Below are 71,170 nucleotides of genomic sequence, written 5' to 3' on the forward strand. Positions count from 1 at the left end.
GAGGGAGAAAAACAAAGGGTCTCTGTTTGTCTGATGCTTTTGCCGGGGACAGAACAGGAATGGACTCTTAGAAGTTAGTAAGTAATCTAGCTAGGTATGTGCTAGATTATGATTTCTTTAAATGGCTGAGAAAATAGCTGTGCTGAATAGAATGGATATTCCTGTCTGTGTGTCTTTTTGTAACTTAAGGTTTTGCCTAGAGGGATTCTCTCTGTTTTGAATCTAATTCCCCTGTAAGGTATTTGCCATCCCGATTTTACAGAGGTGATTCTTTTCTACTTCTATTAAAAGTCTTCTTGTAAGGAAACTCAATGCTTTTTCTTTGTTCTAAGATCCAAGGGTTTGGGTCTGTGGTCACCTATGCAAATTGGTGAGGATTTGTACCAAACCTTCCCCAGGAAGTGGGGTGCAAGAGTTGGGAGGATTTTGGGGGGAAAGACGTTTCCAAACTACGTTTTCTCAGGAACCCAGATAAAGTTTGGTGGTGGCAGTGGAAATCCAAGGGAAAGGGTAAAATAGCTTGTACCTTGGGGAAGTTTTAACCTAAGCTGGTAAAAGTAAGCTTAGGAGGTTTTCATGCAGGTCCCCACATCTGTACCCTAGAGTTCAGAGTGGGGAAGGAACCTTGACAATGCCGTAGGGATGCTAACGAAGAACTTTAGCACCAGAAAAGTGCTGACCCCAAAGGCAGGGGCATCGCGTGTGCAGACCACCGCGTTCCTCCCTCCCCCCATCGAAGGCAAAGCCCACGTGGGTGGGGGCCCTGCCACCTTCTTCTCTGGGAGAAGAAGCTGTAAGGATGGATTGAGGTAACCCTGCCTCGCTGGGCTGGCTGGACGCTTACAGGGACCGGAACCGGATGCAAAGCGGGGATCCCTGGAGACCGTCTGGGGGCAGCTGAAAAGACTTTGGAAAATGGCAGTTTCTTCCTTCACTGCCACCGTTTGGAATTACAGACTGCGACTCACCCGGGCATGAATTTTACCTGCTTTAACCCCTTGTGACCCTCATTCCCTTTCCTTAGCTCACGAATCTTTAGCGAGATTCCTACAGACCTGGCTGCCAGCGTTGCCTTTGGTGTAGGAACTGGGGTCCCGTGGCCCTGGGGTAAGAGACTGGTCTCCTGGGGCAGGGGACAACCTGGGTGGGCTAGTTTGGGGTGGAAGTGAACTTTCCTCACAAAATCCGGCTTCTCTGAGAGTAACTGAGGGGACTGGCTGTGACTCCGGGGGCAGCGATCCAGGAGTTCACGCTGGGTGAAATCTGCTCACAGAGCACCACCGGTTGGGGGGATCTGCCCTGTTTCCTGACACCTTCCCTGAGCCCGGCACTCCCAGTGGAGCCGCTCCAGAGAGCGGGACGAACTGAGCCCTGCAAAATCAACCTAGAAGGACATTTCTCCCCTCCAGGGCTTTCCCGCCCGCCTGGACAGCTGGGTGAGCCACGGCCTCTCCTTCCCACAGCCCTCCTTCCCCAGGGGAGCTCAGCCAGCCGGTGCCTTTCCCCCAGCCATGGGCCTTGCCTTGGGGGAGGGGGCCTAGGCAGGACTCCTGGGTTCCATTCCCTGGCCCTGCAAGGGGAGAGGGGTCCAGTGGTTAGAGCAGGGGGCTTGGGAGCCAGGACTCCTGGGCTCTATCCCTGGCTTTCAGAAGGGAGTGGGGTCTGGTGGGTTACAGGGTGGGGTACTGGGAGTCAGGACTCCCGGGTTCTCTTCCTGTCAACATCACTTGTGCACAGATAGGGGCGGGGTGGGGCCCGGTAGGGGGCGGTCAGGGGACAAGGAGCAAGGGGGGTGCTTTCCTCACAACTTGCTTCATTCAGCCAATGCACAAAATTAACCCGCAATCTCCCCCAAAGAGAAGGAGCAGCCGGTGGCTGCTGAAGGGAGGTTCACTGCAGCCCAGCACACAGCACAAGGGAAGGACGCCAGGCTGGGGCTCAGGGCTCCCTGATGCCTCCACCGGCCCTGGGAGCTGGGTAGCAGTCAGCCTGGCTCAGCACCTCCACCACGCCCTGAGCGTATTTCTTCACCCCCACTCTCTTCACGCAGGTGCCAGGGGAGCCACATCCAGCCACAATCTTCGTCACGGTGATGCCACCTGGACGGGGGGAGAGAGACGTAATCAGGGGCTCCCACAACCCCCCTCCCCCGTCCCCCATGTGGTTTCTCACACACTCCCCTCCCAGCAGGACTGCACCCGGCTCTGCAGGCAGAGTGGGGTCTAGTGCTCAGAGCAGGGGGCTGGAACAACGTGAGAACATAACAGAGGAACGGCCCCCCTGGGTCACACCAAAGGTCCATCTAGCCCAGTATCCTCTGGCCAATGCCAGGTGCCCCAGAGGGAAGGAACAGAACAGGGAATCATCCAGTGATCCATCCCCTGTCGCCCATTCCCAGCTTCTGGCAAACAGAGGCTAGGGCCACCTTCTCTGCCCATCCTGGCTATAGCCACAGATGGACCTGTCCTCCAGGAACTTCTCTAGTTCCTGTTTGAACCCTGTTATCATCTTCACCTTCACAACATCCCCCGGCAATGAGTTCCACAGATTGACTGTGCACTGTGTGAAGCAGTACTTCCTTTGGTTTGTTTTAAACGTGCAGCCTGTGGTGACCCCTCGTTCTTATATTAGGAGGAGTAAATAACACTTTCTTATTTCCTTCCTCCACACCCTTCAGCCTTCTCTAGACCTAAGTCATATCCCCCTTAGCCGTCTCTTTTCCAGGTTGAAAAGTCCCACTCTTATTAATCTCTCTTCATATGGCAGCCGTTCCATCCCCCTCATCATTTTGGTTGGGCTTTTCTGAAGATTTTTCCAATTCCAATATCTCTTTTCTGAGAGGGGCGACCACATCCACACACAGTGTTCAAGTTGTGGGCGTCCCATGGATTTATATTGAGGCAACATGCTATTCTCATGGGTGACTTTAATTTTCCTGATATCTGCTGGGAGAGCAATACAGCGGTGCATAGACAATCCAGGAAGTTTTTGGAAAGCGTAGGGGACAATTTCCTGGCGCAAGTGCTAGAGGAGCCAACTAGGGGGGGCGCTTTTCTTGACCTGCTGCTCACAAACCGGGTAGAATTAGTGGGGGAAGCAAAAGTGGATGGGAATCTGGGAGGCAGTGACCATGAGTTGGTTGAGTTCAGGATCCTGATGCAGGGAAGAAAGGTAAGCAGCAGGATACGGACCCTGGACTTCAGGAAAGCAGACTTCGACTCCCTCAGGGAACGGATGGCCAGGATCCCCTGGGGGACGAACTTGAATGGGAAAGGAGTCCAGGAGAGCTGGCTGTATTTCAAGGAATCCCTGTTGAGGTTACAGGGACAAATCATCCCAATGAGTCGAAAGAATAGTAAGTATGGCAGGCAACCAGCTTGGCTTAATGGTGAAATCCTAGCGGATCTTAAACATAAAAAAGAAGCTCACAAGAAGTGGAAGGTTGGACATATGACCAGGGAAGAGTATAAAAATATTGCTCGGGCATGTAGGAATGAAATCAGGAGGGCCAAATCGCACCTGGAGCTGCAGCTAGCCAGAGATGTCAAGAGTAACAAGAAGGGTTTCTTCAGGTATGTTGGCAACAAGAAGAAAGCCAAGGAATGTGTGGGCCCCTTACTGAATGAGGGAGGCAACCTAGTGACAGAGGATGTGGAAAAAGCTAATGTACTCAATGCTTTTTTTGCCTCTGTTTTCACTAACAAGGTCAGCTCCCAGACTGCTGCGCTGGGCATCACAAAATGGGGAAGAGATTGCCATCCCTCTGTAGAGATAGAGGTGGTTAGGGACTATTCAGAAAAGCTGGCCTTCTACAAGTCCATGGGGCCGGACGAGTTGCATCCGAGAGTGCTGAAGGAATTGGCGGCTGTGATTGCAGAGCCATTGGCCATTATCTTTGAAAACTCGTGGCGAACGGGGGAAGTCCCGGATGACTGGAAAAAGGCTAATGTAGTGCCCATCTTTAAAAAAGGGAAGAAGGAGGATCCTGGGAACTACAGGCCAGTCAGCCTCACCTCAGTCCCTGGAAAAATCATGGAGCAGGTCCTCAAAGAATCAATCCTGAAGCACTTGCATGAGAGGAAAGTGATCAGGAACAGCCAGCATGGATTCACCAAGGGAAGGTCATGCCTGACTAATCTAATCGCCTTTTATGATGAGATTACTGGTTCTGTGGATGAAGGGAAAGCAGTGGATGTATTGTTTCTTGACTTTAGCAAAACTTTTGACACGGTCTCCCACAGTATTCTTGTCAGCAAGTTAAGGAAGTATGGGCTGGATGAATGCACTACAAGGTAGGTAGAAAGCTGGCTAGATTGTCGGGCTCAACGGGTAGTGATCAATGGCTCCACATCTACTTGGCAGCCGGTATCAAGTGGAGTACCCCAAAGGTCGGTCCTGGGGCCAGTTTTGTTCAATATCTTCATAAATGATCTGGAGGATGGTGTGGATTGCACTCTCAGCAAATTTGCGGATGATACTAAACTGGGAGGAGTGGTAGATACGCTGGAGGGGAGGGATAGGATACAGAAGGACCTAGACAAATTGGAGGATTGGGCCAAAAGAAATCTGATGAGGTTCAATAAGGATAAGTGCAGGGTCCTGCACTTAGGACGGAAGAACCCAATACACAGCTACAGACTAGGGACCGAATGGCTAGGCAGCAGTTCTGCGGAAAAGGACCTAGGGGTTACAGTGGATGAGATGCTGGAGATGAGTCAGCAGTGTGCCCTTGTTGCCAAGAAGGCCAATGGCATTTCGGGATGTATAAGTAGGGGCATAGCGAGCAGATCGAGGGACATGATCGTTCCCCTCTATTCGACATTGGTGAGGCCTCATCTGGAGTACTGTGTCCAGTTTTGGGCCCCACACTTCAAGAAGGATGTGGATAAATTGGAGAGAGTCCAGCGAAGGGCAACAAAAATGATTAGGGGACTGGAACACATGAGTTATGAGGAGAGGCTGAGGGAGCTGGGATTGTTTAGTCTGCAGAAGAGAAGAATGAGGGGGGATTTGATAGCTGCTTTCAACTACCTGAAAGGGGGTTCCAAAGAGGATGGCTCTAGACTGTTCTCAATGGTAGCAGATGACAGAACGAGGAGTAATGGTCTCAAGTTGCAGTGGGGGAGGTTTAGATTGGATATTAGGAAAAACTTTTTCACTAAGAGGGTGGTGAAACACTGGAATGCGTTACCTAGGGAGGTGGTAGAATCTCCTTCCTTAGAGGTTTTTAAGGTCAGGCTTGACAAAGCCCTGGCTGGGATGATTTCACTGGGAATTGGTCCTGCTTCGAGCAGGGGGTTGGACTAGATGACCTTCTGGGGTCCCTTCCAACCCTGATATTCTATGATCACCTCTGAGCTCCCCAATGGACCCCCAGGTGCTCCATCCTCCCCTTTTGTTCCATCCACCCCACCCCCAACTAATCTCATCTCCCCACCCCTGATAAAATCCTCTCTTCTGTCTGATCCAGGCCCCACAGCCACCCAATGCAAATCCCCATCTCATCCCATCCCTCGTCTATGACATTACCTTTCCAGACTGAGCAGTCCCTGCTCCTGGAGAGGAGCGGAGACTATTGGTTAGAGTAGGGGGAGGGGCTGGGAGCCAGGACTCCTGGGTTCGACCCCTGGCTTCAGGTGGACAATGGTGTCTACACTAAGTAGAAATCTTCTTTCACTCACCCAGCCTCATCTCTGCCACGACGGTGACGCAGGTCCCTTCCGAGGGGGCGCAGGGCTGCAGGGGGCCGGAGCACAATTGCTCTCTGGACGCACACACCTCGCATTGCAGAGCGCTCCCTGGAGGTTGGAAAAATCCCTTCTCAGTACAAACCGCGGCTCCCCAACCCTCCCCAGGCAGTGCCTGTGGGCGAAATACCACCACCAACCAACTGTGGGAGTTGTTACCACCAATGCCTCCTCACTGAACGTGTGGGCAAGCAGATCTTGGAGAAATTCCACCTGCTTTTGCAGCAGTTCTGCCCAGTTCCATTTAACTCTCCGGATGGGGAAAGGCATCTTGCTAGCTGGTCATTTGTATCTTACTCAAAACCGCAGACAAGTCTGTTTTCTGCCTGAGTGTCTGTGGCTAGAATACATTTTCAGCTGCTGACGTGGCTATCTGGGGTGCAGCTTGTGCCTGCGAACAAACCCCACACGTCTGTGTAGACAGAAAAACAAGACTTCGGCTGCTCCGAAGAGGATTTTCTGCCTGGCTTTGCAGTGAACCTTTCACACACACACACACACACCCCGCCGTCACTCTCTGCTCCAGGCCTCTGCCTCTCAGAGTTACGTCAGCTCAGCCACACTCGACTTCAGCCCACTTTTCATCGCTGATCCTGCCAATTCTCTTCTTCAGAATACGATTAATGCTTGTTAAGCCTTTGGATTGATAGCTGTTCGTCTCCAGCCAGCGATCCCAGGAGCATCAACTCTTTCCTCTCCAGAGCGTGGGGGCCTTTAATTCATTACGTGAGCGTAAGGTAGTTTTAAGAAAGAAAGAAAGAAAGAAAGAAAGAAAGAAAGAAAGAAAGAAAGAAAGAAAGAAAGAAAGAAAGAAAGAGATTTTTCCACTTTGGTTTTTTTAGAGCTTTCATGTGGAAACATCAATTAAACCTCAGAACACCTTCCCCTGCCCTTCTATGTCCCTAGATGGTTGCAAAGTTATATTATCCCTATCAAAGAAATATGGAAACTGAGGTAGAAAAAAGATGTGTTCAATTCAGGGTTAGAACCAAGAAGACAGCTGAGAACTCCTCACTCCTGACTCCCAGCCCACTCTAACCCACGAGATCCCACTCCTCTTTCACAGCCACGGACAGAACTCGGGAGTACTGATTTGCAGCCATCTCTGCTCAAACTCACTACACCCCAGCCCGCTTCTACAGCTGGGGAATGAGCCCAGAAGTCCTGGCTCCCAGCCCCCACCTGTTGCACCCCCATTCCCTTTCAAACCCGGGGAATGAAGCCAGGAGTCCTGGCACGAATCTCAGCGCTGACAGGCAGGGGAACAGCGAGGAAGCATCTGGCTGTGGTTTTATCCGGCAGGATGGCAAATACCTGCCCCCTGGGCGATCGGCTGGGGCTGCCCCATGACATCCTGGTGGACCCGGAGATGGGAGATTTCACAGCCCTGCATGTGACTTTGGCTGATCAGGTGATGCGATGTGTCTTGAGGCCAATTCCCTTGTGCGTTAGTGGAGATCTGTGGTTCTCAGCCAGGGGTCCTTGTACTCCAGGGGTACACACAGGTCTTCCAGGGGGTACATCAGCTTATCTTGATGTTTGCCTCATTTTACAACAGGCCAGATATAAAGCACTAGTGAAGTCAGTACGAGCTAAAATTTCCTGACACAATGACTTGTTTGTGCAGCTCTATGTACTATCCACTGAACTGTAAGAGCAATATTTATATCCCAGTGGAGTTATTTTATAATTACATGGTGGAACTGAGAAAGGAAGCTATTTGTCAGTCACAATGTGGCCGTAACACTTATGTATTTTTAGAATAACATAAGAAAGGAGCTGTCATAAATATAAAGGGAAGAGGATCCACCTTTCTGTCCCCGGTGCTATAAAATCCCCCTTGCCCCGTGGCAAAACACTTTCACCTGTTGTCATAAATAGAAAGGGAAGGGTAAACTCCTTTATAATCCCTCCTCTCCAGAGGAAAAAATCCTCTCACCTGTGAAGGGTTAAGAAGCTAAAGGTAACCTCGCTGGCACCTGACCAAAATGACCAATGAGGAGATAAGATACTTTCAAAGGCTGGGAGGAAAGAGAAAAAACAAAGGGTCTGTGTCTGTCTGTGTGATGCTTTTGCTGGGGACAGAACAGGAATGGACTCTTAGAACTTAGTAAGTAATCTAGCTAGGTATGTGTTAGATTATGATTTCTTTAAATGGCTGAGAAAATAGCTGTGCTGAACAGAATAGATATTCCTGTCTGTGTGTCTTTTTGTAACTTAAGGTTTTGCCTAGAGGGATTCTCTCTGTTTTGAATCTAATTCCCCTGTAAAGTATTTGCCATCCTAATTTTACAGAGGTGATTCTTTTCTACTTCTATTAAAAGTCTTCTTGTAAGGAAACTCAATGCTTTTTCATTGTTCTAAGATCCTAGGGTTTGGGTCTGTGGTCACCTATGCAAATTGGTGAGGATTTTTACCAAACCTTCCCCAGGAAGTGGGGTGCAAGGATTGGGAGGATTTGGGGGGAAAGACGTGTCCAAACTATGTTTCCCAGTAAACCCAGCTAAAGTTTGGTGGTGGCAGAAGAAATCTAGGGGCAAAGGACAAAATTAATTTGTACCTTGGGGAAAGTAAGCTTAGGAGATTTTCATGCAGGTCCCCACATCTGTACCCTAGAGTTCAGAGTGGGGAAGCAACCTTGACATGGTGGAAGAGTGGTGGGATTAACCTGAAATCATTTTGAGATCAATTTGAGATTTTTTTGAACCAGAAAAACGGATTTTAAAAAGGAAATTTTTTTTCCTTTGGGGCTGCTGGAAAGGAGGTCCAACTGAAAGCAACTAGTTTTTTCTCCGCTTTGGGGCCAGAGCAGAGACAAAAGGGGATTATCTTTGTGAATTGCAGGTTTTCTTTGCCTGGAGGCAGAGTAGTTAATCTCCTGCAGAGAAATTCACAGTCTTCGAAAACCTGAGGTTTTTTTTCCCCTAAAACTAAATGGGGTGGGGGGTGTTCTTCCCGTTTTCCTGGAGACAAAAGTGGCAGGGGGGTTTTTTTTAGGATTTTGACTTTTTTTTCGAAGGAGCACAGATTTGAACACAACTTTTTTTTTTCCTTTGGGGCTGCTGATAAGCAGGTTTCCAAGTAGTTGGAGGTTTTTTGCTTTGATTTGGGGCCAGAGCAGAGACAAAGGGAATTGTCTTTTTCTGTAGGCTGACAATCACTATCAGAGAATAGGTATCCTATTCCAGCACAGCAAAATTTTACAGCCAAGTTTTGTTTGTTTGTTTATTTCCAAACCTCGGGTGTAAAGTTAGTTAAAAACAGAGAGGTTCGGATGACAGAATCCACGGCTCAAGAAACGCTGGAATTAGCCAGATTTCAGGCTGAGGAAAAACAAAAGGAACATGAAAGACAGATAGAACTCATGCGGCTGGAGAAGGAGGCCAGAGCAGAGACAAAGGGAATTGTCTTTTTCTGTAGGCTGCCCACAGGAGGGAAATGGAGGCAAGGAAGCATGTGGAGGAGGAGAAGGAAAAAGAGAGGCAGCATGTGGAGGAGGAGAAGGAAAAAGAGAGGAAGCATGAACTGGAGATGGAGAAGGTAAAGACTCAGCAGAATATACCAACAAACCCTAGCAATCCTTCTCCAGGTAGCACTTCCCATCCCAGAAAGTTCCCCACCTACAAGGCAGGCGATGATACCGAGGCCTTCTTGGAAAACTTCAAAAGGGCCTGCCTTGGGTACAGCATCTCTGCAGACCAAGACATGGTAGAGCTGAGGCCGCAGCTCAGTGGACAATTAGCTGAGGTGGTGGCTGAAATGCCTAAAGAACACATGAACAAGTATGAACTGCTTAAATCCAAGGAGAGAGTCAGAATGGGAATAACACCCGAGCATTCTCGTCGGAAGTTCAGAGCCCTAAGCTGGAAACCAGACGTGTCATTTACCCGACATGCCTACCACATTGTGAAACACTGGGATGCCTGGATATCAGGAGCAAGTGTTGAATCTCCAGTAAATTTGCCCTTCCTAATCCAAATGGAAAAATTCTTAAAGGGTGTTCCTGAGGAAATAGAAAAATACATCCTAGATGGGAAGCCCAAAACTGTAATCGAGGCAGGAGAGACTGAAGACAGATGGGTAGAGGTGGCAGAGAAGAAGAAAACTGGTCGCAGTTGGAGCGGAGACCAGAAGGGACAACCCCAGACCACACCCTATTTCCGGGAGCCACCCAAGACCCCACCTACCTCCCAAAGAACCCTCCAAACACCTTATGGTCCCACCACCCCGTTCTCCAGCAACCCACCTCACCCCAGTGACCCGTCAGCTGGACGATGTTTTAAATGTAACGAGCTGGGGCATGTAAAGGCCAACTGCCCCAAGAACCCCAACAGATTACAGTTCATTGCACCGGAATCACACCAAAGATCCGCAGGCCCAGATACCTCCCAGATACCCTTGGAGTGGAGGAAAACTGTGAGTGTGGGCGGGAAGAAGGTCACCGCGTGGAGGGACACCGGAGCACAAGTGTCAGCTATCCATGCTTCCTTAGTGGACCCCAATTTAATCAACCCAGAGATCCAAGTGACGATTCAACCCTTCAAGTCCCACTCTTTCCATTTGCCTACAGCCAAATTGCCTATCCAGTACCAGGGCTGGTCAGGAACTTGGACTTTTGCAGTCAATGATGATTATCCCATCCCCATGCTGTTGGGGGAAGACTTGGTCAATCATGTGAAGTGGGCCAAGAGGGTGGGAATGGTCACCCGCAGCCAGGCTAAACAAGCCGTGAGGCCTAGCTCTGTTCCGGAAACTTCTCTCAGGACCCGGTCAGAGGTGATGGACCTGGACCCCAGGCCAATGTCTGCAACAGCACTAGTGGATCCAGTCCCAGAGACCCAGACGGAACCAGTCCCAGAACCGGAACCAGAGGAACAACCAGCACCAGACCCATTGCCAGCACTGAATCCAGTACTTGCAACCTCAGCACCAGAGGGCCCCACCGAACCTGAACCAGCAGCAGCCCATAACCCTACACAAGAGGCTAAGCCAGAGCCTGAACCCCAACATAGTGTCCCAGCAGAGAGCGGTTCACAGTCAACGGAAATAGCCCCACCCCCTACATTGCTTCCAGAGGGACCAAGCATAGGTCCACAATCCAATGAGGAACTGATGTCTTCAGAATCAAGGGAACAGTTCCAGACTGAACAGGAAGAGGATGAAAGCCTCCAGAGAGTTTGGACGGCGGCACGGAGCAACCCACCACCTCTCAGCTCTTCTATTCGATCCAGGTTTGTTATAGAAAGATGATTTTTATACAAAGAAACTCTTTCTGGTGGACACCAGGAAGACTGGCATCCTCAGAGACAGTTGGTAGTTCCAACTAAATACTGGGCCAAGCTCTTGAGCTTAGCCCACGATCACCCTAGTGGCCATGCTGGGCTGAACAGGACCAAAGACCTTTTGGAGGGGCCATTCCACTAGGAAGGAATGGGCAAGGATGTTTCTACCTATGTCCGGTCTTGTGAAGGATGCCAAAGAGTGGGAAAACCCCAAGACCAGGTGAAAGCCCTTCTCCAACCACTCCCCATCATTGAAGTTCCATTTCAGTGAGTAGCTGTGGATATTCTGGGTCCTTTTCTGAAAAAGACACCCAGAGGGAAGCAGTACAGACTGACTTTCATGGATTTTGCCACCCAATGGCCAGAAGCAGTAGCTCTAAGGAACCCCAGGGCTAAAAGTGTGTGCCAGGCACTAGCAGACATTTTTGCCAGGGTAGGTTGGCCCTCCGACATCCTCACAGGTGCAGGGACTAATTTCCTGGCAGGAACTATGGAAAACCTCTGGGAACCTCATGGGGTAAATCATTTGGTTGCCACTCCTTACCACCATCAAACAAACGACATGGTGGAGAAGTTTAATGGGACTTTGGGGGCCATGATCCGTAAATTCGTAAATGAGCACTCCAATGATTGGGACCTAGTGTTGCAGCAGTTGCTCTTTGCCTACAGAGCTGTACCACATCCCAGTTTAGGGTTTTCCCCATTTGAACTTGTATATGGCTGTGAGGTTAAGGGGCCATTACAGTTGGTGAAGCAGCAATGGGAGGGATTTACACCTTCTCCAGGAACTAACATTCTGGACTTTGTAATCAACCTACAAAACACCCTCCGAACCTCTTTAGCCCTTGCTAAAGAAAACTTACAGGATGCTCAAAAAGAGCAAAAAGCCTGGTATGATAAACATGCCAGAGAGCGTTCCTTCAAAGTAGGGGACCAGGTCATGGTCTTAAAGGCGCTCCAGGCCCATAAAATGGAAGCATCGTGGGAAGGGCCATTCACGGTCCAGGAGCTCCTGGGAGCTGTTAATTACCTCATAGCATTCCCCACCTCCAACCGAAAGCCTAAGGTGTACCATATTAATTCTCTAAAGCCCTTTTATTCCAGAGAATTAAAGGTTTGTCAGTTTCCAGCCCAGGGAGGAGACGACGCTGAGTGGCCTGAAGGTGTCTATTACGAAGGGAAAACTGTTTGTGGTGTGGAAGAGGTGAACCTCTCCATGACCCTTGGGCGTATGCAGTGACAGCAGACCAAGGAGCTGTGCACTAGCTACGCACCGACGTTCTCATCCACCCCAGGATTGACTGAACGGGCATACCGCTCCATTGACACAGGTAATGCTCACCCAATTAAAGTCCAACCTTACCGGGTGTCTCCTCAAGCTAAAACTGCTATAGACCGGGAGATCCAGGATATGTTACAGAGTGCATGGGCATCTCCAGTGGTTCTAGTTCCCAAACCAGATGGGAAGATACGTTTCTGTGTGGACTACCATAAGCTAAACGCTGTAACTCGCCCAGACAACTATCCAATAGCACGCACAGATGAACTATTAGAGAAACTGGGGCAGGCCCAATTCATCTCTACCTTGGACTTAACCAAGGGGTACTGGCAGGTACCGCTAGATGAATCCACCAAGGAAAGGTCAGCCTTCATCACACATATCGGGCTGTATGAATTTAATGTCCTCCCTTTTGGGCTGCGGAATGCACCCGCCACCTTCCAAAGACTTGTAGATGGTCTCCTAGCGGGATTAGGAGAATATGCAGTCGCCAACCTTGACAATATGGCCATATTTTCAGATTCCTGGGCAGAACACCTGGAACATCTACAAAAAGTCCTTGAGCGCATAAGGGAGGCAGGACTAACTGTTAAGGTCAAGAAGTGTCAAATAGGCCTAAACAGAGTGACTTACCTTGGACACCAGGTGGGTCAAGGAACTGTCAGCGCCCTACAAGCCAAAGTGGATGCGATCCAAAAGTGGCCTGTCCCAAAGTCAAAGAAACAGGTTCAATCCTTCTTAGGCTTGGCTGGTTATTACAGACGATTTGTACCAAATCGCCGCCCCACTGAGAGACCTAACCAAAAAGAAACCGCCAAATGCTGTTCAGTGGACCAAAAAGTGTCAGGAGGCCTTTCACCAGCTTAAAGCGACACTCATGTCTGACCCTGTACTAAGGGCCCCAGACTTTGACAAACCATTCCTAGTAACCACAGATGCGTCCGAGCGTGGTGTGGGAGCAGTTTTAATACAGAAAGGACCGGATCAAGAATTCCACCCTGTAGTGTTTCTCAGCAAAAAACTGTCTGAGAGGGAAAACAACTGGTCAGTCAGTGAAAAAGAATGTTTCGCCATTGTCTACGTCCTGGAAAAGCTACGCCCATACGTTTGGGGACGGCGTTTCCACCTGCAAACCGACCATGCTGCACTACAGTGGCTTCATACCGCTACGGGAAATAACAAAACACTTCTTCGGTGGAGTTTAGCTCTCCAAGATTTTGATTTCGACATCCAACACATCTCAGGAGCTTCTGACAAAGTGGCCAATCTCTCCTGGCCAGAGGAAAATTCCTCTCGCCTGTAAAGGGTTAAGAAGCTAACGGTAACCTCGCTGGCACCTGACCAAAACGACCAATGAGGAGACAAGATACTTTCAAAAGCTGGGAGGAGGGAGAAAAACAAAGAGTCTGGGTCTGTCTATATGCTGTTTTGCCGGGGATAGAAAAGGAATGGAGTCGTCGTACTTTTTGTAAGTAATCTAGCTAGGTATATGTATATATATAGATTACGATTTCTTTAATTGGCTGAGAAAAGAATTGTGATTAATATAATGACTATTCCTGTCTGTGTGTCTTTTTTGGAACTTAAGGTTTTGCCTAGAGGGAATCTCTATGTTTTGAATGTAATTACTCTGTAAGGTATCTACCATCCTGATTCTACAGAGGTGATTCCTTTACTTCTATTAAAAGTCTTCTTGTAAGAAAACTGAATGCTTTTTCATCGTTCTAAGATCCAAGGGTTTGGGTCTGTGATCACCTATACAAATTGGTGAGGATTTTTACCAAACCTTCCCCAGGAAGTGGGGTGCAAGTGTTTGGAAGATTTGGGGGGAAAGATGTGTCCAAGCTACGTTCCCCAGTAAACACAGATAAAGTTTGGTGGCGGCAGTGGAAATCCAAGGGCAAAGGGTAAAATTAATTTGTACCTTGGGGAAGTTTTAACCTAAGCTTGGCGGGTGGTGATGGTCGGGGACTCTCTACTCCGCGGGTCTGAGTCATAGAATCATAGAATATCAGGGTTGGAAGGGACCCCAGAAGGTCATCTAGTCCAACCCCCTGCTCGAAGCAGGACCAATTCCCAGTTAAATCATCCCAGCCAGGGCTTTGTCAAGCCTGACCTTAAAAACCTCTAAGGAAGGAGATTCTACCACCTCCCTAGGTAACGCATTCCAGTGTTTCACCACCCTCTTAGTGAAAAAGTTTTTCCTAATATCCAATCTAAACCTCCCCCACTGCAACTTGAGACCATTACTCCTCGTTCTGTCATCTGCTACCATTGAGAACAGTCTAGAGCCATCCTCTTTGGAACCCCCTTTCAGGTAGTTGAAAGCAGCTATCAAATCCCCCCTCATTCTTCTCTTCTGCAGGCTAAACAATCCCAGCTCCCTCAGCCTCTCCTCATAACTCATGTGTTCCAGTCCCCTAATCATTTTTGTTGCCCTTCGCTGGACTCTCTCCAATTTATCCACATCCTTCTTGAAGTGTGGGGCCCAAAACTGGACCCAGTACTCCAGAAGTGGCCTCACCAATGCCGAATAGAGGGGAATAATCACTTCCCTCGATCTTCTGGCATCACTCCAACTAATGCAGCCCAATATGACATTGGCCTTTGTCATAAATATAAAGGGAAGGGTAAACCCCTTTAAAATCCCTCCCAACCAGAGGAAAAATTCTCTCACCTGTAAAGGGTTAAGAAGCTAAAGGTAACCTCGCTGGCACCTGACCAAAATGACCAATGAGGAGACAAAATACTTTCCAAAGCTGGGAGGAGGGAGAAAAACAAAGGGTCTGGGTCTCTCTGTATGCTGCTTTTGCTGGGGACAGAACAGGAATGGAGTCCTTGAACTTTTAGTAAGTAATCTAGCTAGCTATGTGTTAGTTTATGATTTCTTTAAATGTCTGAGAAAAGAGCTGTGCTGAATCGAATGACTATTCTTGTCTGTGTGTCTTTTTTGTAAGTTAAGGTTTTGCCTAGAGGGATTCTCTATGTTTTGAATCTAATTACCTTGTCGGGTATCTACCATCCTGATTTTCCAGAGGTGATTCCTTTACTTCTATTAAAAGTTTTCTTGTAAGAAAACTGAATGCTTTTTCATCATTCTAAGATCCAAGGGTTTGGGTCTGTGGTCACCTATGCAAATTGGTGAGGATTTTTACCAAACCTTCCCCAGGAAGTGGAGTGCAAGGGTTGGGAGGATTTTGGGGGAAAGACGTGTCCAAACTACGTTCCCCAGTAAACCCAGATAAAGTTTAGTGGTGGCAGTGGAAATCCAAGGGCAACGCGTAAAATTAATTTGTACCTTGGGGAAGTTTTAACCTAAGCTGCTGAAAGTAAGCTTAGGAGGTTTTCATGCAGGTCCCCACATCTGTACCCTAGAGTTCAGAGTGGGGAAGGAACCTTGACAGCTGTGTAGGGGAATGGATGGACAGGCGTGAAGGCAGATGGATAGATGGACAGACAGTCTCGTAGGGGAATGGATGGATGGGTATGTGGGGGGAAGGGTGGACGTGTAGGAGAATGGACGGACGGAAGGATGGGTGTTGTCAGGGAGTCCCCGGGCTATGCTCTGGACCTGCTCCCTACGAAGCCAGGCAGGACTCTGGGGAAGTCTCCTCTCTGGGAGCAGCCTGTCTGCAGGACGCACAGCTCGCCTTTCCCGGGCCAGGAGGGCTCCTGATTCCTTTGTTCTCCAACCCTTTAGCTCTCACCTTGCAGGGGGGAAGGGCCCAGGCCATCAGTGGCCAGGAAACAGGGTGTCAGCCATTTTCTGTGTCCAGACCCCTGCACACACCTGCCCTCTCGGGCTCTGCAAGGATCATACACCCTTATCCCACCACCTAGATACTTAAGAACTGCATAGGGGAAACTGAGGCACCCCACACTATTCAGAGGAAACATTAAGAACACTTCCACTTCATCACAGGTGTGTCGGGGATGGATGGAGGTGCGGCCCTGCACAGCCTTGCAAAGCACAGAGGGAAACTGAGGCACTCCATGGCATCGTAGAAATAGGAGCTCAATTCCCACTTTGTCGCATCCCTCTGCGCCCAAAACTCCTGCAGACACCGGCCGGTACACCCTGCCCCTGCCAGCACCGATCCCAGGCACTGGCTTTAACGGCGGGAGTGAGATCAACCCAGCCAAGGCCACCTCCACGAACCCAAGGCCTTCGGGGACCGGACGAGAAAAGGGGGACGCTGGCACCAGAAATTAAAATGGAAATCCTGCTTTATTTCCCTCCTCACCAGATCCTGTTACCAGTGTAGGAGAAATTCTGTGAGCAACTGTCCTGCTCAGCCACAGCCCTGCCCCGCTGGTCACAGCACCTGCCACGGTGTCTGGGAGGCAAACACACTGGTCAAAGGTGGGTGGCGCTGATTTTCCAGCATTGTTTTCCGCACCGACCGTTTGCTGGCTGCGGGCGGGACACGCGTGCCAAGGGCTCAGCACACCTGGGCTCCAGGCCCCCCTCTGCCAGCCGCCCTGTGTGACCTGGGACACACCACTTAGGCCCAGAGCTTCAAAGAGTTAGGTCCTGCTGAGGATCTGTGCCTCAGTTTCCCCCATCTGTTCAATGCGGGTGACAGCCCTGCCCCATCCCACAAGGTGGCTGTGAGGATAATACATTAAAGATGACGCAGGGTTCAGATACCATGATGATGCGTGCCAGACAAGTATTTAGCGAGACATGCTGGGGAGGGTGGTGAACAAGCTCCTTAGGGATGCGGTGGATGCGCCGTCCCTCGGCATCCCCCAGGCCAGGCTGGCTGCCCTCCTGGAAGATGCTTTCATCAAATACACGTGATCGGGCACAATGTAGGGAGGACTTCTCTAGCCTGGGCTATGCGGCAGGTCAGACTAGATGCTGGGTATGGGCCCTTCTGGCCTGGAACGCCAGGAAAAGGGGTGAGGTGGCTCCCAGGAATCACCAGCCCTCGGGGCGCTGGTTTCATCTGTAAATAATTTTTGTGACTGTTTTGCTTCTAACCAGAAGCGAAGGAAAATGCAGACTATTCCTTGTCCTGTGTATCCTCCGCCACACCCAGGAACATCTCCCTCTTCTTCGGGAACGGGGTCTTTGTGAAGATTCAATCCCGGACCTGCTCTACGAACAGCTGCAATACCCGGTTCTCTCCTGTCTGTATGTCTCTGCGTCCCTCCCTGCTCGTTCCCAGTGGCCCAGGCTCCGACTGAGTGTCAAACTGGTTCAGAAAAGGTTCTTTTCTGGAGAAGTGTGGGGTCCCGTGTAGCACCTGGTGCCATAGGGGGGACCCTGATGTCAGGGGAGGGAGGCGTGCAGTGCCTGGCACAATGGGGGCCCCCAGTAGCAGGCTGGGGAGGATCTATGCAGTGCCCAGTGCAATCAGGGCCCCTGCTCTGGGGAGTCTGTGCAGCTCTTGGCACAAGAGGGTCCCTGATCTCACGTCTTGTGGTGCTAGAAATAAGTGGTAACAAAGTAGAGAAGGCACCTGTCCTCAGCCCTGCCCGTCAACCCCCACCGACCCTCTCTTTGGGGGTCTTGCAGGGCCGATCATCAACACCGTCTAGACGGGAGGCCGGTGCCCGATCTGCATTGCCCCGGGACGGAGCAGCTGTTCCAGCACGGAGACCCTGCAGTGCGAGGGCCGTGCCAGCCAGTGCATTTCCATCAGTAGGCAGATCTCGGAAGGTGAGCGCCTGTCCTGGATTCCTTCCAGCCCCGGCTCTCCGGGCCCATCGGCACTAGGACAAAGGGACGCCCGGGGCCGGGATTTCCAGTGGGCCAGGCCCCCGCAGCCTCCCGGCAGTTCCCGCTTTACCTGGCTATGCCCTTGGCCCAGCTCTAGGCAAAGCTCAGCCCCAGGCTCCCTATGGGGCCAGAGCCTCTTGTCACACCCTCTGGATTTGCAAGCGAGTTCGGAGCCACGCTCCCCTGTTTCAAAGCCAGCCGGCTTCCCCCTCTCCCTGTGGACATGGCTCTGACCCGTGTTTAAACCCAAACCCTGCTCCTTCCACACACAGAGCCCCCTGCCCTCACCTGCCCCGCCCTGCCAGGGCAGCTCAGCCAGGGGAGCCTGCACCCCTACCCGCAGTGCAGCGGTGGCGGATTAGCCAATGGGCCGTCAGGGCCTGTGCCCAGCAGCCTCAGCCCATTGGGGGCCCCTGCAAAATGGGCACCCCTGCACCCCAAGCCCGGTGCCTGGCAGAAGTGCCAGGTGGCGGGGGAAGCCCCAGCACCCGGATCCCAGCTGCGGCTGTGGCCCGGGGACTGGAAGAGCTCTCACCCCCAGTTGGCGGCGGGACAGATCTTTCCTGGTCTTGGGGACGTGGGCTGGGGGGCTGCAAGGGGGTGGGTGGACTGGGACAGGACTGTGGGGGGAACTGGGGCAGGGCCACGGGGGAGGGAGCAGAACAGGGGTGAGACTGCAGGCAGAAGGGGCTGGCGGGCCCCAGGGCCTGCACAGCCCAGCCTTCCCGGCTTCTCGCTGGCCATCATGAGCCTGAAGTAGTAACCGCCGCCGATGGAAGAAAAAGAGACGTCCACCATGCAGCGTGCGGCCAGCTGCTCCCCAGGGCCGGGCAGCTGAGCTCTCACTGCTGTGACCTGCCCTGGGGTCCCGGTTGCTGTCCTGTGGATGCCGTCCCTCCCCTTGACCTCCAACCTAGACCTCCCCAACTGCAACTGGAGACCATTGCTCCTCGTTCTGTCATCTGCCACCACTGAGAACTGCCGAGCTCCATCCCCTTTGGAACCCCCCTCAGGTAGTTGAAGGCTGCTATCAAATTCCACCCTCAATCTTCTCTTCTGCAGACAAAAGAAGCCCAGTTCCCTCAGCCTCCCCTCCTAAGTCACGTGCTCCAGCCCCCTAATCATTTTCGTTGCCCTCCGCTGGACTCTCTCCAATTTGTCCATATCCCTTCTGTAGTGGGGGGCCCAAAACAGGACCCAGTACTCCAGATGTGGCCTCACCAGTGCCGAATACTGGGGAATAATCACTTCCCTCCATCTGCTGGCAACGCTCCTACTGATGCAGCTCAGACTGCCTTTGGCCTTCTTGGCAACAAGGCCACCCTGCTGTCTCATAGCCAGCTTCTCATCCACTGTAATCCCCAGGTCCTTCTCTGCGGAAAGGTTGGCAAATACCTACCCCCTGGGTGATCGGCTGGGGCTGCCCCGTGACATCCTGGTGGACCTGGAGACGGGAGATTTCACAACCCTGCATGTCACATTGGCTGATCAGGTGATGCAATGTGTCTTGAGGCCAATTCCCTTGTGCGTTAGTGGAGATCTGTGGTTCCCAGCCAGGGGTCCGTGTAGTCCAGGGGTACACACAGGTCTTCCAGGGGGTACATCAGCTTATCTTGATGTTTGCCTCATTTTACAACAGGCCAGATAAAAAGCACTAGTGAAGTCAGTACGAGCTAAAATTTCCTGACACAATGGCTTGTTTGTGCAGCTCTATGTACTATCCACTGAACTGTAAGAACAATATTTATATCCCAGTGGAGTTATCTTATAATTACACGGTGGAACTGAGAAAGGAAGCTATTTGTCAGTCACAATGTGGCCGTGACACTTATGTATTTTTAGAATAACATAAGAAAGGACCTGTCATAAATATAAATGGAAGGGGAACCACATTTCTGTCCCCAGAGCTATAAAATCCCCCATGCCCCGTGGCAAAACACTTTCACCTGTTGTCATAAATATAAAGGGAAGGGTAAACTCCTTTATAATCCCTCCTCTCCAGAGGAAAAATCCTCTCACCTGTAAAGGGTTAAGAAGCTAAAGGTAACCTCGCTGGCACCTGACCAAAATGACCAATGAGGAGATAAGATACTTTCAAAAGCTGGGAGGAGGGAGAAAAACAAAGGGTCTGTGTCTGTCTGTGTGATGCTTTTGCCGGGGACAGAACAGGAATGGACTCTTAGAACTTAGTTAGTAATCTAGCTAGGTATGTGTTAGGTTATGATTTCTTTAAATGGCTGAGAAAATAGCTGTGCTGAATAGAATGGATATTCCTGTCTGTGTGTCTTTTTGTAACTTAAGGTTTTGCCTAGAGGGATTCTCTCTGTTTTGAATCTAATTCCCCTGTAAGGTATTTGCCATCCTGATTTTACAGAGGTGATTCTTTTCTACTTCTATTAAAAGTCGTCTTGTAAGGAAACTCAATGCTTTTTCATTGTTCTAAGATCCAAGCGTTTGGGTCTGTGGTCACCTATGCAAATTGGTGAGGATTTGAACCAAACCTTCCCCAGGAAGTGGGGTGCAAGGGTTGGGAGGATTTGGGGGGAAAGGCGTGTCCAAACTACGTTTCCCAGTAAACCCAGTTAAAGTTTGGTGGTGGCAGTAGAAATCTAGGGGCAAAGGACGAAATTAATTTGTACCTTGGGGAAGTTTTCACCTAAGCTGGTGAAAGTAAGCTTAGGAGGTTTTCATGCAGGTCCCCACATCTGTACCCTAGAGTTCAGAGTGGGGAAGCAACCTTGACATGGTGGCGGGAGTGGGGGGGTTAGGATTTTGATTTCTTTTTACAAGGAGCACAGATTTGAACATGAATTTTTTTTTCCTTTGGGGCTGCTGATAAGCAGGTTTCCAAGTAGTTGGAGGTTTTTTGCTTTGATTTGGGGCCAGAGCAGAGACAAAGGGAATTGTCTTTTTCTGTAGGCTGACAATCACTATCAGAGAATAGGTATTCTATTCCAGCACAGCAAAATTTTACAGCCAAGTTTTGTTTGTTTATTTCCAAACCTCGGGTGTAAAGTTAGTTAAAAACAGAGAGGTTAGGATGACAGAATCCATGGATCAAGAAACGCTGGAATTAGCCAGATTTCAGGCTGAGCAAAAACAAAAGGAACATGAAAGACAGATAGAACTCATGCGGCTGGAGAAGGAGGTACAGGAGGCTGCCCACAGGAGGGAAATGGAGGCAAGGAAGCATGTGGAGGAGGAGAAGGAAAAAGAGAGGAAGCATGAACTGGAGATGGAGAAGGTAAAGACTCAGCAGAATATACCAACAAACCCTAGCAATCCTTCTCCAGGTACCACTTCCCATCCTAGAAAGTTCCCCACCTACAAGGCAGGCGATGATACCGAGGCCTTCTTAGAAAACTTCAAAAGGGCCTGCCTTGGGTACAGCATCTCTACAGACCAATACATGGTAGAGCTGAGGCCGCAGCTCAGTGGACCCTGAGCTGAGGTGGTGGCAGAAATGCCAAAAGAACACATGAACAAGTATGAACTGTTTAAATCCAAGGCGAGAGTCAGAACGGGGATAACACCCGAGCATTCTCGTCGGAGGTTCAGAGTGCTAAGGTGGAAACCAGGCGTGTCATTTACCAGACATGCCTACCACATTGTGAAACACTGGGGTCCCTGGATATCAGGAGCAAGTGTAGAATCTCCAATAAATTTGCCCTTCCTAATGCAAATGGAAAAATTCTTAGAGGGTGTTCCTGAGGAAATAGAAAAATACATCCTAGATGGGAAGCCCAAAACTGTAATCGAGGCAGGAGAGATTGGAGACAGATGGGTAGAGGTGGCAGAGAAGAAAAAATATAGCACAGTTGGAGCGGAGACCAGAAGGGACAACCCCAGACCACACCCTATTACCGGGGGCCGCCCAAGGCCCCACCTACCTCCCAAAGAATCCTCCAAACACCTTATCGTCCCACCACCCCATTCTCCAGCAACCCACCTCACCCCAGTGACCCGTCAGCTGGACGATGTTTTAAATGTAACGAGCTGGGGCATGTAAAGGCCAACTGCCCCAAGAACCCCAACAGATTACAGTTCATTGCACCGGAATCACACCAAAGATCCGCAGGCCCAGATACCTCCCAGATACCCTTGGAGTGGAGGGAAACTGTGAGTGTGGACGGGAAGAAGGTCACCGCGTGGAGGGACACCGGAGCACAAGTGTCAGCTATCCATGCTTCCTTAGTGGACTCCAATTTAATCAACCCAGAGATCCAAGTGACGATTCAACCCTTCAAGTCCCACTCTTTCCATTTGCCTACAGCCAAATTGCCTGTCCAGTACCAGGGCTGGTCAGGAACTTGGACTTTTGCAGTCGATGATGATTATCCCATCCCCATGCTGTTGGGGGAAGACTTGGCCAATCATGTGAAGCGGGCCAAGAGGGTGGGAATGGTCACCCGCAGCCAGGCTAAACAAGCCATGAGGCCAAGCTCTGTTCCGGAAACTTCTCTCAGGACCCGGTCAGAGGTGATGGACCTGGACCCCAGGACAATGTCTGCAACAGCACTAGTGGATCCAGTCCCAGAGACCCAGACGGAACCAGTCCCAGAACCGGAACCAGAGGAACAACCAGCACCAGACCCACTGCCAGCACTGAATCCAGTACTTGCAACCTCAACACCAGAGGGCCCCACCGAACCTGAACCAGCAGCAGCCCATAACCCTACACAAGAGGCTCAGCCAGAGCCTGAACCCTAACATAGTCTCCCAGCGGAGAGCGGTTCACAGTCAACGGAAACAGCCCCATCCCCTACATTGCTTCCAGAAGGACCAAGCATAGGTCCACAATCCAATGAGGAACTGATGTCTCCAGCATCAAGGGAACAGTTCCAGACCGAACAGGAAGAGGATGAAAGCCTCCAGAGAGCTTGGACGGCAGCACGGAGCAACGCACCGCCTCTCAGCTCTTCTATTCGATCCAGGTTTGTTATAGAAAGAGGACTTTTATACAAAGAAACTCTTTCTGGTGGACACCAGGAAGACTGGCATCCTCAGAGACAGTTGGTAGTTCCAACTAAATACCGGGCCAAGCTCTTGAGCTTAGCCCACGATCACCCTAGTGGCAATGCTGGGCTGAACAGGACCAAATACCATTTGGGGGGGGCATTCCACTGGGAGGGAATGGGCAAGGATGTTTCTACCTATGTCCGGTCTTGTGAAGGATGCCAAAGAGTGGGAAAACCCCAAGACCAGGTCAAAGCCCTTCTCCAACCACTCCCCATCATTGAAGTTCCATTTCAGTGAGTAGCTGTGGATATTCTGGGTCCTTTTCTGAAAAAGACACCCAGAGGGAAGCAGTACAGACTGCTTCATGGATTTTGGACTGCTTTCATGGATTTTGCCACCCGATGGCCGGAAGCAGTAGGTCTAAGCAACCCCAGGGCTAAAAGTGTGTGCCAGGCACTAGCAGACATTTTTGCCAGGGTAGGTTGGCCCTCCGACATCCTCACAGGTGCAGGGACTAATTTCCTGGCAGGAACTATGGAAAACCTCTGGGAAGCTCATGGGGTAAATCATTTGGTTGCCACTCCTTACCACCATCAAACAAACGGCATGGTGGAGAAGTTTAATGGGACTTTGGGGGCCATGATCCATAAATTCGTAAATGAGCACTCCAACGATTGGGACCTAGTGTTGCAGCAGTTGCTCTTTGCCTACAGAGCTGTACCACATCCCAGTTTAGGGTTTTCCCCACTTGAACTTGTATATGGCTGTGAGGTTAAGGGGCCATTACAGTCGGTGAAGCAGCAATGGGAGGGACTTACACCTTCTCCAGGAACTCACATTCTGGACTTTGTAACCAACCTACAAAACACCCTCTGAACCTCTTTAGCCCTTGCTAAAGAAAACTTACAGGATGCTCAAAAAGAGCAAAAAGCCTGGTATGATAAACATGTCAGAGAGCGTTCCTTCAAAGTAGGGGACCAGGTCATGGTCTTAAAGGTGCTCCTGGCCCATAAAATGGAAGCATCGTGGGAAGGGCCATTCATGGTCCAGGAGCTCCTGGGAGCTGTTAATTACCTCATAGCATTCTCCACCTCCAACCGAAAGCCTAAGGTGTACCATATTTATTCTTTAAAGCCCTTTTTTTCCAGAGAATTAAAGGTTTGTCAGTTTCCAGCCCAGGGAGGAGACGACGCTGAGTGGCCTGAAGGTGTCTATTACGAAGGGAAAAGTGAACCTCTCCATGACCCTTGGGCGTATGCAGTGACAGCAGACCAAGGAGCTGTGCGCAAGCTATGCGCCGACATTCTCATCCACCCCAGGACTGACTGAACGGGCATACCGCTCCATTGACACAGGTAATGCTCGCCCAATTAGAGCCCGACCTTACCGGGTGTCTCCTCAAGCTAAAACTCCTGTAGACCGGGAGATCCAGGATATGTTACAGAGTGCATGGGCATCTCCAGTGGTTCTAGTTCCCAAAGCAGATGGGAAGATACGTTTTTGCGTGGACTACCATAAACTGAATGCTGTAACTCACCCAGAAAACTATCCAATGCCACGCACAGATGAACTGTTAGAGAAACTGGGGCGGGCCCAGTTCATCTCTCCCTTGGACTTAACCAAGGGGTACTGGCAGGTACCGCTAGATGAATCTGCCAAGGAAAGGTCAGCCTTCATCACACATCTCGGGCTGTATGAATTTAATGTCCTCCCTTTTGGGCTGCGGAATGCACCCGCCACCTTCCAAAGACTTGTAGATGGTCTCCTAGCGGGATTAGGAGAATATGCAGTCGCCAACCTTGACGATGTGGCCATATTTTCAGATTCCTGGGCAGAACACCTGGAACATCTACAAAAAGTCCTTGAGCGCATAAGGGAGGCAGGACTAACTGTTAAGGTCAAGAAGTGTCAAATAGGCCTAAACAGAGTGACTTACCTTGGACACCAGGTGGGTCAAGGAACTGTCAGCGCCCTACAAGCCAAAGTGGATGCGATCCAAAAGTGGCCTGTCCCAAAGTCAAAGAAACAGGTTCAATCCTTCTTAGGCTTGGCTGGTTATTACAGACGATTTGTACCAAATCGCCGCCCCACTGAGAGACCTAACCAAAAAGAAACCGCCAAATGCTGTTCAGTGGACCAAAAAGTGTCAGGAGACCTTTCACCAGCTTAAAGCGACACTCATGTCTGACCCTGTACTAAGGGCCCCAGACTTTGACAAACCGTTCCTAGTAACCAGAGATGCGTCCGAGCGTGGTGTGGGAGCAGTTTTAATACAGAAAGGACCGGATCAAGAATTCCACCCTGTAGTGTTTCTCAGCAAAAAACTGTCTGAGAGGGAAAACAACTGGTCAGTCAGTGAAAAAGAATGTTTCGCCATTGTCTACGTCCTGGAAAAGCTACGCCCATACGTTTGGGGACGGCGTTTCCACCTGCAAACCGACCATGCTGCACTACAGTGGCTTCATACTGCTACGGGAAATAACAAAACACTTCTTCGGTGGAGTTTAGCTCTCCAAGATTTTGATTTCGACATCCAACACATCTCAGGAGCTTCTCACAAAGTGGCTGATGCACTCTCCCGTGAAAGTTTCCCACAATCAACTGGTTAAAACCGTCCTTGAGATGTGGAAAAGATTGTTAGTCTTTATGTACTTGGTAGTATATTTAGAGGTGCATGTGTCTTATTAACTCTGTTTTTCCTAGAGCTCCAGGAAGAAATCCTAGCCACCATTTCACCCTAGCTGAGATTTGGGGGACGTGTCATAAATATAAAGGGAAGGGTAAACCCCTTTAAAATCCCTCCTGGCCAGAGGAAAAATCCTCTCACCTGTAAAGGGTTAAGAAGCTAACGGTAACCTCGCTGGCATCTGACCAAAACGACCAATGAGGAGACAAGATACTTTCAAAAGCTAGGAGGAGGGAGAAAAACAAAGGGTCTGGCTCTGTCTGTATGCTGCTTTTGCCGGGGATAGAAAAGGAATGGAGTCTTCGTACTTTTAGTAAGTAATCTAGCTAGGTATATGTTAGATTATGATTTCTTTAATTGGCTGACAAAAGAACTGTGATGAATAGAATGACTATTCCCGTCTGTGTGTCTTTTTTGTAACTTAAGGTTTTGCCTAGAGGGAATCTCTATGTTTTGAATGTTATTACTCTGTAAGGTATCTACCATCCTGATTTTACAGAGGTGATTCCTTTACTTCTATTAAAAGTCTTCTTGTAAGAAAACTCAATGCTTTTTCATCTTTCTAAGATCCAAGGGTTTGGGTCTGTGGTCACCTATGCAAACTGGTGAGGATTTTTACCAAACCTTCTCCACGAAGTGGGGTGCAAGGGTTGGGAGGTTTTTGGGGAAAGACGTGTCCAAACTACGTTTCCCAGTAAACACAGATAAAGTTTGGTGGTGGCAGTAGAAATCCAAGGGAAAGGGTAAAATTAATTTGTACCTTGGGGAAGTTTTAACCTAAGCTGGTGAAGGTAAGCTTAGGAGGTTTTCATGCAGGTCCCCACATCTGTACCCTAGAGTTCAGAGTGGAGAAGGAACCTTGAGAATGGCGTAGGGATGCTAACGAAGAACTTTAGCACCAGAAAAGTGCTGACCCCAAAAGCAGGGGCCATCGCGTGTGCTGACCGCCGCGTTCCTCCCTCCCCCAATCGAAGGCACAGCCCACGTGGGTGGGGGCCCTGCCACCTTGTTCTCTGGGAGAAGAAGCTGTATGGATGGATTGAGGAAACCCTGCCTCTCTGGGCTGGCTGGACCGTTACACGGACCGGAACCGAATGCAAAGCTGGGATCCCTGGGGACCGTCTGGGGACACCTGAAAAGACGGGGGCAGCGATCCAGGAGTTCACAGAGGTTTAGATTGGATATTAGGAAAAAATTTTTCACTAAGAGGGTGGTGAAACACTGGAATGCGTTACCTAGGGAGGTGGTAGAATCTCCTTCCTTAGAGGTTTTTAAGGTCAGGCTTGACAAAGCCCTGGCTGGGATGATTTAACTGGGAATTGGTCCTGCTTTGAGCAGGGGGTTAGACTAGATGACCTTCTGGGGTCCCTTCCAACCCTGATATTCTATGATTCTATGATTCTATGAGAGCACCACCGGTTGGGGGGATCTGCCCTGTTTCCTGACACCTTCCCTGAGCCCGGCACTCCCAGTGGAGCCGCTCCAGAGAGAGCGGGACGAACTGAGCCCTGCAAAATCAACCTAGAAGGACATTTCTCCCCTCCAGGGCGTTCCCACCCGCCTGGACAGCTGGGTTAGCCACGGCCTCTCCTTCCCACAGCCCTCCTTCCCCAGGGGAGCTCAGCCAGCCGGTGCCTTTCCACAGGCCACGGGCCTTGCCTTTGGGGAGGGGGTCTAGGTAGGACTCCTGGGTTCCATTCCCTGGCCCTGCAAGGGGAGAGGGGTCCAGTGGTTAGAGCAGGGGGCTTGGGAGCCAGGACTCCTGGGCTCTATCCCTGGCTTTCAGAAGGGAGTATGGTCTGGTGGGTTACAGGGTGGGGTACTGGGAGTCAGGACTCCCGGGTTCTCTTCCTGCCAGCATCACTTGTGCACAGATAAGGGTGGGGGGGGCGGTACAGGACGGTCAGGGGATAAGGAGCTAGGGGGGTACTTTCCCCACAACTCGCTTTATTCAGCCAATGCACAAAAGGAATCCGCAATCTCCCCCAAAGAGAAGCAGCAGCCCGTGGCTGCTGAAGGGAGGTGCACTGCAGCCCGGCACGGAGCAGAAGGGGAGGATGCCAGGCCGGGGCTCAGGGCTCCCCGATGCCTCCACCGGCCTTGGGAGCTGGGTAGCACTTGGCCTGGCTCAGGATCTCCGGCACGCCCTGGGCGTATTTCTTCACCAACGCTCTCTTCACGCAGGCGCCAGGGGAGCCACATCCAGCCGCAGTCATCCTCAGTTTGATGTCACCTGGACAGGGGAGAGACGTGATCGGGGGCTCCCAATTCTCCCCCCCGACCCCCATGAGGTCTCTCACACACTCCCCTCCCAGCAGGACTGCACCCGGCTCTGCAGGCAGACTGGGGTCTAGTGCTCAGAGCAGGGGGCCTGGAACAACGTGAGAACATAACAGAGGAACGGCCCTCCTGGGCCACCCCAAAGATCCATCTAGCCCAGTATCCTCTGGCCAATGCCAGGTGCCCCAGAGGGAATGAACAGAGCAGGGAATCATCCAGTGATCCATCCCCTGTCGCCCATTCCCAGCTCCTGGCAAACAGAGGCTAGGGCCACCTTCCCTGCCCATCCTGGCTAATAGCCACAGATGGACCTGTCCTCCAGGAACTTCTCTAGTTCCTGTTTGAACCCTGTTATAGTCTGCACCTTCACAACTTCCCCCGGCAATGAGTTCCACAGGTTTCTTGTGCGTTGTGTGAAGCAGTACTTCCTTTGGTTTGTTTTATACCTGCTGCCTGTGGTGACCCCTCGTTCTTATGTTAGGAGGAGTAAATAACACTCCTTCTCTACTTCCTCCACACGCTTCAACCTCGATCGTATGCCCCCTTAGCCGTTTCATTTCAAGGTGAAGTTACTGAGACATGAGAGGATTTTATCGCATGACAGCTCACTTTGTTTAAGAGCCTTTGGTGAGGCATGCTTTCTGAAAATCTAAGTACACTATATCCACGGGATGCCCCTTGTCCACACGCTTGTTGACCCCCTCAGAGAATTCTAGTACACTGGTGAGGCGTGATTTCCCTTTACCAAAACCATGTTGACCCTTCCCCAACAAATTATGTTCATCTATGTGGCTGACAGTTCTCTTTTTTCCTATAGTTTCAATGAGTTTGCCCAGTACCGAAGTCAGACTTATTGGCCTGAAGTTGCCGGGATCACCTCTGGAGCCCTTTTTAGAAAATTGGAGTGTCATTAGCCGTCCTCCAGCCAGTTGAGACAGAAGCTGATTTAAATGGTAGGTTACAAACCACAGTTCGTTGTTCTGTAATTTGACGTTTGAGTTCCTTCCGAACTCTTGGGCGAATCCCATCTGGTCCTGGTGACTTATTACTGTTTAATTTATCAATTTGTTGCAAAAACTCCTGTAATGACTCCTCAATCTGGGACAGTTCCTCAGATTTGTCACCAAAACGGAATGGCTCAGGTATGGGAATCTCCCTCCCAGCCTCAGCCGTGAAGACCGATGCACAGAATACATTTACTTTCTCTGCAGTGGCCTTATCCTCCTTGGGTGCTCCTTTGGCATCTCAGCAAGTAGGACTCCAGGGTTCTCTCTGCAACTCTGCCAGGGGAGTGGAGTCTAGTGGGTCAGAGCAAGGGGGGCTGGGACTGAGCCAGGACACCTGGGCTCCACCTTGTACTCTGTGTTCAGACCCCGCCCCCATCTGGAGAACTTATCCAGTGTTAATATCCCAGATTCCTCAACATAATGGTCCTCGGCGCCGGTGCAGACCAAGAGCTCCTTCTCCTTCTCCTGCCAGCCATCTGCCCCCATTTTGAAGAATGACGGGCACTGCCGGCCGTTGGGGACAGAGCTCACACTTGGCACTGACAACAGTCAGACACACACAGTCAGCCAGGGGTGGGGATTCACCACACGCTGGGCTCGATCCCAGCTACGGGAAGGGAGTGGGGTCTAGTAGTTAGAGCAGGGGGGCTGGGAGCCAGGACTCCTGGGTACTCTCCAGGCAGGTATGGCCAGAGCACGGCTCTAGGTTTGCAGCAGACACACACCTGGGATGGCCCCGGCGTTGCAGCCGTCGGTGTCACAGCAGGCGATGTTCACCCGCACGGTGACATTGTGCGGGTAGGTGAGCGAGAAGGGGCCGGGCTCACAGTTCTTGGGCTCCAGGCACGATTTACCCGTGTAGGAGAAGGAGTTTCTCTCTGTGGAAGGGAAACAGAGCATCACCTCTGAGCTCCCCAATGGACCCCCAGCTGCTCCATCCTCCCCTTTTGTTCCATCCACCCCACCCCCAACTAATCTCATCTTCCCCCCCCATCCCCGATAAAATCCTCTCTTCTGTCTGATCCTGGGCCCACAGTCACCCACTGCAATTCCCTTCTCATCCCATCCCCTGTCTATGACATTACCTTTCCAGACGGAGCAGTCCCTGCTCCTGGAGAGGAGCACAGTCTATTGTTTAGAGTAGGGGGAGGGGCTGGGAGCCAGGACTCCTGGGTTCGACTCCTGGCTTCAGGAGGACAATGGTGTCTACACTTAGTAGGAATCTTCTTTCACTCACCCAGCCTGAACTCAGCCACGACAGTGACGCAGGTCCCTTCCGAAGGGCCCAGAGCTGCAGGGGGCCGGCGCATGATTGCTCTTCGGACGCACACACCTCGCATTGCAGGGTGCTCCCTGGAGGTTGGAAAAATCCCTTCTCAGTACAAACCGCGGCTCCCCACCCCTCCCCAGGCAGTGCCCGTGGGCGAAATACCACCACCAACCAACTGTGGAAGTTGTTACCATCAATGCCTCCTCACTGAACGTGTGGGCAGGCAGATCTTGGAGAAATGCCACCTGCTTTTGCAGCAGTTCTGCCCAGTTCCATTTAACTCTCCGGATGGGGAAAGGCATCTTGCTAGCTGGTCATTTGTATCTTACTCAAAACCACAGACAAGTCTGTTTCCTGCCTGAGTGTCTGTGGCTAGAATACATTTTCACCTGCTGACGTGGCTATCTGGGGTGCAGGTTGTGCCTGCGAACAAACCCCACACGTCTGTGCAAACAGAAAAAAAAGAATTTGGCTGCTCTGAAGAGGTGTTTCTGCCTGTGAACCTTTGCGGTGAACCTTTCACACACACACACATTCACACACACACACCCTGCTGTCACTCTCTGCTCCAGGCCTCTGCCTGGGATTGTTTAGTCTGCAGAAGAGAAGAATTAAGGGGGATTTGATAGCTGCTTTCCACTTCCTGAGAGGTGGTTCCAGAGTGGATGGTTCTAGACTATTCTCAGTGGTGGAAGAGGACAGGACAAGGAGTAATGGTCTCAAGTTGCAGTGTGGGAGGTTTAGGTTGGATATTAGGAAAAACTTTTTCACTAGGAGGGTGGTGAAACACTGGAATGTGTTACCTAGGGAGGTGGTAGAATCTCCTTCCTCAGAAGTTTTTAAGGTCGGGCTTGAGAAAGCCCTGGCTGGGATGATTTAATTGGGGATTGGTTCTGCTTTGAGCAGGGGGTTGGACTAGATGACCTCCTGAGGTCCCTTCCAACCCTGATATTCTATGATTCTATGATTCTAATTACCCTGTAAAGTATCTACCATCCTGATTTTCCAGAGGTGATTCCTTTACTTCTATTAAAGGTCTTCTTGTAAGGAAACTGAATGCTTTTTCATCGTTCTAAGATCCAAGGGTGTGGGTCTGTGGTCACCTATGCAATTGGTGAGGATTTTTACCAAACCTTCCCCAGGAAGTGGGGTGCAAAGGTTGGGAGGATTTTGGGGGGAAAGACATGTCCAAACTACGTTTCCCAGTAAACCCAGTTAAAGTTTGGTGGTGGCAGTGGAAATCCCGGGGCAAAGGATAAAATTAATTTGTAGCTTGGGGAAGTTTTAACCTAAGCTGGTGAAAGTAAGCTTACGAGGTTTTCATGCATGTCCCCACATCGGTACCCTAGAGTTCAGAGTGGGGAAGGAAACTTGACATACTGCATTCCAGCCGAGTTATTTTGTAATGGTGGAAATGAGAAAGGAAGCAATTTGTCAGCAGCAGTGTGGCCGTGACATTGTCCATTTTTATGGATGGTTTTGTGAGCAAGTCGTTTTTAGGTGAGGGGAAACTTGGGGTACCCAAGACACATCAGACTGCTGCAAGGGGTACAGCTGTCTGGAAAGGTCGAGTGTCACTGGCCTAGATCAAAGGCATAGCAAAGGTAGAACACTGTGTTTGGAGTTTCGATTTCATGAAAACCAATGGACCATCGTATGGATTTCCTTTCCCTGTCTCCTGTTTAATAGAATAACAACCATTCACCCTGAGCACAGCCCTGGGACTCACTGACCCAGCAAAGACGCCCGGCGATGCTAATGAAGAACTTTAGCACCAGAAAAGTGTCGACTCCAAAGCCGGGGACCATCCTGTCCTGTCAACTCTCTTCTTCCGAATTTGATTGGCCAAGTTCACCCTTGCCACTGATGCCTTCACACCTCCATCATGCATGCAAAAACTCTGGACTGGCTGAAGAGATCCCATGATCGTTAACTCTTTGCTGTCTAGAGCTTGGGAGAGTTACAGTTCAGTCAGTGAACATAAGTTTTTAATTGAAGGAGGAGAGAAAGAAAACCAATTCATCCACTTTGGTTTTTTCCAGAGCTTTCCTCTGGAAACATCACTTCAACCTCCAAATGCCTTCCCTCGCTTTTGCCAGGGTCCCAGGTGGGAGGAAGGGAACATTATCCCCAATCTTATAAACAGGGAAACTGAGGCAGAAAGAGGCAGTGTCAGACTCAGAGCCACGAATACAGCCAAGGAGTCAGATTTCAGAGTAGCAGCCGTGTTAGTCTGTATCCCCAAAAAGGACGGGAGTACTTGTGGCACCTTAGAGACGAACCAATTTATATGAATTTGTTAGTCTCTAAGTTGCTACAAGTACTCCTGTTCTTTTAAGCAAGGAGTCCTAATTGCTGCTGGCTTCCAGCCTATTCTAGACCCACCCCCTCCCTGACTTGGGGATAGAACCCAGGAGTCCTGGCTCCCAGAAATCAGACCATGTGAGTCAGTGCAATGGTGCAACAGTGTCCCCTCCTGGCCAAGCAGGGCGCGGTCCCGGCTCACCCAGCTCAGCGCGGCCCTCACGCTAGTCCCTGTGCCCAGGAATCTGCAAAACCCTCTCTGCTGCTCAGCCCTTTTCTCCCTGCACTCCTTGGGCCAGCGTGGGGTACATACACCCCAGAAGAGACCCCCCCACTCCCTCCCAGAGCCTGGGAATGATCCCAGGAGTCCTGGCAGGAATCTCAGTGCAGGGGGCAGGGGAACATTTCCAAGTAGGATGACAAGGGTGGGGGACGGTTTTCCTGGCTCCTGAGAATTGTCTGTGATTTCCAAACGTTTCCTGCTCCTCATCGGTGCTCGGCTCCCTGTGCCTAGGGGCGGATGGGACTCCCCTGTGACCAGGTGAGCAGACAGCAGGCAGAGGGGTTGGGGCGCCCACATGGTGGCCGGGCATTTTCTGCAGTGACCAGAGCAGGCAGGCAGGCAGGTTCAGAGTATCAGAGAACCATAGAAGATCAGGGTTGGAAGAGAGCTCAGGAGGTCATCTAGTCCAAACCCTGCTCAAAGCAGGACCAACCCCAACGAATTCATCCCAGCCAGAGCTGTGTCAAGCTGGGCCTTAAACACTTCAAAGGATGGAGATTCCACCCCCTCAGAAACGACTCAGAAGAACGCAGACCGCAACAAACATCGATATGATGCTAGAGTGCGTTCCCAGGAACTCCAGCCGGGGGACAGAGTCCTGCTGCGAAATTTGGGTATTGCCGGCAAACACAAGATAGCTGACGGATGAAAGGCAATACCTTACCTGGTGATGGAAAAGCTGGGAGATCTGCCAGTCTACAAGATCAAACCTGAAGACGGTCCAGGGCAAATAAAGACAGTGCATAGAAACCTTTTGCTCCCTGTGGGGGAATTGGTAAGCACCCCTTATGAGATGGGCCATGACAGGGCAGTCGGCCAGAACAGAAGAGCTAGACCAAAGCTGCCATCCAACACAGACAGCGGGACCCGGGCAGCTAACTTACCCCTATTCTGCACATCTGAGAGTGAGTCTGAGGAGGAAGACACAACCCTGGTGTATCCTGGGATGGAGACAAGATTTCAGTCTCGATCAGCTGAACGAAATGAAAGTTCTCCCTCTTCCGCCCTAAACCCCATAGCGGAATTATTTAGGCCCATTTCCGACACCCCTGTGCTGCTGATGACACACACAGGTTATTGGACAGTGGACACACAGGTAGAGGATGTCCTGGGCACCTTGGACCCTCCAGCGTTAGAACTAGGAGTGCAGGGGCCTATGCCAGTAGCCAAGGGACCCTCAAAGGAAGCCTCTCCATCCATCACTCAAGAGGATGTTCCCCCTACCTCGGCAACAGAGATTCTCAATAGACGAGACAAGGTGATAAGACCAGTAAAATGGTTAACTTATGATGCACCTGGGGTGACTAGTGAGGAGCCAATACATTTAGCACACAGGATTGTGGAAGCTCAAGTGGGCTTCCTGAGGCCCTTTGGAGGAAACCAATGAGTTGGTATAAAGGGAGTGTGATTTGTCGGGACGACAAATTCTCGGCTGGGGGGAGGATGTAAGCAGAGCCAGGATGAGCTCCACCCTGACATCTGGTGGTGAGGTGTGGCAAGTTGTGGAAAAGAACTTCAGGGGCCGATCTCATTTGCATAGGCACATCCACCCCGCCTAGAATGAGGCCATAGCTGCCCAAATGGTCACTTTGGCTGTTGTGGGATCCCCAGTGTCTCTGTTATTGGGGCAGGAAGAATAACTTGCTATTACCCTGATTATGGGAACTGTGCTTGGAACTGTACTTGGCCATTTGTTATGATGGAGGGACTCACCATCAACAAAGTAGCAGTCGCTAGGGAAGGGACATGGGTGCCAAAACTCTGTGACTGGAGAGAGGCTTGAGACAGGTATTAGTACCTGGTGGTGTGGGCCCGAAACACCAGTTGCACCTCTGTCTGTCTCTCTCCACTGTGGAATGTCAGAGCTAATTTTGGGTCTATTAAGAGTCTTGCTACAGGTACTGTGCTGAATTCACTTTGGCCTTATGGTGCACCAGCACTAAGGCTCCCACTACTTTGAGCTGGAATCACTGAGCGCTGTGTCAAGTAGTGGGGAGCCGGAAGATCTAGAGTGCAGCGGTGCTGATCGTGGACAGGCTGGCGGAGCCGTTTGTGAGACAGCGAGGCGAGCTGTGCGGAGCGGAGCTGTTCGTGAGACGGCGAGCTGTGCAGAGCAGAGCCGTTCGTGGCGGAGCGGAGCCGTTCGTGAGATGGTGGAGTGGAGCGGAGCCCTGTGGGGCAGTCAGCTTCAGGTCACGTAAGGTGCCCCTTACCTCTTTCCCCCACACACAGGCACATTTTTAGCCAGACTGGGGAGTAACACTCTGCAGATGAACTTTTGAACTCTGGGGCTGGACTTTTTGGACTTTGGGTGATTTGTGGATTGCTGGACTCAAGACGTTTGGGTTCTGGGACTCAAGAACCCGAGGGAAAGGATGTGGCCCAATTTGCTGGGGTGGGTCTTTGCTCATGGTTTGGTTAATGAACACTAGTTGTGGTGTTTTCCCAATTTAATGCTGATGTCGTTTACCTCATGTTATTAAAGATTCTCTGCTACACCGAGACTCTGTGCTTGCAAGAGGGGAAGTATCGCCTCTTTGAGGTGTCCAGGGGGTGTGTAAGATTTTCCCAGGTCACTGTGTGGGGGCTCGAGCCAGTTTTCCATTTGCTTTGATGAGAGGGAACCCCTGTGTACTGAACCCGGCCCTTGCTGCTATCAACTTGGCCTGGCAGAAGGGTTACATATGCATCATCACCTTTGGAACTGTGCGCTAGGAACGTGTAGTCCCGGAACTCTTTGCCAATAAAGGTCTTAACAAATATTGAAAGACATTCGTCACCCTTAAATTCCCAGGATTTTTCTGGCTTTAGGGACATCGCAAAAATGTAATTGGGCACATGCAACCCAGTCTCCTGCGTACATTGAAAATCATAAAAAATATACTTTTCTGAGGATTCGGGCTTCCTAAGGCTGTCCATAAAACAGAGGTGACTGTCTATATCTCCAATGACCAAACCCTGACCCTGCTTACAGCGCCTCCCTTTACACCGGTGCCGCTTGTCCACGTACGACGGACACTGATCACACAAAGTTTTAGACAGGCATTCAACTGGTTTTTTTTGATGCACAGTTGACATGTCTGTCTAAACACTCTTTGGGCCGACAAAACAGTCTACAGCTAGGACACCTCAGGAGCACCCCCACGCCAGAACCCCATAGTAATGTTCATCATGCAACAGGATGAAATAAGTCTTAGGGTAAAACCCCAGCCACCTTTCACTGCATACAGCACCACCTCCTAAATGCTGTTCAAACTTTGCTACGTCACTGAGCAGAACCTTCTCTGGATCTGACCACCCCAGTTTCTCATGCAACTTTCTAGCCTCTGCTAACAATTCCGCATCCGTAGGTTTATGACCGGCCATGACGGACAAGAGCCCACCCGCAAAACATAGAAATTGGTACCAGTGTAAGTCAGCTCTACTAAACATTGTCTCTTTTTTGGAATAATTTGACTACTAAGGATAGAATTTAAAACTCTTCGAGCGCCCCCACCCCTATTTTTTACAACTGTCACAATGAGGCGCAATGTCCCATCGACATGCAATTCTCTATCGCTCTGTAGCAGCTTTGAGGTCTGGTTTAAGAAATCCTCAGCGGACAGCTCATCCCTACTTCTTCTGACTGAAAACAAAGGGTCAGTTCAATGATGGCTCTCTAAACATAACTGTACATAATCATCAGGGCCTACCCTACCATTAATGTCATCGAGAACTAGCTGTATCCCTCTGTGTATGGCTTCAACAACCTCTTCAGCTTCAGCTGAATTTATTTCCTCAAGATTGACAAAACAAAACTCCTCACAATACACTGACCCCCCAAATCTAGGTAATTCACGTTGCCAACTTCTCACTCTCTCCATATAGATCTCTGCATTTTCAGGGTTACTTGGGGGTTCCTCTACAGAACCATCAGTGGCATCTTCTACATCCCATACTAATTGAGAGTCAGACTCTGAGACGCCTCTGTGAGGGTCATTGGGAGTAGATGGGGCCCCCGTCTAGAGAGCCCTCTGGGGAATTTTCTAAACCAGAGTCTGATTTCGCCTCCCCATTTTCAGACATGCCAGTTGATGCCCCCTACCGGAGGCTCTCATCTTTTTGGGTTTTTTTCCTCATTACCTCTTTAGCCCTTCTTAAAATTTTTACAGCGACCCTGGCCTGGATCTTTTTGGCAGCCATCTGTTTATCCCCCAAGCGCTGTCCGCCCTTTTGTTTACACATGAGCTGACGTGCACCCTTCAGGGTACCCCTTTCCACACCTAGTCATGCCTGATCAGAGCCACCCTTTCCAGACCCCCTTTCTTTTAGGCCCCCTGAGGATTCAGCATCCATCAGTTTTCTGAACAAAGCATCGTATTTTTTCCAAATCTTTTGAGAATGCTGTTGTTTTAGACCCCCCGAGGATACAGCGTCCATCAGTTTTCTGAATGAAGCATCAAACTCTTCCAAAATACGAGAATATGGGGGATCTGTGACAAGCTTATGGTTTTGGGAGAATGGCTTATCAATCCTTGGTTTTTTGTTCACAACCCCGAGAGCGCCTGCTCCGGGTTTGGAATGTGTGTGTTTCTGGGCACATTCAGAGCCCCTAGCGTGCGTGCTCTGGGTTTGTGAACGTGGGCGTTTTCGCTCACAGTTTTCTCAGGGCTCGGTGTGGCGGTGGCCGCTGAGGAACTGGAGTTGTGTTTGCATGGGTGTTTTTTACCAGAGTGTTTGTTTTGTCCTTGGCTTTGACGTAAATGAGGTTTGGACTGGCCTGATGCTTCATCTGCTCTCTTGTGCTGTTTTGCCTTGTTAAAGGTCTCAAAGCAGATTCCTGGTTCTTTGGTGGTTCTCGGGGTTGTGTCCTGGTAGCTCCCACTACAGCCTTGTCAGAAGGGCTGCACCTGACTGATTGGGACGGGGGGAAAAATGCATTTTGTACAAAAACGTAACTTTGCCAGCTTTCTCACCCACACCTATGTATTTACTTAAAATACAAAACCTCATAAATTAACCAGACTGTCAAGGTTCCTCCCCCACTCTGAACTCTAGGGTACAGATGTGGGGACCTGCATGAAAAACCTCCTAAGCTTATCCTTACCAGCTTAGGTCAAAACTTCCCCAAGGTACAAAATATTCCACCCGTTGTCCTTGGACTGGCCGCTACCACCACCAAACTAATACTGGTTACTGGGGAAGAGCTGTTTGGACGCGTCCTTCCCCCCAAAATACTTCCCAAAACCCTGCACCCCACTTCCTGGACAAGGTTTGGTAAAAAGCCTCACCAATTTGCCTAGGTGACTACAGACCCAGACCCTTGGATCTTAAGAACAATGAACAATCCTCCCAACACTTGCACCCCCCCTTTCCTGGGAAATGTTGGATAAAAAGCCTCACCAATTTGCATAGGTGACCACAGACCCAAACCCTTGGATCTGAGAACAATGAAAAAGCATTCAGTTTTTTACAAGAAGACTTTTAATAAAAAATAGAAGTAAATAGAAATAAAGAAATCCCCCCTGTAAAATCAGGATGGTAGATATCTTACAGGGTAATTAGATTCAAAAACATAGAGAACCCCTCTAGGCAAAACCTTAAGTTACAAAAAAGATACACAGACAGAAATAGTTATTCTATTCAGCACAATTCTTTTCTCAGCCATTTAAAGAAATCATAATCTAACACATACCTAGCTAGATTACTTACTAAAAGTTCTAAGGCTCCATTCCTGGTCTATCCCTGGCAGAAACCAGCATACAGACAGACACAGACCCTGTGTTTCTCTCCCTCCTCCCAGCTTTTGAAAGTATCTTGTCTCCTCATTGGTCATTTTGGTCAGGTGCCAGCGAGGTTACCTTTAGCTTCTTAACCCTTTACAGGTGAGAGGAGCTTTCCCCTGGCCAGGAGGGATTTCAAAGGGGTTTACCCTTCCCTTTATATTTATGACACAGACTAATAAGCAAAATATATTTACCCAGCTTCATCCATCCATCCGTCACTGATACTGATGAATTTTTCTTTTCAGTTGTCTCTTTCCTTTTTCTTTTGAGGTTGTTTACCCCCTCACGTTTTGACCGTACTGTAAAGCAAACAACATTCTAATAAGACACATGAAACTATCTAGTAAACTTTAAAATCAAAAAATATTCATTAGGGTGTTTTTTCTATTTAAAAAAGTCATAGCTTTAAAACAAAATAATCCATTTCAGGGTGTACAAGCAACACAGGTTTTGAGTTTATTTCTACCGCTTTAAAAACAACCCCCACAAATATATATATATATATAATACATTTTAAAATACATCTCATTTTGCAAAGTAAAAACCCTGTTAATTGGAAACACACCATCACCATCACTTTGTAGACATATACTTTTTAAAAACCACCTATGTTTTACACATACACACACACACACAGAGCAGTTTAAAACCCTGTTTGCAACAAAATACTTTTCAATAAAACCACATGCTTTTAAAGAGACCCCTGGTTGTTCTGTCCCCCGCCCCAGCCATGTGTGCTTGGAGCCTTTGGGTTAAAAAACAAGCCAAAATGTTAGTTAGTATTAGCCCCCAAATCCCTATTCATCCTATGTAATACCTGAAGTTATTAAGCAAAACTACAGTTAAAATGTTCTTTTTTTACCTTGGCCTGGTGATGAACTGCAACTTAAAGTTACTGGCTCCATGCTAAACAGATCACACTGCAATAAAGATAGGCACCATTATTTACTAAGACAGCATGGCCAAAGCATGGCATTATCTAATAAATATATATTTTTTTCAGAGTTAAAAACAGGGAACATACCTCCTCTTGCAGTCCAGCAGCAATTCAAGAGAGTTTCTGTTGAAAGAGAAAGTCTCCAAGCTATCTGAGGTTTTTAGACCATCCTAACTCTTTTGTTTCAAAATAGTTAGCAGGTTGATTGGATCACCCCTCCCTAGCATTCCCTTTTGTGCTCTGGGGGGAATAAGTTTTCTGCACAATTGGCCTGCTTTTCTTTTTTAAGTTCAAATACATATTTTTCCCCCACCCCTGTAGGGCCTTCTTACAATAACCGTTTCAAGTGAGAGACCCTTTGCAGATATCAATGAATGTCTTGGGGCTTGTGTTTTTTGTTGTTGTTGTTGTTTTTAAACATGTGTCTTTCATGCTTAAAGTTGGGTGGGGTGGGGTGCTTTCTAGAAAAAGTGCCCCATGGCCTTCACCCCACTCCTGGGTCATATTTAAACTGGCCTATAGCGTTCTGCCAACTCCAGGGGTTATATTTAAACTGTCCAATAGCATCTGCGAACTCCTGAGGTTTTATTTCATTTCATATTAATCAGAACTCACCATCCTCACCCACCCATCTCCCTGACGATGGGTGCACCCCCCCCCCCGCATCAAAATTAACCCTATGGCCACAAGGGTGAGTAATCACAGTCACTCTGGCTATTCAGTGAGGGGGGTGGTTAAACCCATTCAGTTCAACAGGATAAGTCAGCTCTATTGTCCTCAACCACATGTCTGAACAATCCCTGTTTGTTTTATTGTAAACACGTTTTTAGGATATTTTTTCCCCTTCCACAACATACATTTCAGCTTTTTTTTTTTGCTGTCAGTGGGTCTTTCTCTTACACAAAAGACACAAGAGCGAGGTGCTCACAAACAATTTTTTATTTAAAAGACATACAGCTCCTTTAAAACAAACCACAATACTCCATTAAAAAAAAAAAGAAAGAAAGAAAGAAAGAAAACCTTTAAACTCCCTTAAGGGCCAGAGCCGTTTTAACAGAAATACAGAGAGTCACAAAGCCCTTTTCAATAGATTTTATTTTGAATTTACAGCTACCAAGTTTTATATCGCATGTTTGGCCCCTCGCCATTTTCTAACTTAATCCTTATAGATTTCTTACAAATAGCCATTTTCTTAAGCAGGGTTCTGTAACATTTTGTGCGGACCAGCTGGTCAATATAACTGTCTAAGCAGGCATCTTCCGGTTTGGCCATTTTCTTTAAAACACAGCCAGGGTCTCCACTGAATTGCACAGCATTTATCAAGGTCACCCCTTGCGCTAAATGTTCTTGGGTTAGACACAGACAGTGCGTAGCATAACCTATGGCAATCACAGTGGTTAATAAGCTTTCCAAACCCAGCTCAGCACACAGGCCCTGGAGCTGGCAGTTTATATCCACTGAAGTCCAAGTCACACAGTCATGGTGCCGCTGGCCTGGCACATCTATGACACAGCCCTCAAAATCTTCAAAAAGCTTTTCCCTGAGACAGTGATTAAGAACAGCATAAACAGCAACGCGTACAATAGTCCGCATGACTTTTTTACGCTCACGACGTGACACTGGCTCAGTCAGTTCCATGCCAAGCCTCCTCCTAAACTCCTCCTAGCCGTCATCCTCGGAGTCCTCTTCAACATTTTGTATCGGCGTTGAGCAAAAACAAGGGGGGCCCAGTTCATCCTTGCCGCTTGGTGCAACGCTGTCCAGGGTCTCCGGGTCCTCTAGAACGGCATCATCGAGCTGTCGAGAGATTTTTTTCAAAAAAGGAACAGCGTAAGCACCCCACTGCTTGGTTTTTGATTTACACAATCCCTGGTTCCTAGCCCCCCATTACACACCCCCACCCCGACCGTCACCTCTTAAACATTCATTTACCTGAGCCACATCCTTTGCAGTCACCTTGTCTGCCCGTAACTCCCCCAAGCCATGATCACCTTCCACCTCTCGGGGGGTGGACAACAAGAGGCCATCACGCTCATCACGGTGCCTCACAAGCAGCCGGGTTTCGGGGTCCCGTGTGTGCATCAACGGTTGGGCCAAAGGGCTCCCCTCAGTTGCCCCCGTCTCCTCCTTGGAACTCTTGCTGATGTAACGCTTTCTCTGCGGTTTGTCGAAGGCCCTTGGGGCTAAAACAAAGTCCGAAGTTCCCACAGGGGTGGTGAAGGAGTCCATGTTTCCACGATTTCTAAAACACGAGCTCTTGGTAAAAGACAGCCTCTTCTGCCCGACGCTGGGACTTATGGGGTGATGGTGCTGCGTTCTGATTGGCAGAGGGGGTCATATGCCCCTCTTCTGGGCGGTTCACCCCATCCCAGAACCTGCCCTATTTTGGTCAAATCTGCTCTCGGGGCGGCCTGATTGGCAGACGTTGGTGGGAGGAGGAGTTGTTAGAGGGGTCACACTAATCATTTCCAGATGGGTCACCCTGCCCCCGGAACTCATCCTGATTGGTCAGATCTCCTCTTGGTCCTATAGGGACAAAACCCCTCCTGATTGGTAGAGGGTGGGAGGAGGAGTTGTTAGAGGGGTCACAAGACCCACTTCCGGGGAGGACATACTGCCCTGAAACTCGCCCTGATTGGTCAAATCTCCTATTGGGGGAAGTCCTACTGGGGCAAAACCTCTCCTGGTTGGTAGAGGGCAGTGGGAGAACTTGTTAGAGGGGTCACATGACATACCTTGCTTCCGGTCTTGTGGCAGCCATGACCCCGGAAGTAATACCCCATTGGGGTGGGACTTCCGGTGGGAGCCAGAGGTCAAGGGCTAAGTGGTCAATGGGCGGAGTTAGGGTTTGATTGACTGTAGGGCCATTATACTACTAACCTCACTGGCACCTGACCAAAATGACCAATGAGGAGATAAGATACTTTCAAAAGCTGGGAGGAGGGAGAAAAACAAAGGGTCTGTGTCTGTCTGTGTGATGCTTTTGCTGGGGACAGAACAGGAATGGACTCTTAGAACTTAGTAACAGGTTTCAGAGGAACAGCCGTGTTAGTCTGTATTCGCAAAAAGAAAAGGAGGATTTGTGGCACCTTAGAGACTAACCAATTTATTTGAGCATAAGCTTTCGTGAGCTACAGCTCACTTCATCGGATGCATACTGTGGAAACTGCAGCAGATATTATATACACACAGAGATCATGAAACAACACCTCCTCCCACCCCACTGTCCTGCTGGTAATAGCTTATCTAAAGTGATCATCAAGTTGGGCCATTTCCAGCACAAATCCAGCACAGTGATCCATCCCCTGTCGCCCATTCCCAGCTTCTGGCAAACAGAGGCTAGGGCCACCATCCCTGCCCTATAGCCACAGATGGACCTGTCCTCCAGGAACTTCTCTCGTTCCTGTTTGAACCCTGTTATAGTCTTCGCCTTCACAACATCCCCCGGCAATGAGTTCCACAGGTTGACTGTGCGTTGTGTGAAGCAGTACTTCCTTTTGTTTGTTAAAAACGTGCTGCCTGTGGTGACCCCTCGTTCTTATGTTAGGAGGAGTAAATAACACTTCCTTATTTCCTTCCTCCACACCCTTCAACCTTCTCTAGACCTCGATCATATCCCCCTTAGCCGTCTCTTTTCCAGGCTCAATAGTACCACTCTTATTAATCTCTCCTCATATGGCAGCCGTTCCATCCCCCTCATCATTTTCGTTGGGCTTTTCTGAAGCTTTTCCAATTCCCTTATCTCTCTTCTGAGAGGGGGCGACCACATCCGCATTCAGTGTTCTACTTGTGGGCATCCCATGGATTTATATTGAGGCAACACGCTCTTTTCTGTCCTATTCTCTGTCCCTTTATGAATGATTCCCAGCATTCTGTTCACTTCTTTCACGGCTGCTACAAATGGAGTGGATGATTTCAGAGAACTCTCCACAATGACTGCAAGATCTTTCTTGAGTGGTAAAATTTGACCCATCATTGTATATGTCTACTTGGGATAACGTTTGCCCATGTGCATTACTTTGCATTCATCAACATTGAATTTCATCTGCCGTTTTGTTGCCCAGTCACCCTGTTCTGAGAGACCCTTTAGTACCTCTTCACAGTCTGCTTTGGACTTCACTATCTTGAGTAGCTTTGTATCTTCTGCAAATTTTCCCACCTCACTATTTACCCTTTTTTCCAGAACATTTCGGAATATGGTGAATAGGACTGGGCCCAGTGCAGATCCCTGGGGGACTCCCACTATTTACCTCTCTCCCTTCTGAAAACTGACCATTTCTTCCTACCCTTTTTTCCCTATCTTTTAACCAGTTACTGAGCCATGAGAGGATTTTATCCCATGACAGCTCACTTTGCTTAAGAGCCTTTGGTGAGGGACGCTTTCTGAAAATCTAAGTACACTATATCCACGGGATCCCCCTTGTCCACACGCTTGTTGACCCCCTCAGAGAATTCTAGTACATTGGTGAGGCGTGATTTCCCTTTACCGAAACCATGTTGACCCTTCCCCAGCAAATTATGTTCATCTATGTGGCTGTCAGTTCTCTTCTTTCCTATAGTTTCAATGAGTTTGCCCAGTACCGAAGTCAGACTTATTGGCCTGTTGTAGCTGGGATCACCTCTGGAGCCCATTTTAGAAATTGGCGTCTCATTAGCCATCCTTCAGCCATTTGGGACAGAAGCTGATTTAAATGGTAGGTTACAAACCACAGTTAGTAGTTCTGTAATTTGACGTTTGAGTTCCTTCCGAACTCTTGGGCAAATCCCATCTGGTCCTGGTGACTTATTACTGTTTAATTTATCAATTTCTTGCAAAAACTCCTGTAATGACTCCTCAATCTGGGACAGTTCCTCAGATTTGTCACCAAAACAGAATGGCTCCGATTTGGGAATCTCCCTCCCAGCCTCAGCCGTGAAGACTGATGCAGAGAATTCATTTACTTTCTCCGCAGTGGCCTTATCCTCCTTGGGTGCTCCTTTGGCATCTCAGCAAGTAGGACTCCAGGGTTCTCTCTGCAACTCTGCCAGGGGAGTGGAGTCTAGTGGGTCAGAGCAAGGGGGGCTGGGACTGAGCCAGGACACCTGGGCTCCACCTCGTACTCTGTGTTCAGACCCCGCCCCCATCTGGAGGACTTACCCAGTGTTAACACCCCATAATCCTCAACACAATGGTCCTCGGCGCCGGTGCAGGCCAAGAGCTCCTTCTTCTTCTGCCAGTGATCTGCCCCCGATTTGAAGAATGACAGGCACTGCCGGCCGTTGGGGACGGAGCTCACAGTTGGCACTGAGAACAGTCAGACACACACAGTCAGCCAGGGGTGGGGAGTCACCACACCCTGGGCTCAATCCCAGCTCAGGGAAGCGAGTGGGGTCTAGTGGTTAGGGATGGGGGCTTTGGGCTGGCACCCAGGACTCCTGGGTTCTCTCCAGGCAGGTGTGGCCAGAGCAGGGCTCTAGGCTTGCAGCAGACACACACCTGGGATGGCCCCGGCGTTGCAGCCGTCGGTGTCACAGCAGGCGATGTTCGCCCGCACAGTGACATTGTGCGGGTAGGTCAGCGAGAAGGGGCCGGGCTCACAGTTCTCGGGCTCCAGGCACGACTTACCCGTGTAAGAGAAGGAGTTTCCCTCTGTGGAAGGGAAACAGAGCATCACCTCTGAGCTCCCCAATGGACCCCCAGCTGCTCCATCCTCCCCTTTTGTTCCATCCACCCCACCCCCAACTAATCTCATCTTCCCTCCGACCCCCGATAAAATCCTCTCTTCTGTCTGATCCAGGCCCCACAGCCACCCACTGCAATTCCCCATCTCATCCCATCCCCCGTCTATGACATTACCTTTCCAGACTGGGCAGTCCCTGCTCCTGGAGAGGAGCAGAGTCTATTGGTTAGAGTAGGGGGAGGGGCTGGGAGCCAGGACTCCTGGGTTCCACCCCTGGCTTCAGGAGGACAATGGTGTCTACACTTAGTAGGAATCTTCTTTCACTCACCCAGCCTGATCTCTGCCATGACAGTGATGCAGGTCCCTTCCGAGGGGGCGCAGGGCTGCAGGGGGCCGGAGCACGATTGCTCTCTGGACGCACACACCTCGCATTGCAGAGCGCTCCCTGGAGGTTGGGAAAATCCCTTCTCAGTACAAACCCCGGCTCCCCACCCCTCCCCAGGCAGTGCCCGTGGGCGAAATACCACCAAGAACCAAGAGGTGGCGCTGTGGGAGTTGTTACCACCAATGCCTCCTCACTGAACGTGTGGGCAGGCAGATCTTGGAGAAATGCCACCTGCTTTTGCAGCAGTTCTGCCCAGTTCCATTTAACGCTCCGGATGGGGAAAGGCATCTTGCTAGCTGGTCATTTGTATCTTACTCAACACTGCAGACAAGTCTGTTTGCTGCCTGAGTGTCTGTGGCTAGAATTCATTTTCATCTTCTGACGTGGCTATCTGGGGTGCAGCTTGTGCCTGCGAACAAACCCCACACGTCTGTGTAGGCAGAAAAACAAGAATTCAGCTGCTCTGAGGAGGGGTTTCTGCCTGGCTTTGCGGTGAACTTTTCACACACACACACACACACCCCGCCGTCACTCTCTGCTCCAGGCCTCTGCCTCTCAGAGTTACGTCAGCTCAGCCACACTCGACTTCAGCCCACTTTTCATCGCTAATCCTGCCAATTCTCTTCTTCAGAATATGATTGACGCTTGTTAAGACTCTGGATAGATGGCTGTGTGCCTCCAGCAAGTGATCCCAGGAGCATCAACTCTTTCCTCTCCAGAGAGTGGGGGCCTTAGAATTCATAATGTGAGCATAAGGCTTTTTAAGAAAGAAAGAAAGAAAGAAAGAAAGAAAGAAAGAAAGAAAGAGAAAAATTTTCCCACTTTGGTTTTTTTCGAGTTTTCATGTGGAAGCATCAATTAAACCTCAGAACGCCTTCCCCTGCCCCTTCTATGTCCCTAGATGGTAGCAAAGTGATCTTATCCCCATCTAAGAAATAGGGAAACTCAGGTAGAAAAAAGATGTGTTCAATTCAGGGTTAGAAGAAAGATAACAGCCGAGAAGTCCTCACTCCTGACACCCAGCCCACTCTAACCCACGAGACCCCACTCCTCTTTCCGAGCCACGGACAGAACCTGGGAGTCCTGATTTGCAGCCATCTCTGCTCAAACTCACTACACCCCAGCCCTCTTCCACAGCTGGGGAATGAACCCAGGAGTCCTGGCAGGAATCTCAGTGCTGGTGGGCAGGGGAACATTTCCAAGCAGGATTACAAGTGGACGGGGGTGGTGCTCCTCATCAGGATGACCCCAAGCCTGGGCGAGAGCTGGAGGAGGAATGAGAAGAAGGAAGGACAGACGGACTCAGACCCGCTGGCCAGACCCCTAGCGTTGGCTGTGGGAGTCCCAAGCTCCAATCCCTGCTCTCCCCGAGTCAGCCGGGGGACGTGGCCCCGGGTTTTCCTCTCACTGCTTTTACCCACAAATTCCATCCTGACCCCAGAATCCGCTATCGACAGCGGTACGTTCCCCAAGTAAATTCCCGACCCCCCCACCCGGCTCCCTGTGCCCGGGGACGGACGGGACTCACCTGTGGCCAGGAGAGCGGACAGCAGGCAGAGGGGCAGAGCCACCCACATGGTGCCCGGGTGTTTGCTGCAGTGAGCAGAACAGCGAAGAAGGATCTGGCTGTGGTTTTATCCGGCAGGATGGCAAATACCTGCCCCTTGGGGGATCGGCTGGGGCTGCCCCATGACATCCTGGTGGACCCGGAGATGGGAGATTTCACAGCCTTGCATGTGACACTGGCTGATCAGGTGATGCCAATGTGTACTGATGCCAATTCCCTTGTGCATTAGTGGAGATCAGTGGTTCTCAGCCAGGGGTCCGTGTACCCCAGGGGTACACACAGGTCTTCTGGGGGGAACATCAGCTCATCTTGATGTTTGCCTCATTTTACAACAGGCCAGATATAAAGCACTAGTGAAGTCAACACGAGCTAAAATTTCCGGACACAATGACTTGTTTGTGCAGCTCTATGTACTGTCCACTGAAATGTAAGTGCAATATTTATATCCCAGTGGAGTTATCTTATAATTACACGGTGGAACTGAGAAAGGAAGCTATTTGTCAGTCACGATGTGGCCGTAACACTTATGTATTTTTATAATAACATAAGAAAGGACCTGTCATAAATATAAAGGGAAGGGGAACCACCTTTCTGTCCCCAGTGCTGTAAAATCCCTCGTGGCCAGAGGCAAAACACTTTCACCTGTAAAGGGTTAAGAAGCTAAGGCAACCTTGCTGGCACCTGACCCAAAATGACCAATGAGGAGACAAGATACTTTCAAATCGGGAGTGAGGGAAACAAAGGGACTGCTTGTCTGTGTGATCTTTTGCTGGAACAGCTCAGGAATGGAGTCTCAGAACTTCTGTTAGTTAGTAAGTAATCTAGCTAGAAATGTGTTAGATTTCCTTTTGTTTAATGGCTGGTAAAATAAGCTGTGCTGGAGGGAATGAATATTCCTGGTTTGGTGTCTTTTTGTAACTTAAGGTTTTGCCAAGAGGATTCTCTATGTTTTGAATTTGATTACCCTGGAAGGTATTTACCATCCTGATTTTACAGGGGTGATTCTTTCACCTTTTCTTTCATTCAAATTCTTCTTTTAAGAACCTGTTTGCTTTTTCATTGTTCTGAAGATCCAAGGGTTTGGGTCTGTGTTCACTTGTACAAATTGGGGAGGATTCTTATCAAGCCTTCCCCAGGAAAGGGGGTGTAGGACTTGGGGTGATATTTTGGGGGAAGACGTCTCCAAGTGGGCTCTTTCCCTGGTCTTTGTGTAAGACGCTTGGTGGTGGCAGCGTACGGTTCAAGGACAAGGCAAAGTTTGTACCTTGGGGAAGTTTTTAACCTAAGCTGGTAAGAATAAGCTGAGGGGGTCTTTCCTGCGGGTCCCCACATCTGTACCCTCGAGTTCAGAGTGGGGAAGGAACCCTGACAGGGCCACACTGGGTCAGACCAAAGGTCCATCTAACCCAGTATCCTGTCTTCCGACAGTGGCCAATGCCAGCTGCCCAGAGGGAATGAACAGAACAGGTAATCAAACATCAAGTGTTCCATCCCCTGTCATCCATTCCCAGCTTCTGGCAAACAGAGGCTAAGGACACCATCCCTACCCAGCCTGGCTAATAGCCATTGATAGCCCTATCCTCCATGAATTTATCTAGCTCTTTTTTGAACCCAGTTTACTTTTGGACTTTGCACATTCCTCTGGCAAGGAATTCCACAGGTTGATGGTGCATTATGTGAAAAAACACTTCCCTTTGTTTTTTTAAACCTACCGCCTCTTAATTTCATTTGCTGGCCCCTAGTTCTTATGTTATGAGAAGGAGTAAATAACACTTCCTTATCTACTTTCTCCACACCACTCATGATTTTCTAGACCTCTCTCCTATCCCCCCTTGTCCGTCTCTTTTCCAAGCTGAAAAGTCCCACTCTTATGAATCTCTCCTCACGGAAGCTGTTCCATCCCCCTAATAATTTTATGACCCTTTCCTGAATCTTTTCCAATTCCGATATCTCTTTTATACGCTGGGGTGACCACATCTCCACACAGTTTTCAAGAATGGGAGTAGCATGGATTTATATAGGGGCAATATGACATTTATTGTCTCATTATCTCTCCCTTTCTTAATGATTCCCAACATTCTGTTCTCTTTTTTGACATGCACTGCGTACTGTGAACTATCCACTGTGACTCCAAGATCTCTTTCTTGACTGGGAACAGCTAATTTAGACTCCATGTCTGGTTTTGGAAGCAAGTAGCTTTAAGTGAGGGGAAACTTGGGCTATGCAAGACACATCAGACTGCCACAAGGGGTACAGCGGTCTGGAAAGGTCGAGAGCCCCTGGCCTAGATCAAAGGCATGGCGAAGGTAGACCAGTGTGTTTGGAGTTTCGATTTCATGAAAACCAGTGGGCCGTGGTATGGTTTTCCCTTCCCCGTCTGCTGTTTTAGCGGAGTAACAACCATTCACCCTGAGCACAGCCCTGGGACTCACTGACCCAGCAGAGACGGTGGAGGGATGCTAATCAGGAACTTTAGCACCAGGAAAGTGCTGAGTCCAAAGGCAGGGGCCATCGTGTGTGCTGACCAACGCGTTCCTCCCTCCCCGCATCGAAGGCAAAGCCCACGTGGGTGGGGGCCCTGCCAGCTTGTTCTCTGGGAGAAGAAGCTGTAAGGATGGATTCAGGGAAGGATCCTGCCTCGCTGGGCTGGCTGGACTCTTACAGGGACCGGAACCGGATGCAAAGCGGGGATCCCTGGAGACGGATTGGGGGCACCTGAAAAGACTTGGGAGAATGGCAGGTTCTTCCATCACTGCCACCGTTTGGAATTACAGACTGCGACTCACCCGGGCATGAATTTTACCTGCTTTAACCCCTTGTGACCCTCATTCCCTTTCCTTAGCTCACGACCCTTTAGCGAGTTTCCTACAGACCTGGCTGCCAGCGTTGCCTTTGGTGGAGGATCTGGGGTCCCGTGGCTCTGGGGTAAGTGACCGGTCTCCTGGGGCTGGGAACAACCTGGGTGGGCTGGTTTGGGGTGTACGTGACCTTTCCTCACAAAGTCCGGCTTGTCTGAGAGTCTCTGAGGGGACTGGCTGTGACTCCGGGGTCAGACGGGGGCAGCAATCCAGGAGTTCACACTGGGTGAAATCTGCTCACAGAGCACCACCAGTTGGGGGGATCTGCCCTGTTTCCTGACACCTTCTCTGAGCCCGGCACTCCCAGTGGAGCCGCTCCAGAGAGCGGGACGAACTGAGCCCTGCAAAATCAACCTAGAAGGACATTTCTCCCCTCCAGGGCGTTCCCGCCCGCCTGGACAGCTGGGTGAGCCACGGCCTCTCCTTCCCACAGCCCTCCTTCCCCTGGGGAGCTCAGCCAGCCGGTGCCTTTCCCCGGCAATGGGCCTTGCCTTCCGGGAGGGGGTCCAGACAGGACTCCTGGGTTCCATTCCCTGGCCCTGCAAGGGGAGAGGGGTCCAATGGTTAGAGCAGGGGGCTTGGGAGCCAGGACTCCTGGGCTCTATCCCTGCCTTTCAGAAGGGAGTGGGGTCTGGTGGGTTACAGGGTGTGGTACTGGGAGTCAGGACTCCCGGGTTCTCTTCCTGCCAGCATCACTCGTGCACAGATAGGGGCGGGAGGCGCCCGGTAGGGGGCGGTCAGGGGACAAGGAGCAAGGGGGGTGCTTTCCCCAGAACTCGCTTTATTCAGCCAATGCACAAAAGGAACCCGCAATCCCCCCAAAGAGAACCACCAGCCGGAGGCTGCTGAAGGGAGGTGCACTGCAGCCCGGCACGCAGCAGAAGGGGAGGATGCCAGGCCGGGGCTCAGGGCTCCCTGATGCCTCCACCGGCCCTGGGAGCTGCGTAGCACTTGGCCTGGCTCAGGATCTCCGGCACGCCCTGGGCGTATTTCTTCACCAACGCTCTCTTCACGCAGGCGCCAGGGGAGCCACATCCACCCGCAATCATCCTCAGTTTGATGTGACCTGGACAGGGGGAGAGACGTGATCGGGGGTTCCCAATTCCCCCCACCCCCGCGACCCTCATGAGGTCTCTCACACACTCCCCTCCCAGCAGGACTGCACCCGGCTCTGCAGGCAGACTGGGGTCTAGTGCTCAGAGCAGGGAGCCTGGAACAACATGAGAACAGAAGAGGAATGGCCCTCCTGGGTCACCCCAAAGGTCCATCTAGCCCAGTATCCTCTGGCCAATGCCAGGTGCCCCAGAGGGAATGAACAGAACAGGGAATCATCCAGTGATCCATACCCTGTCGCCCATTCCCAGCTTCTGGCAAACAGAGGCTAGGGCCACCTTCCCTGCCCATCCTGGCTAATAGCCGCAGATGGACCTGTCCTCCAACAACTTCTCTAGTTCCTGTTTGAACCCTGTTATAGTCTGCGCCTTCACAACTTTCCCCGGCAATAAGTTCCACAGGTTTCTAGTGCATTGTGTGAAGCAGTACTTCCTTTGGTTTATTTTATACCTGCTGCCTGTGGTGACCCCTCGTTCTTATTTTAGGAGGAGTAAATAACACTTCCTTATTTCCTTCCTCCACACCCTTCAACCTTCTTTAGACCTCGATCATATCCCCCCTTAGCCGTCTCTTTTCCAGGCTCAATAGTACCACTCTTATTAATCTCTCCTCATATGGCAGCCAATCCATCCCCCTCATCATTTTGGTTGGCATTTTCTGAAGCCTTTCCAATTCCAATAGATCTTTTTTGAGACAGGGCGACCACATCCGTCCGCAGTGTTCAAGCTGTGGGCGTCCCATGGATTTATATTGAGGCAACACGATCTTTGGGGTTAGATCTCTGTCCTATTCTCTGTCCCTTTATGAATGACTCCCAGCATTCTGTTTGCTTTTTTGACGGCCACTGCACATGGAGTGGATGATTTCAGAGAACTCTCCACAGTGACTCCAAGATCTTTCTTGAGTGGTAAATTTGACCCATTATTGTGTATGTCTACTTGGGATTACGTTTGCCCATGTGCATTACTTTGCATTTATCAACACTGAATTTCCTCTGCCATTTTGTTGCCCAGTCACCCAGTTCTGAGAGACCCTTTAGTACCTCTTCACAGTCTGCTTTGGACTTCACTATCTTGAGTAGCTTTGTATCTTCTGCAAATTTTGCCACCTCACTATTTACCCCTTTTTCCAGAACATTTCGGAATATGGTGAAAAGCACTGGGCCCAGTGCAGATCCCTGAGGGACTCCCACTATTTCCCTCTCTCCATTCTGAAAACTGACCATTTCTTTCTACCCTTTTTTCCCTATCTTTTAACCAGTTACTGAGCCATGAGAGGATTTTATCCCATGACAGCTCACTTTGCTTAAGAGCCTTTGGTGAGGGACGCTTTCTGAAAATCTAAGTACACTATATCCATGGGATCCCCCTTGTCCACACTCTTGTTGACCCCCTCAGAGAATTCTAGTACACTGGTGAGGCGTGATTTCCCTTTACCGAAACCATGTTGACCCTTCCACAACAAATTATGTTCATCTATGTGGCTGACAGTTCTCTTCTTTCCTATAGTTTCAATGACTTTGCCCTGTACTGAAGTCAAACTTATTGGCCTGTAGTTGCCGGGATCACCTCTGGAGCCCTTTTTCGAAACAGGCGTGTCATTAGCCATCCTCCAGCCAGTTGAGACAGAAGCTGATTTAAATGGTAGGTTACAAACCACAGTTAGTAGTTCTGTAATTTGACGTTTGAGTTCCTTCCGAACTCTTGGGTGAAACCCATCTGGTCCTGGTGACTTATTACTGTTTAATTTATCAATTTCTTGCAAAAACTCCTGTAATGACTCCTCAATCTGGGACAGTTCCTCAGATTTGTCACCAAAGCAGAATGGCTCCGGTTTGGGAATCTCCCTCCCAGCCTCAGCCGTGAAGACTGATGCAGAGAATTCATTTACTTTCTCCGCAGTGGCCTTATCCTCCTTGGGTGCTCCTTTGGCATCTCGGCAAGTAGGACTCCTGGGTTCTCTCTGCAACTCTGCCAGGGGACTGGAGTCTAGTGGGTCAGAGCAAGGGGGGCTGGGACTGAGCCAGGACACCTGGGCTCCACCTCGTACTCTGTGTTCAGACCCCGCCCGCATCTGGAGGACTTACCCAGTCTTAATTTCCCAGATTCCACAACACAATGGTCCTCGGCGCCGGTGCAGGCCAAGACATCCTTCTCGTTCCAGTTATATGGCCCCACTCTGAGGAACGACTGGCACTGCTGGCCGTTGGGGACGGAGCTCACAGTTGGCACTGAGAACAGTCAGACACACACAGTCAGCCAAGGGTGGGGAGTCACCACACATTGGGCTCAATCCCAGCTCGGGGAAGGGAGTGGGGTCTAGTGGTTAGGAATGGGGGCTTTGGGCTGGGAGCCAGGACTCCTGGGTACTCTCCAGGCAGGTATGGCCGGAGCAGGGCTCTAGGTTTGCAGCAGACACACACCTGGGATGGCCCCGGCGTTGCAGCCGTCGGTGTCACAGCAGGCGATGTTCGCCCGCACGGTGACATTGTGTGGGTAGGTCAGCGAGAAGGGGCCGGGCTCACAGTTCTTGGGCTCCAGGCACGATTTACCCGTGTAGGAGAAGGAGGATCCCTCTGTGGAAGGGAAACAGAGCATCACCTCTCAGCTCCCCAGTGGACCCCCAGCTTCTTCATCCTCCCATTTTGTTCCATCCACCCCACCCCCAACTAATCTCATCTCCCCTCCGACCGCCGATAAAATCCTCTCTCCTTCTGATCCAGGCCCCACAGTCACCCACTGCAATTCCCATCTCATCCCATCCCCCGTCTATGACATTATCATTCCAGATGGAGCAGTCCCTGCTCCTGGAGAGGAGCGGAGACTATTGGTTAGAGTAGGGGCAGGGGCTGGGAGCCAGGATTCCTGGGTTCGACCCCTGGCTTCAGGAGGACAATGGTGTCTACACTTAGTAGGAATCTTCTTTCACTCACCCAGCCTCATCTCTGCCACGACAGTGACGCAGGTCGCTTCCGAGGGGGCGCAGGGCTGCAGGGGGCCGGAGCACAATTGCTCTCTGGACGCACACACCTCGCATTGCAGAGCGCTCCCTGGAGGTTGGAAAAATCCCTTCTCAGTACAAACCCCAGCTCCCCACTCCTCCCCAGGCAGTGCCTGTGGACGAAATACCACCAGCAACCAAGAGGTGGCGCTGTGGGAGTTGTTACCACCAATGCCTCCTCACTGAACGTGTGGGCAGGCAGATCTTGGAGAAATGCCACCTGCTTTTGCAGCAGTTCTGCCCAGTTCCATTTAACTCTCTGGATGGGGAAAGGCATCTTGCTAGCTGGTCATTTGTATCTTACTCAAAACCACAGACAAGTCTGTTTGCTGCCTGAGTGTCTGTGGCTACAATACATTTTCACCTGCTGACGTGGCTATCTGGGGTGCAGCTTGTGCCTGCGAACAAACCCCAGACGTCTGTGTAGACAGAAAAACAAGAATTCGGCTGTTCTGAAGAGGGGTTTCTGCCTGGCTTTGTGGTGAACCTTTCTCACACACACACACACACACCCCGCCGTCACTCTCTGCTCCAGGCCTCTGCCTCTCAGAGTTACATCAGCTCAGCCACACTCGACTTCAGCCCACTTTTCATCGCTGATCCTGCCAATTCTCTTCTTCAGAATACAATTCACGCTTGTTAAGCCTTTGGATTGATGGCTGTTCGTCTCCAGCCAGCGATCCCAGGAGCATGAACTCTTTCCTCTCCAGAGCATGGGGGCCTTTAAATTCATTACATGAGCATAAGGTAGTTTTAAGAAAGAAAGAAAGGAAGATTTTCCCACTTTGGTTTTTTTAGAGCTTTCATGTGGAAACATCAATTAAACCTCAGAACACCTTCCCCGCCCCTTCTACGCCCCTAGATGGTTGCAAAGTTATATTATCCCTATCAAAGAAATATGGAAACTGAGGTAGAAAAAAGATGTGTTCAATTCAGGGTTAAAACCAAGAAGACAGCTGAGAAGTCCTCACTCCTGACTCCCAGCCCACTCTAACCCACGAGATCCCACTCCTCTTTCAGAGCCACGGACAGAGCCCGGGAGTCCTGATTTGTAGCCATCTCTGCTCAAACTCACTACACCCCAGCCCGCTTCGACAGCTGGGGAATGAGCCCAGAAGTCCTGGCTCCCAGCCCCCCCCCTTTGCACCCCCATTCCCCTTTCAAACCCAGGGAATGAAGCCAGGAGTCCTGGCAGGAATCTCAGCACTGACAGGCAGGGGAACATTTCTAGGCAGGACGACATGTGAACGGGGGTGCTGCTCCTCATCGGGATGACCCCAAGCTCGGGCGAGAGATGGAGGAGGAACGAGAAGAAGGAAGGACAGACGGACTCAGACCCGCTGGCCAGGCCCTAGCGTGGGCTGTGGGCGTCCCAGGCTCCAATCCCTGCTCTCCCCGAGTCAGCCGGGGGACGTGGCACCGGGTTTTCCTCTTGCTGGTTTTACCCACAAATTCCATCCTGACCCCAGAATCCGCCATCCACAGCGGCACGTTCCCCAAGTGAATTCCCGACCCCACCACCCGGCTCCCTGTGCCCGGGGACGCACGGGACTCACCTGTGGCCAGGAGAGCGGACAGCAGGCAGAGGGGCAGAGCCACCCACATGGTGCCTGGATGTTAGCTGCAGTGAGCAGAACAGCAAGGAAGCATCTGGCTGTGGTTTTATCCGGCAGGTTGGCAAATACCTGCCCCCTGGGGGATCGGCTGGGGCTGCCCCATGACATCCTGGTGGACCCGGAGATGGGAGATTTCACAACCCTGCATGTGACTTTGGCTGATCAGGTGATGCAATGTGTCTTGAGGCCAATTCCCTTGTGCGTTAGTGGAGATCAGTGGTTCTCAGCCAGGGGTCCGTGTACTCCAGGGTACACACAGGTCTTCAGGGGGTACATCAGCTTATCTTGATGTTTGCCTCGTTTTACAACAGGCCAGATATAAAGCACTAGTGAAGTCAGTACGAGCTAAAATTTCCTGACACAATGACTTGTTTGTGCAGCTCTATGTACTATCCACTGAACTGTAAGAACAATATTTATATCCCAGTGGAGTTATCTTATCATTACCCGGGGAAACTGAGAAAGGAAGCTATTTGTCAGTCACAATGTGGCCGTAACACTTAGGTAATAACATAAGAAAGGACGTGTCATAAATATAAAGGGAAGGGGAACCACTTTTCTGTCCCCGGTGCTATAAAATCCCCCATGGCCAGTGGCAAAACACTTTCACCTGTTGTCATAAATAGAAAGGGAAGGGTAAACTCCTTTATAATCCCTCCTCTCCAGAGGAAAAATCCTCTCACCTGTAAAGGGTTAAGAAGCTAAAGGTAACCTCGCTGGCACCTGACCAAAATGACCAATGAGGAGATAAGATGCTTTCAAAAGCTGGGAGGAGGGAGAAAAACAAAGGGTCTGTGTCTGTCTGTGTGATGCTTTTGCCGGGGACAGAACAGGAATGGACTCTTAGAATTTAGTGAGTAATCTAGCTAGGTATGTGTTAGATTATGATTTCTTTAAATGGCTGAGAAAATAGCTGTGCTGAACAGAATGGATATTCCTGTCTGTGTGTCTTTTTGTAACTTAAGGTTTTGCCTAGAGGGATTCTCTCTGTTTTGAATCTAATTCCCCTGTAAGGTATTTGCCATCCTGATTTTACAGAGGTGATTCTTTTCTACTTCTATTAAAAGTCTTCTTTTTAAGGATACTCAATGCTTTTTCATTGTTCTAAGATGCAAGGGTTTGGGTCTGTGGTCACCTATGCAAATTGGTGAGGATTTTTACCAAACCTTCCCCAGGAAGTCGCGTGCAAGGGTTGGGAGGTTTGGGAGGGAAAGACGTGTCCAAACTACGTTTCCCAGTAAACCCAGTTAAAGTTTGGTTGTAGCAGTAGAAATCTAGGGGCAAAGGACGAAATTAATTTGTACCTTGGGGAAGTTTTAACCTAAGCTGATGAAAGTAAGCTTAGGAGGTTTTCATGCAGGTCCCCACATCGGTACCCTAGAGTTCAGAGTGGGGAAGGAACCTTGACAGGTGTGTAGGGGAACAGATGGACAGGCGTGAAGGCAGATGGATGGATGGACAGACAGCCTCGTAGGGGAATGGATGGATGGGTGTGTGGGGGGAAGGGTGGACGTGTAGGAGGATGGACGGACGGAAGGATGGGTGTTGTCAGGGAGTCCCCGGGCGATGCTCTGGACCTGCTCCCTACGAAGCCAGGCAGGACTCTGGGGAAGTCTCCTCTCTGTGAGCAGCCTGTCTGCAGGACACACAGCTCGCCCGGCTTCCACCTTCCTGGGTCTGACCTCGGAGCATTCAGCCTCCTCTGCCATTCCATGCGCTTCTCACAGTGAGTCTGCCCAGGCGGGGTCCTGGGGAAGCCAGAGGGTCCTGTCCCCCAACTCCACAGTCAGACGGGACTCTCAGCCAGCCAGTAAAACAGAGGTTTATTAGACAACAGGAACATGGTCTAAAACAGAGCTTGTGGGTGCAGAGAACAGGACCCCTCAGCCGGGTCCATTTTGGGGGGCAGTGAGCCAGACAACCCCATCTGCACTTCACTCCACTCCCCAGCCAGCCCCAAACTGAAACTCCCTCCAGCCCCACCTCCTCTGGGCTTTCCCCTTTCCCGGGCCAGGAGGTCACCTGATTCCTTTGTTCTCCAACCCTTTAGCTCTCACCTTGCAGGGGGGAAGGGCCCAGGCCATCAGTGGCCAGGAAACAGGGTGTCGGCCATTCTCTGTGTCCAGACCCCTGCACACACCTGCCCTCTCGGGCTCTGCAAGGATCATACATCCTTATCCCACCTAGATACTTAAGAACTGCCTAGGGGAAACTGAGGCACCCCCACACTATTCAGAGGAAACATTAAGAACGCTTCCACTTCCTCACAGGTGTGTCGGGGATGGATGGAGGGGCGGCCCTGCACAGCCTTGCAAAGCACAGAGGGAAACTGAGGCACTCCATGGCATCGTAGAAATAGGAGCTCAATTCCCACTTTGTCGCATCCCTCTGTGCCCCAAACTGCTGCAGACACCAGCCGGTGCACCCTGCCCCTGCCAGCACCGATCCCAGGCACTGGCTTTAACAGGGGGAGTGAGATCAACCCAGCCAAGGCCACCTCCACGAACCCGAGGCCTTCGGGGACCGGACGAGAAAAGGGGGATGCTGGCACCAGAAATTAAAATGGAAATCCTGCTTTATTTCCCTCCTCACCAGATCCTGTTACCAGTGTAGGAGAAATTCTGTGAGTAACTGTCGTGCTCAGCCCCAGCCCTGCCCCGCTGGTCACAGCACCTGCCTCGGTGTCTAGGAGGCAAACGCACTGGTCAAGGGTGGGTGGCGCTGACTTTCCACCATCGTTCTCCGCACCGACCGTTTGCTGGCTGTGGGCGGGACACGCGCGCCAAGGGCTTAGCACACCTGGGCTCCAGGTCCCCCTCTGCCAGCCACCCTGTGTGACCTGGGACACACCACTTAGGCCCAGAGCTTCAAAGAGTTAGGTCCTGCTGAGGATCTGTGCCTCACTTTCCCCCATCTGTTCAATGCGGGTGACTGCCCTGCCCCATCCCACAAGGTGGCTGTGAGGATAATACATTAAAGATGACGCAGGGTTCAGATACCATGATGATGCGTGCCAGACAAGTATTTAGCGAGACATGCTGGGGAGGGTGGTTAACAAGCTCCTTAGGGATGTGGTGGATGCAGCATCCATCGGCATCCCCCAGGCCAGGCTGGCTGCCCTCCTGGAAGATGCTTTCATCAAATACACGTGATCGGGCACAATGTAGGGAGGACTTCTCCAGCCTGGGCTGTGCGGCAGGTCAGAGTAGATGCTGGGAATGGGCCCTTCTGGCTTGGGACGCCAGGAAAAGGGGCGAGGTGGCTCCCAGGAATCACCAGCCCTCGGGCACTGGTTTCATCTGTAAATAATTTTTGTGACTGTTTTGCTTCTAACCAGAAGCGAAGGAAAATGCAGGCTATTCCTTCTCCTGTGTATCCTCCGCCACGCCCAGGAATATCTCCCTCTTCTTCGGGAACGGGGTCTTTGTGAAGATTCAATCCCGGACCTGCTGTACGAACAGCTGCAATACCCGGTTCTCTCCTGTCTGTACGTCTCTGCATCCCTCCCTGCTTCTTCCCAGTGGCCCAGGCTCCGACTGAGTGTCAAACTGGTTTGGAAAAGGTTCTTTTCTGGAGAAGGGTGGGGTCCCGTGTAGCACCTGGTGCCATAGGAGGGACCCTGATCTCAGGGGAGGGAGGCGTGCAGTGCCTGGCACAATGGGGGCCCCCAGTAGCAGGCTGGGGGGGATCTATGCAGTGCCCAGTGCAATCAGGGCCCCTGCTCTGGGGAGTCTGTGCAGCTCTTGGCACAAGGAGGTCCCTGATCTCAGTTATTGCAGTGCTAGAAATAAGTGGTAACAAAGTAGAGAAGGCACCTGTCCTCAGCCCTGCCCGTCAACCCCCACCGACCCTCTCTTTGGGGGTCTTGCAGGGCCGATCATCAACACCGTCTAGACGGGAGGCCGGTGCCCAATCTGCATTGCCCCTGGTCGGAGCAGCTGTTCCAGCACGGAGACCCTGCAGTGCGAGGGCCGTGCCAGCCAGTGCATTTCCATCAGCGGGCAGATCTGGGAAGGTGAGCGCCTGTCCCGGATTCTTTCCAGCCCTGGCTCTCAGGGCCCATAGGCACTAGGACAAAGGGAGACCCGGGCCGGGATTTCCAGTGGGCCAGGCCCCCGCAGCCTCCCGGCAGTTCCCGCTTTACCTGGCTATGCCCTTGGCCCAGCTCTAGGCAAAGCTCAGCCCCAGGCTCCCTATGGGGCCAGAGCCTCTTGTCACACCCTGTGGCTTTGCAAGCGAGTTCGGAGCCACGCTCCCCTGTTTCAAAGCCAGCCGGCTTCCCCCTCTCCCTGTGGACATGTCTCTGACCCGTGTTTAAACCCAAACCCCGCTCCGTCCACACACAGAGCCCCCTGCCCCCTGCCCCCACCTGCCCTGCCCTGCCAGGGCAGCTCAGCCAGGGGAGCCTGCACCCCTACCCGCAGTGCAGCGGTGGCAGATTAGCCAATGGGCCGTCAGGGCCTGTGCCCAGCAGCCTCAGCCCATTGGGGGCCCCCTGGAAAATGGGCACCCCTGCACCCCAAGCCCGGTGCCTGGCAGAAGTGCCAGGTGGCGGGGGAAGCCCCAGCGCCCGGATCCCAGCTGCGGCTGTGGCCCGGGGACTGGAAGAGCTCTCACCCCCAGTTGGCGGCGGGACAGATCTTTCCTGGTCTTGGGGCCGTGAGCGGGGGGGCTGCAAGGGGGTGGGTGGACTGGGACAGGACTGTGGGGGGAACCGGGGCAGGGCCACTGGGGAAGGAGCAGAACAGGGGTGGGACTGCAGACAGAAGGGGCGGGCGGGCCCCAGGGCCTGCACAGCCCAGCCTTCCCAGCTTCTCACTGGCCACCATCAGCCTGAAGTAGCAACCGCCACCGATGGAAGAAAAAGAGACGACCACCATGCAGCGTGCGGCCAGCTGCTCCCCAGGGCCGGGCAGCTGAGCTCTCACCGCTGTGACCTGCCCTGGGGTCCCGGTTGCTGTCCTGTGGATGCCGTCCCTCCCCTCGACCTCCAACCTAGACCTCCCCAACTGCAACTGGAGACCATTGCTCCTCGTTCTGTCATCTGCCACCACTGAGAACTGCCGAGCTCCATCCTCTTTGGAACCCCCTCAGGTAGTTGAAGGCTGCTATCAAATTCCCCCTCACTCTTCTCTTCTGCAGACGAAAGAAGCCCAGTTCCCTCAGCCTCCCCTCCTAAGTCACGTGCTCCAGCCCCCTAATCATTTTCGTTGTCCTCCGCTGGACTCTCTCCAATTTGTCCACATCCCTTCTGTAGTGGGGGGCCCAAAACTGGACCCAGTACTCCAGATGTGGCCTCACCAGTGCCGAATAGAGGGGAACAATCTCTTCCCTCCATCTGCTGGCAACGCTCCTACTGATGCAGCTCAAAATGCCGTTGGCCTTCTTGGCAACAAGGCCACCCTGCTGACTCATTGCCAGCTTCTCATCCACTGTAATCCCCAGGTCCTTCTCTGCGGAAAGGTTGGCAAATACCTACCCCTAAGGGATGGGCTGGGGCTGCCCCGTGACATCCTGGTGGGACCGGAGATGGGAGATTTCACAACCCTGCATGTGACACTGGCTGATCAGGTGATGCCAATGTGTCTTGAAGCCAATTTCCTTGTGTATTCGTGGAGACCAGTGGTTCTCAGCCAGGGGTCCGTGTACCCCAGGGGTACACACAGGTCTTCCACGGTGATACATCAGCTTATCTTGATGTTTGCCTCATTTTACTACAGGCCAGATAAAAAGCACTAGTGAAGTCAGTACGAGCTAAAATTTCCTGACACAATGACTTGTTTGTGCAGCTCTATGTACTATCCACTGAACTGTAAGAACAATATTTATATCCCAGTGGAGTTATCTTATAATTACACAGTGGAAATGAGAAAGGCAGCTATTTGTCAGTCACAGTGTGGCCGTGACACTTTTATATATTTTTAAAATAACATAAGAACGGACTTGTCATAAATATAAAGGGAAGGGGAACCACCTTTCTGTCCCTGAAGCTCTAAAATCCCTCATGGCCAGTGGCAAAACACTTTCACCTGTTGTCATAAATATAAAGGGAAGTGTAAACCCCTTTATAATCCCTCCTGTCCAGAGGAAAAATCCTCTCACCTGTAAAGGGTTAAGAAGCTAAAGGTAACCTCGCTGGCACCTGACCAAAATGACCAATGAGGAGATGAGATGCTTTCAAAAGCTGGGAGGAGGGAGAAAAACAAAGGGTCTCTGTTTGTCTGATGCTTTTGCCGGGGACAGAACAGGAATGGACTCTTAGAAGTTAGTAAGTAATCTAGCTAGGTATGTGCTAGATTATGATTTCTTTAAATGGCTGAGAAAATAGCTGTGCTGAATAGAATGGATATTCCTGTCTGTGTGTCTTTTTGTAACTTAAGGTTTTGCCTAGAGGGATTCTCTCTGTTTTGAATCTAATTCCCCTGTAAGGTATTTGCCATCCCGATTTTACAGAGGTGATTCTTTTCTACTTCTATTAAAAGTCTTCTTGTAAGGAAACTCAATGCTTTTTCTTTGTTCTAAGATCCAAGGGTTTGGGTCTGTGGTCACCTATGCAAATTGGTGAGGATTTGTACCAAACCTTCCCCAGGAAGTGGGGTGCAAGAGTTGGGAGGATTTTGGGGGGAAAGACGTTTCCAAACTACGTTTTCTCAGGAACCCAGATAAAGTTTGGTGGTGGCAGTGGAAATCCAAGGGAAAGGGTAAAATAGCTTGTACCTTGGGGAAGTTTTAACCTAAGCTGGTAAAAGTAAGCTTAGGAGGTTTTCATGCAGGTCCCCACATCTGTACCCTAGAGTTCAGAGTGGGGAAGGAACCTTGACAATGCCGTAGGGATGCTAACGAAGAACTTTAGCACCAGAAAAGTGCTGACCCCAAAGGCAGGGGCATCGCGTGTGCAGACCACCGCGTTCCTCCCTCCCCCCATCGAAGGCAAAGCCCACGTGGGTGGGGGCCCTGCCACCTTCTTCTCTGGGAGAAGAAGCTGTAAGGATGGATTGAGGTAACCCTGCCTCGCTGGGCTGGCTGGACGCTTACAGGGACCGGAACCGGATGCAAAGCGGGGATCCCTGGAGACCGTCTGGGGGCACCTGAAAAGACTTTGGAAAATGGCAGTTTCTTCCTTCACCGCCACCGTTTGGAATTACAGACTGCGACTCACCCGGGCATGAATTTTACCTGCTTTAACCCCTTGTGACCCTCATTCCCTTTCCTTAGCTCACGAATCTTTAGCGAGATTCCTACAGACCTGGCTGCCAGCGTTGCCTTTGGTGTAGGAACTGGGGTCCCGTGGCCCTGGGGTAAGAGACTGGTCTCCTGGGGCAGGGGACAACCTGGGTGGGCTAGTTTGGGGTGGAAGTGAACTTTCCTCACAAAATCCGGCTTCTCTGAGAGTAACTGAGGGGACTGGCTGTGACTCCGGGGGCAGCGATCCAGGAGTTCACGCTGGGTGAAATCTGCTCACAGAGCACCACCGGTTGGGGGGATCTGCCCTGTTTCCTGACACCATCCCTGAGCCCGGCACTCCCAGTGGAGCCGCTCCAGAGAGCGGGACGAACTGAGCCCTGCAAAATCAACCTAGAAGGACATTTCTCCCCTCCAGGGCTTTCCCGTCCGCCTGGACAGCTGGGTGAGCCACGGCCTCTCCTTCCCACAGCCCTCCTTCCCCAGGGGAGCTCAGCCAGCCGGTGCCTTTCCCCCAGCCATGGGCCTTGCCTTGGGGGAGGGGGCCTAGGCAGGACTCCTGGGTTCCATTCCCTGGCCCTGCAAGGGGAGAGGGGTCCAGTGGTTAGAGCAGGGGGCTTGGGAGCCAGGACTCCTGGGCTCTATCCCTGGCTTTCAGAAGGGAGTGGGGTCTGGTGGGTTACAGGGTGGGGTACTGGGAGTCAGGACTCCCGGGTTCTCTTCCTGTCAACATCACTTGTGCACAGATAGGGGCGGGGTGGGGCCCGGTAGGGGGCGGTCAGGGGACAAGGAGCAAGGGGGGTGCTTTCCTCACAACTTGCTTCATTCAGCCAATGCACAAAATTAACCCGCAATCTCCCCCAAAGAGAAGGAGCAGCCGGTGGCTGCTGAAGGGAGGTTCACTGCAGCCCAGCACACAGCACAAGGGAAGGACGCCAGGCCGGGGCTCAGGGCTCCCTGATGCCTCCACCGGCCCTGGGAGCTGGGTAGCAGTCAGCCTGGCTCAGCACCTCCACCACGCCCTGAGCGTATTTCTTCACCCCCACTCTCTTCACGCAGGTGCCAGGGGAGCCACATCCAGCCACAATCTTCGTCACGGTGATGCCACCTGGACGGGGGGAGAGAGACGTAATCAGGGGCTCCCACAACCCCCCTCCCCCGTCCCCCATGTGGTTTCTCACACACTCCCCTCCCAGCAGGACTGCACCCGGCTCTGCAGGCAGACTGGGGTCTAGTGCTCAGAGCAGGGGGCTGGAACAACGTGAGAACATAACAGAGGAACGGCCCCCCTGGGTCACACCAAAGGTCCATCTAGCCCAGTATCCTCTGGCCAATGCCAGGTGCCCCAGAGGGAAGGAACAGAACAGGGAATCATCCAGTGATCCATCCCCTGTCGCCCATTCCCAGCTCCTGGCAAACAGAGGCTAGGGCCACCTTCTCTGCCCATCCTGGCTATAGCCACAGATGGACCTGTCCTCCAGGAACTTCTCTAGTTCCTGTTTGAACCCTGTTATCATCTTCACCTTCACAACATCCCCCGGCAATGAGTTCCACAGATTGACTGTGCACTGTGTGAAGCAGTACTTCCTTTGGTTTGTTTTAAACGTGCAGCCTGTGGTGACCCCTCGTTCTTATATTAGGAGGAGTAAATAACACTTTCTTATTTCCTTCCTCCACACCCTTCAGCCTTCTCTAGACCTAAGTCATATCCCCCTTAGCCGTCTCTTTTCCAGGTTGAAAAGTCCCACTCTTATTAATCTCTCTTCATATGGCAGCCGTTCCATCCCCCTCATCATTTTGGTTGGGCTTTTCTGAAGATTTTTCCAATTCCAATATCTCTTTTCTGAGAGGGGCGACCACATCCACACACAGTGTTCAAATTGTGGGCGTCCCATGGATTTATATTGAGGCAACATGCTATTCTCATGGGTGACTTTAATTTTTCTGATATCTGCTGGGAGAGCAATACAGCGGTGCATAGACAATCCAGGAAGTTTTTGGAAAGCGTAGGGGACAATTTCCTGGCGCAAGTGCTAGAGGAGCCAACTAGGGGGGGCGCTTTTCTTGACCTGCTCCTCACAAACCGGGTAGAATTAGTGGGGGAAGCAAAAGTGGATGGGAATCTGGGAGGCAGTGACCATGAGTAGGTTGAGTTCAGGATCCTGATGCAGGGAAGAAAGGTAAGCAGCAGGATACGGACCCTGGACTTCAGGAAAGCAGACTTCGACTCCCTCAGGGAACGGATGGCCAGGATCCCCTGGGGGACGAACTTGAATGGGAAAGGAGTCCAGGAGAGCTGGCTGTATTTCAAGGAATCCCTGTTGAGGTTACAGGGACAAATCATCCCAATGAGTCGAAAGAATAGTAAATATGGCAGGCAACCAGCTTGGCTTAATGGTGAAATCCTAGCGGATCGTAAACATAAAAAAGAAGCTTACAAGAAGTGGAAGGTTGGACATATGACCAGGGAAGAGTATAAAAATATTGCTCGGGCATGTAGGAATGTTATCAGGAGGGCCAAATCGCACCTGGAGCTGCAGCTAGCCAGAGATGTCAAGAGTAACAAGAAGGGTTTCTTCAGGTATGTTGGCAACAAGAAGAAAGCCAAGGAATGTGTGGGCCCCTTACTGAATGAGGGAGGCAACCTAGTGACAGAGGATGTGGAAAAAGCTAATGTACTCAATGCTTTTTTTGCCTCTGTTTTCACTAACAAGGTCAGCTCCCAGACTGCTGCGCTGGGCATCACAAAATGGGGAAGAGATTGCCATCCCTCTGTAGAGATAGAGGTGGTTAGGGACTATTCAGAAAAGCTGGCCTTCTACAAGTCCATGGGGCCGGACGAGTTGCATCCGAGAGTGCTGAAGGAATTGGCGGCTGTGATTGCAGAGCCATTGGCCATTATCTTTGAAAACTCGTGGCGAACGGGGGAAGTCCCGGATGACTGGAAAAAGGCTAATGTAGTGCCCATCTTTAAAAAAGGGAAGAAGGAGGATCCTGGGAACTACAGGCCAGTCAGCCTCACCTCAGTCCCTGGAAAAATCATGGAGCAGGTCCTCAAAGAATCAATCCTGAAGCACTTGCATGAGAGGAAAGTGATCAGGAACAGCCAGCATGGATTCACCAAGGGAAGGTCATGCCTGACTAATCTAATCGCCTTTTATGATGAGATTACTGGTTCTGTGGATGAAGGGAAAGCAGTGGATGTATTGTTTCTTGACTTTAGCAAAACTTTTGACACGGTCTCCCACAGTATTCTTGTCAGCAAGTTAAGGAAGTATGGGCTGGATGAATGCACTACAAGGTAGGTAGAAAGCTGGCTAGATTGTCGGGCTCAACGGGTAGTGATCAATGGCTCCACATCTACTTGGCAGCCGGTATCAAGTGGAGTACCCCAAAGGTCGGTCCTGGGGCCAGTTTTGTTCAATATCTTCATAAATGATCTGGAGGATGGTGTGGATTGCACTCTCAGCAAATTTGCGGATGATACTAAACTGGGAGGAGTGGTAGATACGCTGGAGGGGAGGGATAGGATACAGAAGGACCTAGACAAATTGGAGGATTGGGCCAAAAGAAATCTGATGAGGTTCAATAAGGATAAGTGCAGGGTCCTGCACTTAGGACGGAAGAAACCAATACACAGCTACAGACTAGGGACCGAATGGCTAGGCAGCAGTTCTGCGGAAAAGGACCTAGGGGTTACAGTGGATGAGATGCTGGAGATGAGTCAGCAGTGTGCCCTTGTTGCCAAGAAGGCCAATGGCATTTCGGGATGTATAAGTAGGGGCATAGCGAGCAGATCGAGGGACATGATCGTTCCCCTCTATTCGACATTGGTGAGGCCTCATCTGGAATACTGTGTCCAGTTTTGGGCCCCACACTTCAAGAAGGATGTGGATAAATTGGAGAGAGTCCAGCGAAGGGCAACAAAAATGATAAGGGGACTGGAACACATGAGTTATGAGGAGAGGCTGAGGGAGCTGGGATTGTTTAGCCTGCAGAAGAGAAGAATGAGGGGGGATTTGATAGCTGCTTTCAACTACCTGAAAGGGGGTTCCAAAGAGGATGGCTCTAGACTGTTCCCAATGGTAGCAGATGACAAAACGAGGAGTAATGGTCTCAAGTTGCAGTGGGGGAGGTTTAGATTGGATATTAGGAAAAACTTTTTCACTAAGAGGGTGGTGAAACACTGGAATGCGTTACCTAGGGAGGTGGTAGAATCTCCTTCCTTAGAGGTTTTTAAGGTCAGGCTTGACAAAGCCCTGGCTGGGATGATTTCACTGGGAATTGGTCCTGCTTCGAGCAGGGGGTTGGACTAGATGACCTTCTGGGGTCCCTTCCAACCCTGATATTCTATGATCACCTCTGAGCTCCCCAATGGACCCCCAGGTGCTCCATCCTCCCCTTTTGTTCCATCCACCCCACCCCCAACTAATCTCATCTCCCCACCCCTGATAAAATCCTCTCTTCTGTCTGATCCAGGCCCCACAGCCACCCAATGCAAATCCCCATCTCATCCCATCCCTCGTCTATGACATTACCTTTCCAGACTGAGCAGTCCCTGCTCCTGGAGAGGAGCGGAGACTATTGGTTAGAGTAGGGGGAGGGGCTGGGAGCCAGGACTCCTGGGTTCGACCCCTGGCTTCAGGTGGACAATGGTGTCTACACTAAGTAGAAATCTTCTTTCACTCACCCAGCCTCATCTCTGCCACGACGGTGACGCAGGTCCCTTCCGAGGGGGCGCAGGGCTGCAGGGGGCCGGAGCACGATTGCTCTCTGGACGCACACACCTCGCATTGCAGAGCGCTCCCTGGAGGTTGGAAAAATCCCTTCTCAGTACAAACCGCGGCTCCCCAACCCTCCCCAGGCAGTGCCTGTGGGCGAAATACCACCACCAACCAACTGTGGGAGTTGTTACCACCAATGCCTCCTCACTGAACGTGTGGGCAAGCAGATCTTGGAGAAATTCCACCTGCTTTTGCAGCAGTTCTGCCCAGTTCCATTTAACTCTCCGGATGGGGAAAGGCATCTTGCTAGCTGGTCATTTGTATCTTACTCAAAACCGCAGACAAGTCTGTTTTCTGCCTGAGTGTCTGTGGCTAGAATACATTTTCAGCTGCTGACGTGGCTATCTGGGGTGCAGCTTGTGCCTGCAAACAAACCCCACACGTCTGTGTAGACAGAAAAACAAGACTTCGGCTGCTCCGAAGAGGATTTTCTGCCTGGCTTTGCAGTGAACCTTTCACACACACACACACACACCCCGCCGTCACTCTCTGCTCCAGGCCTCTGCCTCTCAGAGTTACGTCAGCTCAGCCACACTCGACTTCAGCCCACTTTTCATCGCTGATCCTGCCAATTCTCTTCTTCAGAATACGATTAATGCTTGTTAAGCCTTTGGATTGATAGCTGTTCGTCTCCAGCCAGCGATCCCAGGAGCATCAACTCTTTCCTCTCCAGAGCGTGGGGGCCTTTAATTCATTACGTGAGCGTAAGGTAGTTTTAAGAAAGAAAGAAAGAAAGAAAGAAAGAAAGAAAGAAAGAAAGAAAGAAAGAAAGAAAGAAAGAGAGAGATTTTTCCACTTTGGTTTTTTTAGAGCTTTCATGTGGAAACATCAATTAAACCTCAGAACACCTTCCCCTGCCCTTCTATGTCCCTAGATGGTTGCAAAGTTATATTATCCCTATCAAAGAAATATGGAAACTGAGGTAGAGAAAAGATGTGTTCAATTCAGGGTTAGAACCAAGAAGACAGCTGAGAAGTCCTCACTCCTGACTCCCAGCCCACTCTAACCCACGAGATCCCACTCCTCTTTCACAGCCACGGACAGAACTCGGGAGTACTGATTTGCAGCCATCTCTGCTCAAACTCACTACACCCCAGCCCGCTTCTACAGCTGGGGAATGAGCCCAGAAGTCCTGGCTCCCAGCCCCCACCTGTTGCACCCCCATTCCCTTTCAAACCCGGGGAATGAAGCCAGGAGTCCTGGCACGAATCTCAGCGCTGACAGGCAGGGGAACAGCGAGGAAGCATCTGGCTGTGGTTTTATCCGGCAGGATGGCAAATACCTGCCCCCTGAGCGATCGGCTGGGGCTGCCCCATGACATCCTGGTGGACCCGGAGATGGGAGATTTCACAGCCCTGCATGTGACTTTGGCTGATCAGGTGATGCGATGTGTCTTGAGGCCAATTCCCTTGTGCGTTAGTGGAGATCTGTGGTTCTCAGCCAGGGGTCCTTGTACTCCAGGGGTACACACAGGTCTTCCAGGGGGTACATCAGCTTATCTTGATGTTTGCCTCATTTTACAACAGGCCAGATATAAAGCACTAGTGAAGTCAGTACGAGCTAAAATTTCCTGACACAATGACTTGTTTGTGCAGCTCTATGTACTATCCACTGAACTGTAAGAGCAATATTTATATCCCAGTGGAGTTATTTTATAATTACATGGTGGAACTGAGAAAGGAAGCTATTTGTCAGTCACAATGTGGCCGTAACACTTATGTATTTTTAGAATAACATAAGAAAGGAGCTGTCATAAATATAAAGGGAAGAGGATCCACCTTTCTGTCCCCGGTGCTATAAAATCCCCCTTGCCCCGTGGCAAAACACTTTCACCTGTTGTCATAAATAGAAAGGGAAGGGTAAACTCCTTTATAATCCCTCCTCTCCAGAGGAAAAAATCCTCTCACCTGTGAAGGGTTAAGAAGCTAAAGGTAACCTCGCTGGCACCTGACCAAAATGACCAATGAGGAGATAAGATACTTTCAAAGGCTGGGAGGAAAGAGAAAAAACAAAGGGTCTGTGTCTGTCTGTGTGATGCTTTTGCTGGGGACAGAACAGGAATGGACTCTTAGAACTTAGTAAGTAATCTAGCTAGGTATGTGTTAGATTATGATTTCTTTAAATGGCTGAGAAAATAGCTGTGCTGAATAGAATAGATATTCCTGTCTGTGTGTCTTTTTGTAACTTAAGGTTTTGCCTAGAGGGATTCTCTCTGTTTTGAATCTAATTCCCCTGTAAAGTATTTGCCATCCTAATTTTACAGAGGTGATTCTTTTCTACTTCTATTAAAAGTCTTCTTGTAAGGAAACTCAATGCTTTTTCATTGTTCTAAGATCCTAGGGTTTGGGTCTGTGGTCACCTATGCAAATTGGTGAGGATTTTTACCAAACCTTCCCCAGGAAGTGGGGTGCAAGGATTGGGAGGATTTGGGGGGAAAGACGTGTCCAAACTATGTTTCCCAGTAAACCCAGCTAAAGTTTGGTGGTGGCAGAAGAAATCTAGGGGCAAAGGACAAAATTAATTTGTACCTTGGGGAAAGTAAGCTTAGGACATTTTCATGCAGGTCCCCACATCTGTACCCTAGAGTTCAGAGTGGGGAAGCAACCTTGACATGGTGGAAGAGTGGTGGGATTAACCTGAAATCATTTTGAGATCAATTTGAGATTTTTTTGAACCAGAAAAACGGATTTTAAAAAGGAAATTTTTTTTCCTTTGGGGCTGCTGGAAAGGAGGTCCAACTGAAAGCAACTAGTTTTTTCTCCGCTTTGGGGCCAGAGCAGAGACAAAAGGGGATTATCTTTGTGAATTGCAGGTTTTCTTTGCCTGGAGGCAGAGTAGTTAATCTCCTGCAGAGAAATTCACAGTCTTCGAAAACCTGAGGTTTTTTTTCCCCTAAAACTAAATGGGGTGGGGGGTGTTCTTCCCGTTTTCCTGGAGACAAAAGTGGCAGGGGGGGTTTTTTTAGGATTTTGACTTTTTTTTCGAAGGAGCACAGATTTGAACACAACTTTTTTTTTTCCTTTGGGGCTGCTGATAAGCAGGTTTCCAAGTAGTTGGAGGTTTTTTGCTTTGATTTGGGGCCAGAGCAGAGACAAAGGGAATTGTCTTTTTCTGTAGGCTGACAATCACTATCAGAGAATAGGTATCCTATTCCAGCACAGCAAAATTTTACAGCCAAGTTTTGTTTGTTTGTTTATTTCCAAACCTCGGGTGTAAAGTTAGTTAAAAACAGAGAGGTTCGGATGACAGAATCCACGGCTCAAGAAACGCTGGAATTAGCCAGATTTCAGGCTGAGGAAAAACAAAAGGAACATGAAAGACAGATAGAACTCATGCGGCTGGAGAAGGAGGCCAGAGCAGAGACAAAGGGAATTGTCTTTTTCTGTAGGCTGCCCACAGGAGGGAAATGGAGGCAAGGAAGCATGTGGAGGAGGAGAAGGAAAAAGAGAGGCAGCATGTGGAGGAGGAGAAGGAAAAA

The 71,170-nt window shown here is 50.5% G+C and overlaps 1 protein-coding gene across 1 annotated transcript; it reads right to left on the reverse strand.

Annotated features, from left to right (window-relative positions):
• Positions 1-27,753: 27,753 nt before the first annotated feature.
• On the reverse strand, positions 27,754-49,651 carry LOC140902982 (phospholipase A2 inhibitor and Ly6/PLAUR domain-containing protein-like). The gene is made up of 6 exons (XM_073323563.1): positions 49,572-49,651; positions 47,101-47,198; positions 45,516-45,632; positions 45,004-45,156; positions 44,665-44,811; positions 27,754-27,914 (listed from the first exon to the last, which is right to left on the reverse strand). The coding sequence occupies exons 1-6, from the start codon at positions 49,649-49,651 to the stop codon at positions 27,754-27,756; spliced, it is 756 nt and encodes a 251-aa protein (XP_073179664.1).
• Between the last annotated feature and the right edge of the window lie 21,519 nt (positions 49,652-71,170).

The sequence above is a fragment of the Lepidochelys kempii genome, chromosome 24 (genome assembly GCF_965140265.1).
Source record: "Lepidochelys kempii isolate rLepKem1 chromosome 24, rLepKem1.hap2, whole genome shotgun sequence".
NCBI lineage: Eukaryota > Metazoa > Chordata > Testudines > Cheloniidae > Lepidochelys > Lepidochelys kempii.

Coding starts and splice junctions, on each gene's coding strand:
- LOC140902982 (XM_073323563.1), bottom strand. CDS start 49,651: ATGGCCCCTGCCTTTGGACTCAGCACTTTCCTGGTGCTAAAGTTCCTG. Junction 47,199..49,571: donor CCACCGTCTCTGCTGGGTCA/GTGAGTCCCAGG, acceptor ATAAAACCACAG/CCAGATCCTTCTTCGCTGTT. Junction 27,915..44,664: donor TTATGGGGTGTTAACACTGG/GTAAGTCCTCCA, acceptor TCCCCTGTCCAG/GTGACATCAAACTGAGGATG.